General features: G+C 42.2%; 4 protein-coding genes across 9 annotated transcripts in view; 1 reads left to right on the top strand and 3 right to left on the bottom strand.

Moving 5' to 3' along the window:
- Positions 1-4,042, bottom strand: part of LOC135555815 (uncharacterized) — a 10,698-nt gene extending 6,656 nt beyond the window's left edge. The window contains exons 1-6 of the mRNA XM_064988568.1: positions 3,662-4,042; positions 3,436-3,534; positions 2,713-2,772; positions 2,506-2,611; positions 2,023-2,294; positions 1,105-1,291 (exon numbers count right to left, since the gene is read on the bottom strand). Of these exons, the coding sequence (XP_064844640.1) occupies positions 1,105-1,291; positions 2,023-2,294; positions 2,506-2,611; positions 2,713-2,772; positions 3,436-3,534; positions 3,662-3,778 (841 nt within the window). The 5' untranslated portion in view covers positions 3,779-4,042. The remainder of the gene's footprint in view (positions 1-1,104; positions 1,292-2,022; positions 2,295-2,505; positions 2,612-2,712; positions 2,773-3,435; positions 3,535-3,661) is intronic.
- Positions 4,043-25,135: 21,093 nt separating this feature from the next.
- Positions 25,136-34,204, bottom strand: LOC135555814 (coatomer subunit zeta-1-like). Of its 4 annotated transcripts, none has more exons than XM_064988564.1 (10): positions 34,097-34,204; positions 32,450-32,518; positions 32,219-32,303; positions 31,306-31,400; positions 30,023-30,078; positions 29,023-29,100; positions 28,728-28,779; positions 27,776-27,814; positions 26,915-26,947; positions 25,136-25,995 (listed from the first exon to the last, which is right to left on the bottom strand). In XM_064988564.1, exons 1-10 carry the CDS (start codon positions 34,154-34,156, stop codon positions 25,948-25,950), a joined length of 615 nt encoding a protein of 204 aa, XP_064844636.1. In that variant the 5' UTR covers positions 34,157-34,204; the 3' UTR covers positions 25,136-25,947. The 4 variants fall into 4 exon arrangements, with proteins under 4 accessions (XP_064844636.1, XP_064844637.1, XP_064844638.1 ...); XM_064988565.1 differs by having other exon boundaries at positions 31,306-31,397; XM_064988566.1 differs by lacking the exon at positions 26,915-26,947.
- A 596-nt stretch (positions 34,205-34,800) lies between these two features.
- Positions 34,801-48,576, top strand: LOC135555812 (endoplasmic reticulum membrane sensor NFE2L1-like). Its single transcript, XM_064988560.1, has 6 exons — positions 34,801-35,014; positions 36,515-37,304; positions 43,990-44,145; positions 44,827-44,916; positions 45,008-45,166; positions 45,316-48,576. The coding sequence occupies exons 2-6, from the start codon at positions 36,765-36,767 to the stop codon at positions 46,633-46,635; spliced, it is 2,265 nt and encodes a 754-aa protein (XP_064844632.1). The 5' UTR covers positions 34,801-35,014; positions 36,515-36,764; the 3' UTR covers positions 46,636-48,576.
- A 106-nt stretch (positions 48,577-48,682) lies between these two features.
- On the bottom strand, positions 48,683-68,837 carry LOC135555813 (chromobox protein homolog 1-like). 3 transcript variants are annotated; one of them, XR_010457900.1, is made up of 7 exons: positions 68,618-68,837; positions 66,340-66,498; positions 55,665-55,839; positions 53,115-53,298; positions 52,896-52,990; positions 49,288-52,786; positions 48,683-49,250 (listed from the first exon to the last, which is right to left on the bottom strand). XR_010457900.1 is itself a non-coding variant. In XM_064988561.1 (6 exons), exons 2-6 carry the CDS (start codon positions 66,446-66,448, stop codon positions 52,642-52,644), a joined length of 708 nt encoding a protein of 235 aa, XP_064844633.1. In that variant the 5' UTR covers positions 66,449-66,498; positions 68,618-68,837; the 3' UTR covers positions 48,683-52,641. The 3 variants fall into 3 exon arrangements, 2 of the variants coding, with proteins under 2 accessions (XP_064844633.1, XP_064844634.1); XM_064988561.1 differs by having other exon boundaries at positions 48,683-52,786; XM_064988562.1 differs by lacking the exon at positions 68,618-68,837 and adding an exon at positions 68,272-68,491 and having other exon boundaries at positions 48,683-52,786.
- Between the last annotated feature and the right edge of the window lie 2,649 nt (positions 68,838-71,486).

Here is a 71,486-nt window from a genome sequence, read left to right as displayed (position 1 = left end):
GAGTGGATGTGTTTAGCTGTTATGAGGGGATGTGTTTAGCAGTTATGAGGGGATGTGTTTAGCAGTTATGAGGGGATGTGTTTAGCTGTTATGACTGGATGTGTTTAGCAATTATGAGGGGATGTGTTTAGCTGTTATGAGGGGATGTGTTTAGCAGTTATGAGGGCGTGTGTTTAGCTGTTATGAGGGGATGTGTTTAGCTGTTATGACTGGATGTGTTTAGCAATTATGAGGGGATGTGTTTAGCTGTTATGAGGGGGGTGTTTAGCTGTTATGAGGGGATGTGTTTAGCTGTTATGAGGGTGTGTGTTTAGCTGTTATGAGGGGATGTGTTTAGCAGTTATGACTGGATGTGTTTAGCAGTTATGAGGGGATGTGTTTAGCTGTTATGAGGGGATGTGTTTAGCTGTTATGAGGGGATGTGTTTAGCTGTTATGAGGGGATGTGTTTAGCTGTTATGAGGGATGTGTTTAGCTGTTATGAGGGGATGTGTTTAGCTGTTATGAGGGGATGTGTTTAGCTGTTATGAGGGGATGTGTTTAGCAGTTATGAGGGTGTGTGTTTAGCTGTTATAAGGGGATGTGTTTAGCTGTTATGAGGGTGTGTGTTTAGCTGTTATGAGGGGATGTGACTAGCTGTTATGAGGGGATGTGTTTAGCTGTTATGAGGGGATGTGTTTAGCTGTTATGAGGGTGTGTGTTTAGCTGTTATGAGGGGATGTGTTTAGCAGTTATGACTGGATGTGTTTAGCAGTTATGAGGGGATGTGTTTAGCTGTTATGAGGGGATGTGTTTAGCTGTTATAAGGGGATGTGTTTAGCTGTTATGAGGGGATGTGTTTAGCAGTTATGAGGGGATGTGTTTAGCTGTTATGAGGGGATGTGTTTAGCTGTTATGAGGGGATGTGTTTAGCTGTTATGAGGGGATGTGTTTAGCTGTTATAAGGGGATGTGTTTAGCTGTTATGAGGGGATGTGTTTAGCTGTTATAAGGGGGTGTGTTTAGCTGTTATGAGGGGGTGTGTTTAGCTGTCATGAGGGGATGTGTTTTGTAGTATGAGTGGATGTGTTTAGCTGTCTCAGGCTGCAGTACAGACGAGACCTTACTCAGTATTGCCTGGATCTCGTCTGCAGGCAAGGCAGGCTTGGGTTGGCCCCTCTTGTTGTTGACGATGCCAGAGATGGAGTGAGAGGCCAGGCAGTCCCTCTCATAGAGGCCCCGGAGCAGGTCATTGGTCAGCTTCTGGGCAGTGGTCCCCGTGTTACAGCGGTCAAGCAGCTCCGCAGTGATGAACTGAATGGTATAAGACATTAGGTTGCACCTTAAAAATTGTAGTGGCCCACCCCATTTTAGAGATACAGTGGAGTCCGTAATTGTTAATGATGAGAAAAAAAGACTGTGTAAAATTTAATTTAAAAAAGACAAATACTCAGCTATATTTTAAGCTAAACATTTTTACTGATTATATTATTATATATATTATATATTATTTTATATTACTACAATTGCCCAGAGAAAGACATAGGGGTAAAAATGATTTTTGCTTCCACTGTTCCTGGGGCCCTTGTTATGGTCAACGGCATCATGAACTTTACCCAGTACCACGACATTTTAGCCAAAAAAACCTGGTTGCCTCTGCCAGGAGGCTGACACTTGGCCTTAAGTGGATCTTCCAGCAAGACAATAACCCCAAGCACTAATCGAAATTCACAAAGAAATGGTTAATTGACTACAAGATCAACATTTCGCAATGGCCATCTCAGTCTCTGGACATTTCCCAATTGTTTTGCATACAATATAGCTCAGTATTTGTATTATTTATTTTATACAGTCTATTTGGCTCATCTTTATCAAGGATGCCAAACATTATGGACCCGGCTATATATTAGCATTCTGCTATAAGACAAAGACCAAAGGCCTATTCAGTCAACTTCAAAGAATAGATATAATTTTGCATATTGCATGACATCAAAAAGGACTTCTAGTATATTTTTGACGTCAAAGACATTTAAAGGGTTCATCACCTCCTGATAGAGGGGTGGTCCGTTGATCTGGGAACCCCCCTCATGAGACCCCGGAGGGTATCCATTCTGGTGGGAGTGGGGGGGCTCTAGTTTGGCCGCCCAGCACCCGTTCAGCACCCCTGGAGAGGCCAGCAGGGCCGACGTTGTCATGGCACCACTCCTCACCAGGATCTCAGGCATGCTGGGAGATGTAGTTCTCAGGTCTGTGCTGCTCGACCACACCTCCGTCCTCTCGATCAGGGTCTCCAGGTTACGTGCCAACTTTCCACACGCTAGCATACCATAGTATAGTATGGCAGTCATTAGTATGAATCCCACAAAAATCCAAGAGATTAAAGCATCCTGGGTTGTTCTTAGGCACAGATCTAGGAACAGCATTTCCTCCCTGACTCCTGACCTTAATCATTAGCAGGGAAAATATAAAAATGAACTCAGATCAGTGTCTAGGGGCAACTTCCTCCTACTACTCCTGCTGGCCCTCACCTGTGAGGCATCTGATTTGCTCCCTCAGGTTGTCCATCTCTCGCTGCATGCTCAGCACCATGGCAACCAGGTCAGCCTTCGAGCGTGACTGTAGGCCTCCGGGACCCTTGAGAGAAATTAAGAAGTCAAAAAGTCATACATAGAAAGTCTAAACCACAAGCAATCACTCACACACACGCACTCGCACACTGCCGTCATCCAGTGTACCTCTGCCATGAGGTCGCCATCCTCGATGCGTTCGACACTGGGGTTGTCTGACACTAGTACCTGCTTGGAGATAAGAAATGAATCATACAAGTTGTCTCACTCATATGGAATTGTGGGTCAGTCAGTGTTTTTTAATTTGATTATATGATCAATATGATTATATGATGTATTGTCAGCTATGGTCCGCTATGGTCAAAATCATAGCTAGATTGAAACATCAGAAAATCCCTGTGATGATGATAAAAAATATGATTCTTCATAAATTCTTATGTCTTGCCAAAAAATAAATAGAGTTTCATTGTAAAGCTATGATTCAGAATCCTTCTTTTATTTAGGAGTAGCAGCAACAAGTCTTGGCTTGGCGTTCTTTTCACCACCTCCCCTTGCCAAAGGTTTGTGCTCTCCTCCCCCCCTCGCTCCATAATTGAGATCAATGGCTGCCCCTCACCATGCCTCTCTCTCATATTAGCGCCATTATGACAAAACACCGCTGAGAGGTGAATGCTCTCTGTGTCACTACTACTACAGCCTTGTGGCTTCCAAGTTGTAAACCCTCAAGCGAGGAAGTGAGGTGCTATATTTACTAACGTACAAATAGGATTTATGTCGTTCGGTCAAGATGCGCATATGATGCCATCATAATGAGCAGACGCGTGCCAACCCCGACAGATTAAAGAGCAAACTTTGACCCAAAAATATTATATGATAATAGTCGAGCCAAACCCTTGTTTTCAACTTCTGGAGAGTGGTGTTGCATGGTGGGTTCTCTTCTACGTTATCTTTCACCAGGTGTGTGTGCTTTCTTCTCTTCTGCAGTCTGTGCTGTAATAGACAGTCCGGGTAGGGTAATTAGCGACATAAATCGTGAGCGACAAATACTCGCTCCTCACCGAATGGGCAGCTACTATATAAAGACCAGACTACAAATAACCGTTAAACGTTTACGTACACATGGATGCTGGCTGTGCGATGTCGTGATGCCAAAGTCTTCATATTTAGGGTCTTCCTCCTCCTCCTCTTCATATTCGAGGTCGAAAATGCGCTTTGCTATTGTTTTCCTTCTCATCTTTCTCCCATTATCCTTTTCCCCCGCTGAAACACTGGCTGCTTCTTGAACATGCTGGTCAATGCACTGTGCTCCGCTCCCCGACTTTCGCGTCAATGCTGGGTAGGCACCCAGCACAACCGTGGCGCGGGGAACAATATTTGTTACGGTTGTACTTATTGTAGCTCATTTAGTATAACTGTGTTCCACACACTTGATTCAAGCTATTTTTCGGTTTAATGTACCGTGGCATGACATGGCAAGACTGCTCAAGATGAAAGCAGCAGTTATAGCTTTGGGCATGCTCATGACTTTCAAGTACATTTATTGTTTAATTATTTAACAATTATTTGAATGGGAGGGTGTATTCGAAGAGATAACGTACACTATGTGAATTTCAATTCCATCACAATGCTATAGGGTACTAGGGGGTAACTAGCCCTCCCTAAGAACAATGTTTAATTCCCTAAAAAAAACATGTCTAATTGCTGACACAAAAAAAGCAAAGTTTGGGAAATAAAATCGTTTGTGGATGAAGATCATGCTTAGGCGAATAAACTATAAAGGGAAATAAATGGCGACAGTTTACACTTTTTTTGTTATTTCATTAAATTTAGTTTTTAGAAAAGGGGAATTTTTTTTAAAGTACCAGGGTAACTCCTAGCAGCTTATGCTAACTAGATACCTGGCTAGCATTTACTGATAGTGAAGTTGCTAGCATAAAGGAGCACTTACCGGGCTAGTCATTGTCTAAATGACAGGTAGAAACACATTCATAACCATAAAGGGGTAACTAGCCCCCAGGGGGCAGTTACCCCCTAGTAGAGGGAGGGGGTGGGTCGAGTTGCCCACAACACACTCATCCAACATATTACTGCTTTACTCAAGAAATATCAACATTTTTCTATTTAAACAAGTGGAGGATTTATCTTAAGGCTTTCCTTCTCCTATATTTAAAAAATATACAGTACCAGTCAAAAGTTTGGACACACTCACTCAAGAGTTTGTCTTTATTTTGACTATTTTCTACATTGTAGAATAATAGTGAAGACATCAAAAATATGGAATAACACATATGGAATCATGTAGTAATCAAAAAAGTTTAAAACAAATTAAAAAATATTTTATATTTGAGATTCTTCAAAGTAACCACCCTTAATGCCTTGATGACAGCTTTGCACACTCTTGGCATTCTCTCAACCAGCTTCATGAGATAGTCACCTGGAATGCTGCGCTACAAAGTCTATAGCATTTTCTGAAGTCCCCTACGCATTCATTATCAATAATACATCTCCGCACTTGGCAAAAGTGCCATCTGCACTGCTGTTTTAGTTATCAGTTAATCTGGCTATTCTCTATTCATTGATTTCATTGACTTATTTTAGCAATTCAAGGGTTTTCTGTATAGTTGTCTAATGTTGTAGGGCGTATTACTCCTGAATCACTATGATAAATATAATAGTTTTTCTTGAGTGTATTATACAAAGCTGAGAATTTCTTTGAAGTCTAAAGTGTAGGAATACAGGTGAAATCAGTCATTGACACAGACATGATGGCATAGCAGGAAGACTGGAATGCTGTGAACCAAGAGTATGTGAGTTAAAATCCCAGGTGAGGACATGTTGAATAATAATGCTTGTATAAATAAACATACACAATGTATGTCAAAGTGTGTCAAGTAAGTGGGAAACACGGTGCTATTTTGTAATGTTTCCCTCGACATCCTAACGACTAGTATTTGTTAGCAGGGCATCATGTGAAGATTTTAATCTGTGTGTGCGCCCAAGAAACTTTGATTTGATTTGTTACATATAATACATCTCTGGTCTTGTCAATATGTAATTTTTGTTTACTTACTTTGTAGTCAAATCATAATAGTCACAATCACAGTGGTACATTCAGTATATTATACTTGATATGTTTCTACTTCACAGAAATACATTTTCATTATGTACTGTACTGTAGTTCTCAAAATCTATAGTATATATGTAAAATCTATAGGTTTACCAAACTATTAAGTGATCATCAATTAAGAGCAGTCGGATTAACTAATAGTCAAATGTATTTTAACAAAAGAGAAGAGAATCATATTAAAAGTAATGTGACTGTCGCATTGTGAAAGGCAATTACGTTATATGAACATGTATTGCAATGTGAAACATGGATTTCTAGATGAAAGTTTGGTGAAAAAGTGACTGTATGATTGGATGTGTTGTACTTATTAGTCAGTTGAAAATGTGCTTAGAATTTTGTAACAACTGCCTTTTTGATGATCTGTTTTGAGTTTTTTTCTAAGAGTTGTGAAAATGTACCACATTAAAAAAAACTGTAATCCACCAGTACATGAGCTTTCAAAAGAGGAAACAGATTCAGGGAACAGGTATCAGAGGTGGGTGGGTGGGTGGGTGGGTGAGTGAGTGAGTGAGTGAGTGAGTGAGTGAGTGAGTGAGTGAGTGAGTGAGTGAGTGAGTGTGCGTGTGTGTGTGTGTGTGTGTTTGGCCCCATAATGTACAGTGCCTTGCGAAAGTATTCGGCCCCCTTGAACTTTGCGACCTTTTTGCCACATTTCAGGCTTCAAAAATAAAGATATAAAACTGTATTTTTTTTGTGAAGAATCAACAACAAGTGGGACACAATCATGAAGTGGAACGACATTTATTGGATATTTCAAACTTTTTTAACAAATCAAAAACTGAAAAATTGGGCGTGCAAAATTATTCAGCTCCTTTACTTTCAGTACAGCAAACTCTCTCCAGAAGTTCAGTGAGGATCTTTGAATGATCCAATGTTGACCTAAATGACTAATGATGATAAATACAATCCACCTGTGTGTAATCAAGTCTCTGTATAAATGCACCTGCACTGTGATAGTCTCAGAGGTCCGTTAAAAGCGCAGAGAGCATCATGAAGAACAAGGAACACACCAGGCAGGTCCGAGATACTGTTGTGAAGAAGTTTAAAGCCGGATTTGGATAAAAAAAGATTTCCCAAGCTTTAAACATCCCAAGGAGCACTGTGCAAGCGATAATATTGAAATGGAAGGAGTATCAGACCACTGCAAATCTACCAAGACCTGGCCGTCCCTCTAAACTTTCAGCTCATACAAGGAGAAGACTGATCAGAGATGCAGCCAAGAGGCCCATGATCACTCTGGATGAACTGCAGAGATCTACAGCTGAGGTTTGAGACTCTGTCCATAGGACAACAATCAGTCGTATATTGCACAAATCTAGCCTTTATGGAAGAGTGGCAAGAAGAAAGCCAATTCTTAAAGATATCCATAAAAAGTGTTGTTTAAAGTTTGCCACAAGCCACCTGGGAGACACACCAAACATGTGGAAGAAGGTGCTCTGGTCAGATGAAACCAAAATTGAACTTTTTGGCAACAATGCAAAACGTTATGCTTGGCGTAAAAGCAACACAGCTCATCACCCTGAACACACCATACCCACTGTCAAACATGGTGGTGGCAGCATCATGGTTTGGGCCTGCTTTTCTTCAGCAGGGACAGGGAAGATGGTTAAAATTGATGGGAAGATGGATGGAGCCAAATACAGGACCATTCTGGAAGAAAACCTGATGGAGTCTGCAAAAGACCTGAGACTGGGACGGAGATTTGTCTTCCAACAAGACAATGATCCAAAACATAAAGCAAAATCTACAATGGAATGGTTCAAAAATAAACATATCCAGGTGTTAGAATGGCCAAGTCAAAGTCCAGACCTGAATCCAATCGAGAATCTGTGGAAAGAACTGAAAACTGCTGTTCACAAATGCTCTCCATCCAACCTCACTGAGCTCGAGCTGTTTTGCAAGGCGGAATGGGAAAAAATTTCAATCTCTCGATGTGCAAAACTGATAGAGACATACCCCAAGCGACTTACAGCTGTAATCGCAGCAAAAGGTGGCGCTACAAAGTATTAACTTAAGGGGGCTGAATAATTTTGCACGCCCAATTTTTCAGTTTTTGATTTGTTAAAAAAGTTTGAAATATCCAATAAATGTCGTTCCACTTCATGATTGTGTCCCACTTGTTGTTGATTCTTCACAAAAAAATACAGTTTTATATCTTTATGTTTGAAGCCTGAAATGTGGCAAAAGGTCGCAAAGTTCAAGGGGGCCGAATACTTTCGCAAGGCACTGTAGGTTCTCATATGAACTCTGTCCAGGTGTTTTATGTACCTCTGATCTGATGGTTGCTAAAAATAGACACTTTCTGGGATAAAGTTGAATTGAAAAACAGATGGTTCCTCTCCTTAAAGAGCAAAACACAATGGCACCTCAATGTTCTACATCAGAGTTCCTTAAATGGTGATATGCAGTCACTTCCTGGGTTGTCACTTGTGACCAGATGCACATTGTGTGGTTTATTGAAATCTTTTCATGGTGCCAATGTATTCTTGGTGTTTTCTTCTTTTTTTTGGGCCCCTTTTTCTCCCAAATGTTGTGGTATCCTATTGGTAGTTACTGTCTTGTCTCATCAGTGTGCACTGCGCTCAGCCCACCACAGGAGTCACCAGTGCGCAATGGGACAAGGACATCCCTGCCGGCCAAACCCTCTCCTAACCAGGACAACGCTGGGCCAATTCTGCACCGCCCCTGGGTCTCCCGGTCACGGCCGGCAGCAACAAAGCCTGGACTCGAACCCAGAATCTCTAGAGGCACAGTGCCTTAGACCACTGCGCCACCCGGGAGGCCCTTTCTTGGAGTTTTCTACCCATTGGGCAAAAACTGGTTGAATCACCATTGTTTCCATGTCATTTCAACAACAAATGCAATGTGATGATGTTGAATCAATGTGGAAAACTGATTGGATTTGCAAAAAGTCATCAACGTAAGAATGTGGTCCTTTTTTCACCCAACTTTGAACCTAAATCCAATGGCATCGTGCATTTCTTTGGTGATTTCACATTTAATTCATTTTAGTTGACAACTCAACCAAATATAAATCCAAACTAGACGTTGAATTACGTTTGTGCCCAGGGGGTAGTGACTAATAACCTTAATAACCACTGAAGTAAACAATATGTCCCACAACTTGTCTCCTGATGTGCAATATGAATCAATAGCCTTTTCATTAATGTACAGTTCCTTCCTAATATCCTGATAGTTCCCCTTGTGCTCTTCTAAAGAAATGTTTGCAGAACTTAATCTCATCGTGACCTAAAATGTCAGAACCTATATAAAGTGTGGCATTGAACTACGACATGGATGTTGAATAAGTCTATCCAAGAAGTGCATAGTTTCACTCTACCTAGACATAAAGGAGCTACATAAATGTAACAGTCCCTTTCCCTAGCAATTGAGTCACAGATAGCACAGGGCAGCTCCCCCTAGGAATAACCTATTGATTCATCCACTGCATATTTGTCACACTTAAGTGGGTCTGACACTTGAAAAGGGAGGAATATTGATAATGCATCGACGTCTATTGTTCTCTCTGAGGAGCATTCGCCTGCAGAGGACCAGCAAGCAATCTACTCTATACTCTGCCTCCTGTCTTTGATGGAGAACGAAAATAGAGAGAGCGAGAGAGAGCAAGCGAGAGCACAGAAAACATACAAGCCCAACCCCAGCTATAGCTTGTTGCTTCACCCCCCCCTCCTTCTCATGCAATCACACTTCTTTTTAGAAGCCTATCTCCGCCAAGCCAGGTGACTGGTCCCTGCTCAGAGGTCTGACTGCCCCACTCAGGGGTGTCCCTATTGACAGCCGTGGAGCCAAACACAGATTATAGCAATATTAGAGGGGCCAGGGGTTCAAAGGAAAAAGTCATGTTTATCAGGCGGCGATAAGGTTACACACGGAACCTCTCCTCCAGAGTGAAATTGAAACTGTGGCCCCATGCCCCTGGAGATAATTGAAAAACGAAGGCTCCACCCAAAAGAAGCAGGACTTTTTCCCTCCCTCCCGGCCTGGCCCCCATTACAGATTGATAGAATGAATGGGGCTATAAAAAGAGAGGCTGGACTTTGGCATTGAGTGGGTTTTGATTGACCAGACGGGGGCATCAGGTTTGAACTTTAACCCCTTCCCCCAGCAGCCCTGTAGGGCTGTAAATGATTTCTTTGCTGATGAACAGAGCCGGTGGGGCCCGAGGTGGACACACACAAGCACTCTCATACAAACTGTAATCCATTCTCACACAAACACACACATACAAGTATACAAACACACATTCACATGGAATCAGTGACCACTGCTGAGGCCTAGACACACACAAATAGAAACACACACACACACAGTAACACATGAGTTACACATGAATAAAAGAAGTCATGCTTATAGACATAACACAACCCAATATAGATGTATCTAATAATTTGTTACTCTCTTCCTGTATTTCTATCTAGTGTGTGGTTGTGAATCAATGAAATGTGAGTCTGTTCGTTTCATTGTGCTGGGCATATGTGTCTGTGGTCGTAGCATATCTGTGTGTGCCTGGCTGCCTGTGCTTCTCTGGGTGCAGCATGAGTGAGTCTGTGGCTACCTGCTGTGCTTCAAGTCCACAGGCCTACCGTTGATGGACAGGTTGAAGGCTAATGTTTAGAGAACGTTCCACGCTCTGTCTCTCAGATCTGCCCCCCGCCGTGCCGATTCTTCCTCTCCGCTGACACCGTTTTGTTCGCCCCTCATGAATATGCAGCGGCTGATTTCTGGGGGAAATGATGTTTTCTGGGAGAAGCATGCTCTGGCCATAACTAAGACTGACACATGGTGTTCTGGGACAATGCTCTGGCATTCTGTGTCGCAGGCATGGCCAGGCTGTGAACAGTGAATGTCTCTTCCTGAGTAGAGGGAGAGGCCTCGGACATGAGGAACCATGCGGAGAGCAGAAGCTCCAGCGACTCAGCAACCCTTACAAAGACAGTGTTTTCTATTTCTCTAATGAGACTAATGCGGTTTGAAAATATATGGAGGTATTTTGGTTGAAGATGTATGGAGGTGGTTTGGTTGTAAATGTATGGAGGTGGTTTGGTTGAAAATAAAGTGATGTGGTTCGGTTGGCCAAGGTGCATTATTGTGATAGTTGTGAGCACAGTCATCAAAAAATACAATATGGCAATGTATGGCCTTGGTATAAATGTGAAGAGAATTGAGATGAATCTGCTGAATTGATTGATACTGAGACTGGATTGACCCCAAATGTGCCAGATACAGCACATTACTACACATTTCTTAGAGAAGTTAAGCCATTGTGTCTTCAGGTGTCGGAATAGTAGTAGAGTTTTGGGTGCTTTAGTTGTGCAGATGCCATTCACCCAGCCAAAATCCTGTCAGCCAGTCTGTCACGTTTTATGTCAGCCATCTTAGCCTCTGTGTCCTCCATTTTAGCCTCTGTGTAAGCATCTTAGTGTCCTTTCTTCCTCTATCCTCAGTGACGTCACCGATGGGAGTTTCACCCTTTATATCATTTGGCGCAGGTCACTGCAGAGTCCGGACAACGGGCTTTTTGCATGAGCTGTAATTCTCAGTGTTACTTTGAGGATAATAGCACTAATAGTGGTGTGACAGTGACGGATGGGGCAGAGTGGCTTTAGAGGCCTAGAGACTGACCCCTGGTCCAATCAGAGCACTTCCAGGTTAAAAGGCTTCTACAGCCCACCAAAGGCCTTCCGCACTGTGAATGAATGAGCGAGAGAGAGAGAGAGAAAGAGGGGGGTGGCTGGGAGGTTCAATCAAGAACCCTTAGTCAGGGCTATAGACAATAGACACACACACACACCGATACCTTCAACCACCATCCATCCAAACATAAATTATTTTCCTATTCATCGGTAACCACCCCACCACCATTGCTAACCAATACGCAAAGGCAAAGAAAATCCCTAGGCCCGAACCAAACCACACGTCAAAATCCCTGAGAAAATCCTGTTTTGTTTACCGCTTGCCAAAGCAGTGGTCTACGACGCCTGGCTTTCAGTTGGTTCCTCTCTTGATCAGAGAGGGCGTCTCTTCTAGAGCTCTGGTGGGAAAGTTGCGCCGGCCGACCAGGACCATGTGTTTGACATTAAGCCCAATCAGGCTGGGTCTCGTTGCTGGTGAGTGCCGAGAGATTGAGAGGAAGGCAGATCCAGCGGGTGATAGATGGCCGGGCCTACTTTCCAGTGGGCGGATGGAAATCAAGCATCACGACAGAACCATGTGGGCTGTTTGCTTTATTTGCAAGGCCCGTCAAGACCCGGGGATTTATTGCAAGCGCACGCGGGGTCCTGATTGGCAGAAACACGGCTCCGCGTTGGGAGAGAAGAAAGACCCGCGGTGGGATGTGTGACCTGTGTCAGTCGTAGAGGTGTATTTTTATTCCTGTGTGACGTAAACAAGCGTTCCAACCCGTGGAGGTTGGATCCTTTACAGTGCGTAATGGTTTCATACGTGGAGAGCTGACGTGGGGGCAAGAGAAGACTAGAGACAGCTCCAGCCTCACACTGCTGGGTGCAATTAGCATCATTTCCATCATAAATCTCTCTCAGTCCTCCACCAGTATGGCCTCACACACTGATACTAACGCCTGCTTGTACTTAGAATTAGGCACTACACTCTCGGAGGTCCCTTGACTTGAGACGTGCCAGTAAGTCAACGCTTTCAATCAAATCGTCCACTGACATCAGCATAGGCTACATATTAAAAATCGATGCCAATAGAAGATTCACGTGACAGTTCGGGCAACGCCGTGACAATCCAGTCATTCGCTTCTCTACGCTGCTGTTACGAGCACGTCTGACATCAGTCAGGATTTTGCTCTTCCTTCGGGCGGAAATATGTCCTCGACTCTCACTCAGCCTCACACACTCCTTCATGTGACTGCCTGCCTGTGCTTTCCTCCATGGTTCTCCTCAGAGGTCTCAATACGTCAACCTGCACTCCCGAGCCTCCGGTCCCATCCCGTCCTGCTCATTGATCCTCATCCCTCTACCCCGTAACGTCTTGCACATTAAATCCATTCTAATATCATAACAGGAGCCTGCCCTGCAATTAGTTCAATTAGAATCCCCCCCCCCCCTCTCTATCCTCCAACGGCCATTAAACACTGGACCGTCTCCTGCTCCTCGGCCACTCTGACGCTCTTCCATTGATCCCCGTCCATCCTCCGGTCAGCCTTAATCACCGACCACGGTCCCCTCGACCATAATCACCACGCTGGACCGTGCCTTGTCAAAACCCTGCGGGGGTGGTGGAATTTTGTCGGATCCTTAAAGGTAGGAGTTTGCACAGGGGAAGGAGAGGAGGCCAGCGGAGTGGGTAACATGGCAGACAACCATGCGGGCTGCCTAGCGTGTCATAATTCAGCGCCTAAGAGCCAGAGGCCCCGGGGATGAAGCGTGGTTGGCGGATTGATTTCGTGCCACGGCAGGTCTCGCCCCCTTCATATGATTATGTGTCTCACTACGTGATCCATTGAGCGTGACATATTGACGTTATTGAGGAGCACCCACTCACTGGCCCGTCTTTTTTTATCCACCAGTGTATTGGCATTACCTTCCTTCTACCTTCAGTCACATCTGAGCTCTTCCTCTTTATTTTCATGGAGCAACATTGGTTAGTTGTTGTTCCATTTTGTGGCGGCCATTTTGGTCTCAGGCTTTCCAGTGTTGGCATGGCCTCAAGGGGACTTGGGAGGCAGGCTGCGTTCGGTCACATCACACCAGGAGGAGTTATTTTTGCTGAGCTTGTACCTCTATATGTAACACAAAAGGTGGTCTTTGTTCCCCATTGGTGCAGCATGTGAGCCAATTGAAATCTTTAGTACTTAATCTCTTGTTCTTCAAGTGATTTTCAGATCCTTATGCTACCATATCAAGCGGTCTTTCTTTTTTTTTTTCTTTTTTTTTTCTCTTTTTACATTTCATTGTACAATTTAGATGCAGCTAGTTCGAAGAAAAGGGAGACAAGGAAAGAAAATCTTGAACTCGAAGAAAAAATCATCAAAGCTTCAGACCGGGGAGAACTTTACTCTCTGTGGTGGATGATTCCTGGTACCCGCTAGCCACTCATGGCATCTGATTTCCTCGAAGAATAGAGCAGTTCCGTCCAGAGGGAGTCAGCTGAATCACCAGTTAGCAGAAATAGACAAAGCACGCATAGTTGAAAGTGTGTCATCCATTTTTTTTTTTACATTGAGCATTACCGCACACCTCCAGGCAAAGCTGAGGTATCTTACGTGCTTTAGCGAAACATGTGCTTTGATGGTATCTATATCTGGTACTGTTGTCCACGGAATGCAAAGAAATATCTAAGAATCTCTGAGTGTCTGAATGTAGTGTGATGTCCTGTAGTTGCCACAGTGTCTGCTGTGAACTCTTCTCAAACACTTACAGAGAGACCATTGTCTTTACAGTTTGCAGGATTACTAAAACATTTGATAACAGTGTCATGCTGTATAGGTATGCTTCTCCAGACCGGTGGTTCATCTTACTCCAACTTCACTACACTCTGGCCCTGCAACAATTTCCAAAGGTAGATAACAGCTAGAACTACTGTGCCCTCTGAATGGGGACATCTTCATTCAGCAGGCGTGTAACCTGGACGCTGTGTAAAACCTTTCACTCTATCACTTTTGCTTTCCTTCTCAAGCCTTTTTCTCTGTCGTTAACACCCCCCGCCCCCCCGCCCTTTCTCTTGCTAAGGCCTGCCACCAATTACATGTGTGTGTGGTAGTCACACCCATCGTCAGACATCACAACACTCCGACAGCCCTCCACCAATTTCTCAGAGAGAGAGAGAGAGAGAGAGAGAGAGGCAGACAGACAGACAGACAGACAGACAGACAGACAGACAGGCAAAGACAGAGAAATGTGTTTGTTTGTGCCTGTGTGAGCATTCTGACAAGCCTTTGTTGACTCTGTCGGCCTTTGTAAATCTGTCCAGTGACAGGGTACTGAGGCTACATCAGTCTCCCACACAACCAGCCTAACTGCCATGCTCTGTCAATCAATAGCCAGCCACAGCCAAGCGAGAAGCCTTCCCTTCCCAGTCACCACCACTATTTGGTCCAGCTAAGTAACTGCAGCTGGAGGCATGTGATGGCCATTGAAAGCATTTGACGGCGGCAGCGTTTGAAAGTTTGAATACGCTTTGGTCCCCATCTGACCCGATCAGACAAGACCCATGGGTGTCAAACCCCAAAGTAACGTCATGGCAACGTTTTAAGAATGCTGCATTCCACATATGCCTTCCTATGGACTTGATTGTGTACAGGATGGGGGTGAGAGAGTGCTTGTTTACAAAACTCACACCGTGACATTTTCATAAAACTCTGGCAATGGTTTGATATGCATTGTAAACCAATGGTTTGATATGCATTGTAAACCAATGGTTTGATATGCATTGTAAACCAATGGTTTGATATGCATTGTAAACCAATGGTTTGATATGCATTGTAAACCAATGGTTTGATATGCATTGTAAACCAATGGTTTGATATGCATTGTAAACCAATGGTTTGATATGCATTGTAAACCAATGGTTTGTAGTTGTACTGGAAAGAACACATAAATACACTACAGCTCTGTAAACTTCTACCATGTATGTTTACCTTGTGTTTACCACACTGTGTAGCTGTTTATGTTTAAATTCTCCTCCTTTGTCTTCAAACTGTCTCACATTTGAAGTAAATATCTTTGTTTTGGGAAGATTCTTCTGGAACGGCAGTGACCACATTTGCTATTGAAGACAGGTTTGATATGTCTGTGTTCTTACTTTGGACTGAATGTAAAGCCAATGTATGTAAGAAAGAAGCTCTAAATATGCATTCTCAGTCCAGGTGGATACCATCATTATATCTCGTGATAAAGATATGAGCCCACTGTTGGTTCCTTTTAGTGTCGTTTTTATGTAACACACGTCACCAGTTTCATTTTACGTTCAGATTGAGCGAGAGATGTGCCGGCAAGAGACTGAGGAGTGATTTTAGTGTGCTTGGTTTTTCTGAAGACCATTGTACTCTTCTGCCATCTACTGGCTAAAGGGAGGTACCGCTTGCATGCCCATCATGTTTACGTAGCCTATCTATACACGGAGTATACAAATAGTAGGAACATCTAAATATTGAGTGGCCTGTCTAGGAAAGAGCAGGTGTTCTTAATGTTTGGTATACTCAGTGTATAGGGAAAACAGCTCTTGTTTCTATGAGATACTACAAATGATTATTAATTCCCAAAATCGAATAATTATGATTAAGCCTTTAAATATGTAAGTTTAATACAAATTACTAATTGATTAAGGGTTACTTAGTTATAAACAAACCAATCATAGCGTACCAAATTCATATTTTGTCAAACATGTGCGTTAGAGTGTATGCATTGAAGGAATAAAAACTCCATTAATTGTCCCTCAATATTTTGCATGAAATGGACCTTGTTGTGAACTATTTACATATAAACATTTGGTAGGCAAAACAATTACAATGTCCAGATTTGGGGAAATATAGGCCCTTTTACATTTCAATACATTTACATTACATTTAAGTCATTTAGCAGACGCTCTTACCCAGAGCGACTTACAAATTGGTGAATTCACCTTCTGACATCAGTGGAACAGCCACTTTACAATAGTGCATCTAAATCATTTAATAGATTATCAAATGCAACTAATGCCGACATGTTTATTTTTCAAATAGCTTACCATATACATTACATAATTTGAATTAATTTGAAACGGAATTCAAAGTTTATGTGTAGGGTATAGCCCTAAAGCATGGTTATATACGTGGCTTATTGGGCGCTCTGGTTCTTTTAGTGACAGCATGTGGCGTTTTGGAGACCGAGTGGCCAGGTCCAATATTGGGGAAATCGCCTACAAGCTTCGGCCTTATATGGCATTGAAAATCCCATTTTCAAAACAAGGTAGTCTAGGTTAGTCTACTTTAGCCTTTAATTTCCAACATCAGGCTCGAATTTACTTTTGCTTGATTGACTTCCTGTTTATTATATTTTCTGTGAAACCTCTCAGCCCCGCCTGTCACCTCATATTTTCAGAAACCTGTCGCCTTGTTTACCTTTCAAGACGACAAATCGTTTTATTTTTTCTAATTCGGCTCCATTTTACGAAGATTGTGTGCGTCCGCGGTCTGAGATTGTGTGCGAGTTTATTTGTTTAAGAATGGGCCATCATTTATATCCCGCGCGCTCTGTTTGGGCAGATGGCTGGCTTTGGTGCGCCAAACAGGGCTGTTTATTTGAAATGGAGCATGTGGCACGCTAGGGTAAAAAAAACGGCCCCAATGAGCATGTGGTCCTCCCGTCGCTGATTGAGAGACGAGAGTTTGGCAGCTTGGCTCGACTTTTGACAAGATGCAGGAGACAGGACTGGTGTTCTGTTGAAACAGACCCGACTGTTTCCACCGGGCAGGGCGCGCGGGGCACAGAGAATGACTGGCCTCGAATACTGGCTGTCCGTTATTCTTTATGGCGTCGTTCGCAACCCGGTGTGGATGTGATAATTAATTGTATATGTCCAGCTGGAACTTCATATAAATGTAATTACATTTCAAGATGACATTAAATATGACATTTCACAGACTAAAGCATTTGGCAATGGAAGAATATTGGAGAGTAAAAAATGTGGACATTTTAGGACATATTGTGCTTCCATAGTGCAGGTGAGAATATGAAATGAAACTTTCATATTCAACGAATTCAATCTTTGCAAGATAATTAGATTGGGAAGGGGGTTTGTTCAATTAAAACCAATGCAATCATTAAAACATAATAAATATAGGGACTACTATTAGTCAAATTATAGTTGCAAAAATTATTATGGTCTGTACTCCACAGACCGTCAGTAAGAGACCCACAGGGTGGAAGGGCTCACATTAAAGTGTACAACAATAAGGCAGAGGCATTTGACGGTTATAGCCTAGAAAATATAGTGTAGTTCATGAAAATGTTACGATCTTATTTCAATTGTAATTGCATAAAATGTTTTAATTATCATAGTCCAGTTTATCAGTAAAACACTTTCCATTTGTATTCTTTATTAACAAGGCGTTAGACAACAGCTACAACTAATATGTAACCCCACAGTCTTATTTAAAGAAAACAGAAAATAGCACGTCTTTGACCACAGTTGATGATTGACAGTGTACCCCCTATTCCACCCCACCCTTCGCTGTCTCCATCCAGCTCAGCCCACTTTTACACGTCACTGGAATATCCAATCAGCTGGAGACCAATTTGTCAATGTCAGGTCACACACCAATCAGCAAAAGATATGGTAATACATTCCAGCCAATAGAGTCAGCCTTTGCACTTCGTGGCTATATATATATATATATATATAGAACTGAGCTGCATCTGTCACATAGACAGTTGGGAGCCAGCTGGATCATCTTAAGGAACTAAATGAAACTGAACAGAACAAACCTTGAGGCTGATGTTATAGGCGTATTGATAGAGACCAGGCATAACTAGATTACTTTTGCATTGGGATGTAGGCCTATTTTAGGGGAACAGAAAGGCAGAAAGAAAGGATATACACACCTATTTATGTGGGTGTCCTTTCTGAATTAGATTTTTTCAATACGGCTACTTAGGTAGCCTACATGAAGAACATTAAAAACATTAGTAACACGTCAGTAACATTACACAACACAACAGACGGAAAATACATTGAGAGTGGACACGGGCAGGATTTACAGACTGACGTAACCCCATTCAATGTCTGTCTGTAACATTGTCCAGTGTTGTCTTAGCTAAGTGCTCCCTAGATAATCCCATGACCCAGCTTTGGGAGAATCTGACCCAACGGCCCGACTGCGGTCCACGTATCTTAGGAATCCCAGCCCCAAATCCCCATTCCACTCCTGGACACCCCTCCAGAACCCCTCCCATTACCCAGAGCACCATGGCCCCATCATGGCCATGCACTGCCTCTGCCTGGCTTGTACAAATCACCCCCTGTCACTCTGTCAGATCTGTGGAACATAATTCACCCTATTTGACTTGGCTCTCTCACAAAAGGGGCTGAATGTGTGTAAGTGTGCACTTCCCACCTCTACGTCACACCTGCTTTGATGGAGGCCAGACCCCGGGGCCGCAGAGCCAGTGTGTGTGTGTGTGTGTGTGTGTGTGTGTGTGTGTGTGTGTGTGTGTGTGTGTGTGTGTGTGTGTGTGTGTGTGTGTGTGTGTGTGTGTGTGTGTGTGTGTGTGTGTGTGTGTGTGTGTGTGTGTGTGTGTGTGTGTGTGTGTGTGTGTGTGTGTACATGTGCTTGTCTATTGTCCATAGTCTCTCTCTCTCTCTCCCATCACTGCTTTCCTCTCTCACAACCCTCTCAATTTCACTCCCTGTGTATTTTCTCTCTTTCACTCATTCCATTTCTCTGTATTTCTCTTTCCCACTCACTCTCTCTCTCATATTGTAACCTATCCCTGTGTGAAACCCCCTTGTCAAACTCCCACTCCCACTTAGGCTTTGCCAGTGGGAGTCACTGGGATGGGGGCTAGGGAGGTTGTGTTGCCAGAGAGCCCTCCTCACTCTCTCCATCTGCCCCCCCACCTCATTCATCCTCTCACCAGTCACTGAGGGGACATTTTGACTGATGATATGGTCACTTCTCTGAACTCAAGCTGCTTAAAGATCATACAACCTAAATAAGCTGTTGTCTTTTTTTAGGTATTTATGGTAAAGGGTGGCGTTGTGGGTTTGTGGTTCTCAAATAAAGTTGGCTGTGAAAGGCATTTGTATATATATTTTTTAATCTCTCGCTCTCTCTATATATACTCTCTCTATACATTTTTTTTTATTATTTTACTTTTCTCTGATTAGCTCTGTGGCTGAAACCAATATGAATTCATAGTTTTACTTGGTAAGCATATATGCTAGGCCAAGGCCTATTGGTCTATCAAGCCCCAAAAAAAACAATGAATATCTGATGTGTATTAAAGTGTCTGTTTTAATTTAATTACGGGGCTATTGCTAGCCTACCGTTGTTGTTATTTTATTCTTCCTCTTGTGAAGTTGAACTCTCTCTGACCTTTCAGCATTCTCTTCTGCCTCTGTCTGATATGAGAGGACGGAACCATGTGTTTGTGTGCGTTTTATTGCCCATACAGTTCAGACAGTGGCGGGACGTGAACACATTTGAGAAAACATCCGGAAAACAGATGTTAGTCGGCTTTAAAAAAAATTATCTCATAAAAAGGCCAGCTGGGTTGCTTTTGAGTCCGCTGTGACAGATGGAGATGTATCTGATATCTATTAACACTCACTCCTCGCATCTAAAAGGCCATAATGGATGTTGCGAGTTTCCTGAGGATGTGGCACACGTGCTCAGAGTCAACTGGTGCGTTTATGACGATAGCTTGTGCTGAGTGCAGCGAAGGACAAGAGAGATAGAGGATGTCATGACTGACCCTTTCGCTATGGAAATGTATCATCCCATGTAATTAACCAATTAATGCCATGTAATGCCACAGACTGGAATATATTCCGGAATTCATCTGATAACATTGAGGAGTTTACCACATCTGTCTCCGGCTCCATTAGTGCATCGACAACGTGACCATACAAAAATACCCCAACCAGAAGCTATGGATTACAGGCAACATCCACACTGAGTTAAATGATAGAGGTGCCGCTTTCAAGGAGTGGGACACTGATCCGGACGCTTATAAGAAATCCATCTCCGACCTCCGACGATCGATCAAACAGGCAAAGTGTCAATACAGGGTTAAGATCGAAACCCTACTATGCCTGCTCTGACGCTCAACGAATAAGGTAGGGCTTGCAAACTATCACGGACTACAAAGGGATACCCAGCCGCAAGCTTCCTAGCAAGGCCGCAGGGCTAGACAGAATACCAGGACGCATACTCAGAGCATGCGCTGACCAGCTGGCAAGTGTCTTCATGGACATTTTCAATCTATCCCTGAACTGGTCTGTGACATAAACAACTTGTTTCAAGCAGACCACCATAGTCCCCGTGCCCAAGAATGCCAAGCTAACCTGCCTAAATAACTCCCGCCCAGTAGCACTCACATCTATAGCCATGCAATTCTTTGAAGGCTAGTCATGGCTCACATCATCCTGGACCCACTCCAATTTGCATACCACCCCCACAAGTGACCAGCCTTTCAAAGAAATGTCATGGCTATAAATGTGAGTGCTACGGGATGATAATCTTTTAGGCAGGTTAGTCCCCTCAAAGCTCATCACCAAGCTCAGGACTCTGGGACTGAACACCTCCCGCTACAACAGAATCGTGAACTTCCTGACGGGTCGCCCCCAAGTGGTGAGGGTAGGCAACAACACATCCGCCACGCTGACCATCAACACGAGGCCCCTCAGGGGTGAGCGCTGCTTAGTACCCTCCGGTACTACCTGTTCAGCCATGACTCCATGGCCGAGCACGACTCCAACACCATCATCAAGTTTGCTGACGACGCGGCGGTGGTAGGACTGATCACCGACGATGATGAGGCAGAGCTTCAAGTTCCTCGGTGTCCACATTACTAAGGAGTTAATATGTTCCACAACACACACACACACAGTTGTGAAGAGGGCACGACAGCGCCTCTTCCCCCCCTGAAAAGATTCTGCATGGGCCCTCAGATCCTCAAAAAGCTCTACAGCTGCACCATTGAGAGAGTTTTGACTGGCTGCATAATCGATTGGTACGGCAACTGCTTGGCACCCGCCCGCAAGGCGCTTATACAAAGGATGGTGAGTTCGGATCAGTACATCACTGTGGCCGAGCTCCCTGCCATCCAGGACCTCTATACCAGGTGGTGTCAAAGACTCCAGCCACCCAAGCCATAGACTGTTCTCTCTGCTGCCACATATCAAGCGGTACCAGTGCACCAAGTCTGGAACCAACAGGAAACTGAGCAGCTTTTACCGTCAAGCCTTAATCCTAAATATCTAACGAAACGACTACCTGCATTGTCCCTTTTTTGCACAAACTCTCTTGCACTGACTCCATGCACACACACGGGACTCTACCCAAACACTCACAAATGCTTAAACTGACACATCAACACACACATACACATAACATGCGCACACATGCATACTGATGAGACACACATGCTGCTGCTATTTATTCTCTATCCTGTTTGCCTAGTCACTTTACTCCTCTATTCATACATACATACAGTGGCAAGAAAAAGTATGTGAACCTTTAGGAATTACCTGGAATTCTGCACAGATTGGTCATAAAATGTGATCTGATCTAAGTCACAACAAAAGACAAACACAGTCTGCTTAAACTAATAACACACAAACCATTTTATGTTTTCTTGTCTTTATTGAACACACCGTGTAAACATTCACGGTGCATGGTGAAAAAAGTATGTGAACCCTTGGATTTAATAACTGGTTGACCCTCCTTTGGCAGGAATAACCTCCACCAAATGTTTTCATGTATAGTTGCAGATCAGACCTGCACAAAGGTCAGGAGGAATTTTGGACCGTTCCTCTTTATAAACAGTTTCAGTTCAGCAATATTCTTGGGATGTCTGGTGTGATCTGGTCTCTTGAGGTCATGCCAGAGCATCTCAATTGGGTTGAGGTCAGGAATCTGACTGGGCCACTCCAGAAGGTCTATTTTCTTCTGTTGAAGCCATTCTTTTGTTGATTTACTTCTGTGTTTTGGGTCGTTCTCCTGTTGCATCACCAAACTTCTGTTGACCTTAAATTGGCAGGCAGATAGCCTTACATTCTCCTGCAAAATGTCTTGAAACTTAGGAATTCATTTTTCCATTGATGATGGCAAGCTGTCCAAGCCCTGAGGCAGCAAAGCAGCCCCAAACCATGATGCTCCCTCCACCATACTTTTCAGTTGGGATGAGGTTATGATGTTGTGTTGTGTGTTCCTTCCAAACAACACAACCTTAGTTTCATCTGTCCACATAATATTTTGCAACTGGAACATCCAGGTGCTCTTTTGCGAACTCCAGACGTGCAGCAATGTTTTTTTGGACAGCAGTGGCTTCTTCCGTGGTGTCCTCCCATGAACACCATTGTTTAGTGTGTTACATATCATAGACTCATCAACAGAGATGTTAGCATGTTCCAGAGATTTCTGTAAGTCTTTAGCTGACATTCTAGGATTCTTCTTCACCTCATTGAGCATTCTGCGCTGTGCTCTTGCAGTTACATTTGCAGGACAGCCACTCCTAAGGAGAGTAGCAACAGTGCTGAACTTTCTCCATTTATAGACAATTTGTCTTACCGTGGACTGATGAACATCAAGGCTTTTATAGATACTTTTGTAACCCTTTCCAGCTTTATGCAAGTCAGCAATTCTTAATCTTAGGTCTTCCCAGATCTCTTTTGTTCGAGGCATGGGTCACATCAGGCAATGCTTCTTGTGAATAGCAAACTCACATTTCGTGTGTGTTTATTATAGAGCAGGGAAGCTCTAACCAATATATCCAACTGATTGGACTCCAGGTTAGCTGACTCCAATTAGCTTTTAGCCTAAGGGTTAGCATACTTTCCCCAACCTACATTGTAAACAATTAAATTATGTATTCAATAGACAAGAAAAAGACCATCATTTGTGTGTTATTAGTTTAAGCACACTACGTTTGTCTATGGTTGTGACTAAGATCAAATTTTATGACCAATTTATGCAGAAATCCAGGTCATTCCAAGGGGTTTGCATACTTTTTCTTGCCACTGTAGCTACTTCCATTACCTCGTACCCCTGCACATCAGCTCAGTACTGGTGCTCCCTGTATATAGCCATTTGAGTTTTACTCTTTATTGTCATTTGTTATTCCCTGTGTCACTATTTCTATTTTATCTTTAAATTGTTTTGAAAAAGAACCTGTAGGTAAGCATTTCCCTGTTAGTCTACATCTGCTGTTTACAAAGCATGTGACAAATAATATTTGATTTGAAATAAAAGCTTTGGCTGTGGTAGAGGATATGTGAACAATGCTATAAAAAATGATGTTTTCAATCTCTGTAGATAAAAACAGACTACAATATGCCTATTATTGAATTTTAAAAGGCTTGGAAATAACCTAGGTCTATATGGTTTTTCAATTATTATTAGCATGTTTCTGGAAATTGCAATAAGCCTAATGGTAATGAATAAAACATGATAGGCTATAAGCATAGGCCTACCTTACTACAAGGTACTAGTTCTAGGCAATCCATGATGAGATGGACATTTTCACAGCTGTTTGATTGGGCTTGGTTATGAGATTGATTGTCATGGTAGTTTGTCAATTCCGATACTATGTCAACGATATCCCTATCAGTGACTTTTCATTGGAGAGAGGAAATTACTCCACATGAGATGCTGCAAGGCGGTGAAATGCCAGTAGATGGCAGCAATGGCATAGTTGGGGAAACGAATCCTTGGTGGGCTGTGTACGCAGACAGGTTTAATCATCAAGCCGATTATAATTATGAGCAGGCAGTTTCATGCGTTCAATAAAAAGATTAATTAGTTTTTGTTGCCGTTAAAACTAATGAATGGACCGCTATCGCCTAACACAATGTATAGCTTACATACCCTGTGTTGTGAACATGTTGCCTTTGTTTTCCCTATTACGCATTTATTTCCATATAGGCATATTTAAAAACGCCAGATTGAGAAGCGTTTTGTGGCGTGTAGCCTATAATAAAATGTTTTATTTATAATGCAATTCAAACGAAAATAGGCTAAACACGAATGGCAGTAAAATGGCATAGAACATCGTAAACTAAATATTTAGAGAGTTAAGATTTTTAGAAGTGTAGGCTAAATAAAGAATTTCATCCGTTTCCGTTTCTTCCATCCTTATATGAAAGTAGCAGGTGACCCTTGTACATTTGAACAATTGTTTATTTTAAAGAGACCTACATGCCCTCTTGCCATCAAATTCGTTCAACATTATCATTTCAAAATCGAAATAATTCTTAAACCTGTTTTCCAATTATATAATATCGTACCAGTTATACCAATTCCTAAATCTAAAGCATCGCAATGTAATCTAAAATAGGCCTACAAGCAACTTTTGTATGCTATTCAATTTCTTTACATATACTATAACATTTACCACAGACACGTCATTGTCCATGCTTAATTTCACCTTATTATGGCCTATATTGAACAATTAAAACGATATTTAGCACAGACTGATATGGAATATAGAAAGCTCCACCCTGCAGCAAACACGTCCAATCACATTTTGAGATTTAACAACTGAAACGCTTCATTGGCTCTTGCTATGAAGGCGGGGGATGTTGACGTAAGACCCTGACGTCCAATCAAAACAGACACCACACCCCATGTCTCATGACTATTCACAACTGAGATTACCATTGAAAATATTCATTTCAAAAGACACTGTGGGCTACAGCCTTCACTGCTCACAGGAACCCTTTTCGAAGAAACAAGAAAACACAGTGTCAAATTAGGTATGATATATGGAACAAGAGCCATTTTGACAACACAAAATATACATTTTAATTAGCTTGACAACAGGCAGACTACATTTGAAAAAAAAAAAAAGCTGTCAATAGAAATCAACAAAGCGAAAAATTATTAGCCTCTTCTTCGTTGGCGTTAAAAATGGAAATATTAAAAGTGTATTTGTCCATCAGACTAGTAACAAAATATGTTATTCTTATAGTCCTAATGGTGTTCTCAGTGCTTTAGAAAAAAACAGGCCTACCCACCTACGCCAACTTCGTTTTAGTATGAACACAAAATAATTCTAAAACAAATTTAACATGGGGTAACCAGACTTTCAACTAGACACAGGACTACTGTAACACTACACAGGCTATTGCCTTTTTCTGTTCAACTTAAAGCTTTAAAAGTGTAGTATAACATAACTTCATATTTCAAGTTCTCTGTAACATAACTTCATAATTATTGAAGCCCAAGCAACAGTTTCCCTAGTTGTGTAGGCCTGCACACATTACAACAAAATGCAGTTGATTTCTTGGTTTGGTTAAAACATTTTAGAGTATTTTGGTGGGTTAAGGGAAATTAACAAAATCATATGCTATAATCTAGCATAATATCTTGCAAATTATTGCAAATCAAATAAATTAAATAGATTATTTCCAAAATAATACATACAAAATGTCAGCTTGCCTTCATATGAAAAATGCCCATACTTGCCACTAGTTACCATAAATATAGCCTATTTAAGCATAAAACGCTAAATACACCTTTAATATTTACACATACATTCGTACTGTTCATTCCACTGTAAGACATTTGACCTTTGGACAGGCGGTGTAGATCATTTGAGTATTGACCACTTTATTTGTTCTTTGGCAGACTGCATTATCTGGAAAGAAAAACCCCAGAAAGAACACTTTCAGATTCAGTGTGGAAAAACAACATTATCACAGATCATATAGTAAGTAGCCTATTATAGTATGCAGTGTTATATTTATTGTTCATTGTGACACTTCAACCAGTAGGTGTCACTATTGTATTAATGTGAATTTGAATGGAACTGCTCACGCTTTCATTATTTACATGAAATATGAGCTCCTTAAACTTGCAAGTGTAACATCAAACGTTAAGTGTATTTTGTGTAGTAGACACAAAAAAGTGACAGTCAGTTTCTCTGAGCAGACAAATTAATTTTCATCTTGCTTAGAAACAATTTAATTCTATTCAACATCGGCAATGACATGATGCAAGTGTGACTCAGTGATTTATAAAATGTCACTCTAAACGAAATTCCACAAAAGAAACAAACTGCATTTTTTGGGCTGTTGAAACAGAGATGCATAGCATAAAACTACACACCAGGGGGCGCAAGGAACCCAGCTAAAATTATGAACTTGTGACTAGCGTTTACTGTCTACCTCTAGTCGTTTACGGTTTTGTTTAATGTTAGTGTTTATTGTTTTAGGTTTATTGTCAAGGTCTAGTGTTTTTATATAGGCAACATGACAATTCCATTTCTATTAGAGGATCGAAAGGTATTGTCATTGACATTTGGTTCCAACAAGGGAGAGAAACTGCCACAAGACAAATAGTTAATAGCTTTGGATATGAACCCTTCCTTGCAAGCAGGGTCTGACTCAGGAGTACAGGGCAGTCTGAAAGTCACACAGAGAGATGACCAGTATAGAACAGTCATGATGTGTCCATTCTATACACTTCATATCTATCTGCAACATTCTGGTCTTCTGAACACACCCCAAGAGACTCAAAATGTCCCATGTTGGAGGGTGAAGAGTGAGAGGACTTACATTGGAGGTCATAGCCAATTTGTCCGTAATGTGCTGTGAGGGTTAAAGTAGAGGGTTAGGAGAAGAAGGAAAGAGGAAGTAACAGGCAGAACATTGCATGAAGGTAAGAGCAATTCAGCAGCCATGTTGATCATGTAATGTGGCCCATTCCATAATTTACTATGCAGGTGTGAGCATGGCATCAAATCCAGATGCAGGTTAGTTCATGCTGGCAAAGCTGGCAAAATGATATTGAAAGCATTCTGTATGAATGCAGTGTGTTTGGCACTCAAAGAAAACACGATTCAAATGGATAAATCTATGTTTGAATGCAGTGACTTTAGTCAAATGGAAACCCTATTGCAGTATGATGTCATATAACTGGACCCTATATTTTAAATCAACCTTCAAACATTCAGGTACTATGAGTAGTAATATGATTGTTTTCAAATTGAACAATACTGGGAGAAAATTATCCATATATTGTGTACTGTGGCTTTATTCTACAGAATATTTAGTATAGAAATTATGAAAATGGGTAACTGGAAAGACACGAATCAGGGCTGGGGTCAAATCCATTTAAAATCCAGTCCATTCAGGAAGTACACCAAATTCCAATTCCAAAGCATTGAAGATAATTTGAATTTTGGTGTACTTCCCGAATTGACAAAAATTAAAAATGGAACTGACCCCAACCCTGATAAGAATCATGTTATAGTTTATATGTAATTAATATACTGTACATGACAGTATAATAGAAGGTTATGTCATCGGGTGTGAGCTGAAATTAATGGCTAAAGCTGTATCAATGGAAAAGATAATCATAGTCTATACATGCAGTGACATTGCTTTGTGTGTGTGTGTGCATGCGTATGACCTCACCTGAGCCACGCTCTGCTCTGACAGTGGGTTCTCATCCGCCTGGAATAGATACAGTAAAAGAGGGGACATGACGTCATAGCAATCACACACCATTAGGGGCTGTGTGTGTGTAAAGAGTCAAACACATAAAGCAAGCAAGATAACATAATACCCTTATAACAATCATGTGATGCCTTGCATTGCTAATGTAAATGCACTCTGACACTGGTGAATGTCAATGACCACCGCAATCCAATCAAAATGGCTGCCTCACACAAGGCATGCATTGTGCAAGGGAGTACTACAAAGGGCCCCGCTGCTCTTAAAGTGTACCAACACCTATGGTATTTCCTGGAACCCCATACGGACTCCTTGAAACACTCTGGGTAACCTCAGTCTAACCACTGACAAACCCAAGCAAGACAGACTTAGTGGACAGTTGTTCCCACATTGTGAACCTAAAGTGGCATGCTCTTTCACCATGCAGTTACCTGCACTGGATCTCCCTCAACCCCTCCCTCCCTCCCTCACTCGCCCTCTCTGGTTGTTGGGGCAGTCTGTTGCTATGCACACTGGCTTCTGTCCGTCTGTCCATCAATGTTACCAACGATGTAATCAAAGAGGTCGAAGCCGTAGGCTTGCTCTGAACCATCCAGCTGACAGTGTGAGGAGATGGGTGGGGTCGGGGGAGAGAGAGGACACATGTAAGAGGAAGATGAGATGGTCTTGGGTGTTGAGGGTATGGTGGGGAGGGGGGCTGAAGACTGGCATTTGGTGTTGTGACATCAAATAAGTTAATTAATTTTCCTCAAACATACAGGTTAATCAGATTCCACTAAACACAATCCCTACCTCAGTCGGTCCGAAAATATCATAATTTCCTATAGTCATCTGTGTCTTCGAGTATTGTACTCATATCAGAATCTGTATTCATCCATACAGTAGACACAGTCCGTGATTGTAGGTGTCTTACCCTGTAATTGACCTTCTGGATGACCTGTTGGGGGTCGCTTTCCAAGATCACCCTGGTAACACAATGCTCGGGTCAGTAACTCAGAGAACACAAGATATTGTACCAGTAACTCCCAAACCCCAACTCCATCCCATGAATGATACCTCAAATCAAAGTTTATTGGTTGTGTACACAGTTTAACAGATGTTATAGCGGGTGCAGTTTAATTATTATGTTAATAACCCCCGAACAAGGCAATCCAATTATCAACACAAATAGCAATGCAACATTAATCCAAATGCAATCTATACGTTACCCCCCGTCAATAATTTCGTCCACTACTAAGAAGACTCCGTCCATGTTGTCCAATAGACACCTTCTCTCCACATTTTTCCTGGAAGTAAGAAAACTTGATTGACTTACTTGAATTGTAGTTAGTACGTGGAGCCCAATCTGTGATTGGGTCTCATATTATTGCCTTGTGACCAGAAATGTAGGGGACACTACTGCTCACGTCACCTTAGGCTATTCTGTACATTTCAAACACCGACTTAAATTAACTTCCTGTAGTACCAGTTGTCAAGGTTTGAAATGATACTTAACAGTTGGCATTTTGTTTTTGTTAAATAGGAGAAAAACTGCATGAAATGAGTAGAGAGCAAACAGATGAATTGACTCTCTCCCTCCCTGCATTGCTACTGCATTGGTTTCTATGGTAACGGCTCCAGCCCCTGTCAAGCTGTTCCACTACACAGAGGGCTCTGGGTGTGTCACTGTCATCCGATCATAATTTAACCCAAAATAAAGAATCACTAACTTACTGCGGGCATCAACTGTTTCGGTTCCCCATATTTTGAACGCATGAAGGAAACAATTACACCAGAGTTACTCAAATCAGAAATGAACTTTTCTAATTTTGTTGACCTGTCCCCATATTTACATTTTTTTTCCCTTTATTTTACTAGGCAAGTCAGTTAAGAACAAATTATTATTTTTCAATGACAGCCTAGGAACAGTGGGTTAACTGCCTGTTCAGGGGCAGAACGACAGATTTGTACCTTGTCAGCTCAGGGATTTGAACTTGCAACCTTCCGGTTACTAGTCCAACGCTCTAACCACTAGGCTACCCTGCCGCCCCACAAGAGTGATGTTTTCACTAATTATTTACCAAAAGAAATGGAATAATTGTTTCTTGCGTGGCTGTTGACTTTGTTACGTTTTTCTCCTCAATGTTACTACAATCGTTAGCCTCTAACGGCCTCCTCACTTTTAAAATGTGAGGTTACTTCAACATAGGACAACACTTGTACGCTTACCTTAGGATTTGACCGAGGGACTCAAACAGACAGTTCAGTACAGCCATGAGCATGAGCTATAGGAAGAGAGAGAGAGCAGTGGAGGATGAAAGGAAAACAAGAGAATTGAGAGGTATAGATGGAAGCCAGGAGAACATAGAAAGGGTGTGTGAAAGAGAGAGCAAAAAGTCAGGTGTGGTTGAATCACTCTGCTTGTTGTATATAAATGCTGAGATGCCAGAGGGGCTGGTATTTCGCTAGCAATGTACACAGCAACAAGAAGTGCTAAAGAAAATGAAATTATCAGCCACTTATTCTCATGGGCATTTTCTATATATAGGGTCTCCATTGATGACATCATGCAGACAAATGACCTGTGGCATGTATTCATGGATGCCAATGGCAGTCAGGCTTCCCCAAAAATGTACCAATATATACAGTATATGTTTTTTACATATATTGTCTCTCCGCGTTGAATCATTTTCATTCAATTTTCAAAAGAGGCTGAATGCATCTCACCGGAGAAAGCATCCGAGCGAGCCAAACAGCAGCCCTCTATCTCTACGTATCGGCCATCTATCTGATGCCATCTGGTCCAAACTAGTATGACATTGAATGCAAGGGAAGTCAGTGAGCATTTGGCCTCCCTTGATTTTAAAAGTTTTTATTTTTTAAAATTGCCAATCAACATTGAGCTAAACTGAGCTCAACTGTGAATAGTCCTGGCGCACCAAACAAAAAGAAACAAAAAAAAGGGGGGGAGAAAGGAAGCCAGTCTGGATTTTGGCATCACTCCAATCAAATCACATTGTGAGCATACGTCATTGACAGAAACAACTTCATTTGTTGCATCTCATTGTATTGTTGTTCTCTGGTGCCTTTGCTAGCTAGCTCAAATTGGCACTTTCCTACGCTCTAACCACTAGACTACACTGCCACCCTACATACATACACACACACACATATATATATATATAACGGACGCAAGACATAATAATTAGCAGGTTAAAGATGAAACAACGCAATTATCACAACACAGATTGTAATAGGGGGGAAGCCATTTTTACCCATGCACCACTACTGAAAATGACATGTTGCTTTCTGAGATCCGAATTCTAAATTGATATGCGAGGGCTTAACGCAGACTTTGTGTGAATTATGCATTGATGTCAATGCAAGATTAGTGCAAAAAACTTGAGTTGCATGCGGACTGCGGATCTCAAGTCAGGATCCGGGCCATAATGCAGTCTTTGAAGCACCAGTCTAGCCTTGTACTCCTTCTGCATCTGAAGCACATTACCTACCTCATTCTCCTGTGAACTGCCCACCACGTAGAAGAACAGGTCAATGCTGCACTTATACACGATCGTCATCCCCTCCACAAAGGCAATCTCATCTGCTTAGAGAAATGAAAGAGCGAGAGAGATAGAGAGCGAGACGCTGAGATTTCAAGCCACCAAGTGACCTTTATTGCAACGTTAAAGCACATCCACACCTTATTCACATATACAGACATACCCAAGTGAGAGGTTTCATGGATGTCGCCAATAATGGAGGCTTCCAATTTAAACGAGTGTTGTCACATAAAATGCTAATCTCCTATGTGTGTGGGGAAGAAGGGATGGAGAGGAAGGAGGGATATTGAGATAGAGAGTGGGTATCCTCCTTAGGGGCAGGTGGACCCAGGGTGTCAGATGACTGCTGTGAATTTCATTGGAACAAAAGAGTGTGAGAGCTGTCTGTCGCTGAACTGGTTCCCTCCCCTTTTGTTCACTGTAAGGTGAGCTTGGGAGGACTGAAGAACCCAGAGGAACCAATACTGTTTCTCAACTTTTAGACAAACTAACCAATGAGGGTTGAGCCACAGGCTAATACTATAAAGCCTCATGGTTTTCTATGGTGGAGGATACACAGAAGGTGTGTGTACAACAGGTCGTGACCTAATAATGCTTTACACACAGTATCCTATTGACGAGAAGCCAAAGAAGACTGGTACACATATGCAATGATTTACATTATGATCCTGATTTCACTGACAATGCACATCTTCTCAACTCTCACCACATTGCTAGAAGATTTAAAAAAATATATATATATATATTTTTTTTAAATCTTAGTGGTTCATTAAAACTATAAAATGGACCAGAATATCAGGCCTCAAGCTCAACTATCCACTCCAATAGTCTCCTGGGACATTTTTATGGGGTAAAAACTCACTGTCAGCTTTGTGTGTCTTGTTGAAAACGTTCTTTTCAAAGTTCTTCTGCTCCTTCATGGAGGGGTAGAGCTCTTTGTCGTAGTACTAAAACACAACAAAGACAGAAGTTTGAGTCATTAGTTATGATTAATACACCATCTACAACAAGTGCTCATTTGGGGCAGTACTCACAACGTCGACTCCACAACAATAACCAACGTGGGTCGCTATTGGACAACTTATTAGCATACCTTTGATAGAAGTCTATTGCCATCGTTATCCAAAATGAAGACCGCTTTCACTGTGTAAAGTGAGGGTTCCTGAAAGACAGTATGACCACATGTTGACCAGAATCAAGGAATTTGCATTTCCATAGGACCTAGGCATGCTGAACACATTCCTAACAGTTATTACTAGAGCACTGATGATGATGATGATGATGATGATGATATTGGTGATGATAATACAGTCAAGTTATTCAAAAGCATGAGGAATACGACAAGATCAGGAAGAGATGAGAGTGTAGATGACGATGGTCCCAGAGCCTTCAGTTACTTCCATCCCACGGTGCCTTGGTTGAACCGGGCCAAAGTTCTGTTATGCACTGACTACCACAGACTCAGAGCCTAAGTGTATCACAGAACTTGGGCCAGGAACATCACATTCAGGACTTTATAGAGTTGAACTGGAGGAAAAGTCCAAACCAGTCATCCAGATGTATATGGCAATTAGAAACAGTCAATAGTGGAACAAATTCCTTGAACAGTTCAATGAGGTGCAGGTGTCCGGTAACCAGTTCTATGGTCCTTTGTGCAACATTACTTCATGCATTAAGTACAGTGAATATCAATATCAAGAGTGCATAACTTATTGAAATCCACATCCAGACACTGTACTGTGCAGCCATAATGACTGCCTACTAACAGAAAACACTGCAATTTACATAGAGCAATACATCAGTTAAAATGTTATTAGTAAAAAAAAAAATAAAAAAAAAGTGTGTATATATACGAGAGAGAAAGAGGCTGGGGGTCAAGTGCTGTACAGCGGGTATTAATCAACGAAAAGTAATTGCGGCCTTGTCCAGCGCTGCTTGTATTATTTAAAGTTTAAATTACAGTATAAAACAAACTGTAAAGTCGAAACGTAAACCTTAATTGATCTTAGTACAATGATAATCTGTCTAGAGTTTAGCTCAAAAGTGTGAAATTATTCTATACATATTTTGTTGAAAAACCCACCTGTGGAATCAAGTTTTTGGTAAGCGTAAAATGCTGCGCAACGCACCTCCTCCGGTTGAAACCAAATATCGTAGACGTGGCACACAATATATTCAGTGTTCACCCTTCAATGCTTGGGCAGGGTGATGTCACAGTTATAGTAAAAGTATAACGGATAACCGACACCTCATGCCATTCGTTTAAGTGTAAATCATAACAAATTGGGTTATAATATCAGATATGTGACATGGGGTAGCTTTTCAGACAGTATTCCCCTATCTCTGGGATGATTTGGCAACTGTTCGAGTTTGTACAACAGCAATTGCCCATTGACGAGGAAAAAGTACAACACATGTTGCTGCTGGTTGTGGAATTTCAGTACGCTACACTCAAATAACGCATAGACTACAGTCAGATAACAACGACAGTCGTGCAGAATACAGTACCTCCTAATGTCTGCTATCGCACCTGAAAAGATTAGATCCAGCCAGTCAGAGACCTCAAACAATCACGTCTTAGGCTGGCCATACTGCAAAATACTGAATACAACATCTTACGCAGCAAAGGGCTATAATGAATGCTATTCAAGCAATGGCCGACGAGGCCTAATCATGCGTTTGCAAGGTAATGCTCGTTTAGAAATATGTTTAAAGCGCCATATCCCTACCGATTGCTTACCAGAGACGCGATCTCCATAGTGGTTCTCTGGTGTTGACGTGGACAGGTTTGAGCTGTCATTCTAGGAGACCTCGCAAAATCCTCTGACTCATGGGTGGGCGGGCCTGGAGGAGGCTCCGCGAAACCAAGCCCTTCATTCGGCCATGTTGGCTCCCTCTAGTTCGTGAATGATGTTAGGTCCTTGTTCTCTCGGAACCACAATGGTGTCCGTTTCTTATAGCGATGCTTTAACGCGTTACTCCAAAATTAACACCGATGAGGATTTTGGTGACTTCACCTACTTCATATGGCCAAGCAGTGCATTATGGGACATGATGCATATAAATCCTATCAGTAGTATATTTAATCGCATGTATTTAGTGCATGTCATACATTAATTACTCTTGTTACAAGTGATAGCCTACTTTATTCTAAAATATGTGATTCAATCCATGTTGCGAGGCATGTCTGGGTTACCCAGCGTGGGTGTCATTATTTTCCTAGTTCATTCTAACACGGCAGATGGCAGCAATGCACATAGGGATGGATTGACAGACAGTATGATATTCTACTTTGGAGCCTGCGCACGGCGTGGCTGTGTGTGTGTGTGTGTGTGTGTGTGTGTGTGTGTGTGTGTGTGTGTGTGTGTGTGTGTGTGTGTGTGTGTGTGTGTGTGTGTGTGTTTAGCCATTGATTTGGCAGGGTTGGGCGGTATAGTCTATGGTTTTTGACGCCGCACAGTTATAGAAAAAATAAAAGTGAAACGGTAGGCTTTACGTCATGTAGGGAGGGGACAGCGAACTGCGTGGTGAACTGAGCAGGGTTTAAACGTCTTCACTCTCCGATTTAGAGTCAGAATACAACATCTTCCAAAAGGATTGGGTTTGCTGCTTTTCCACTGATGTGCCTATTGTTGACAACTTTTGTCTCCATAGTCCGGTAAGAGAATCAAAACAAGACACTGAATTACCTACTCGTTTGTGTTATTTGGCGGTTATGTCGGCCTAATATTGGTGTTATTCGTGTAAATAAGTACGTAAACAGGCTATACACATTGTAGACCTTAAATTGAGATGGAAGTGGAGTTTATGGCAGTTAATAACAGTTTTACATGGGATATTCAGTTGCTGGACCCATTTCTGAAGAACGGGGGTGAAAAAGTATTGTCAACGGTTTTTAGATCCTTGACGTTCATACATAATTCCAGATATTTTTAAATGAACCTCTAATGATTTCGCGGGATCGTTCAGTGCCCTTTGATGAAGAAGCCTACAGGTTAAATTCTCAACGTTCTTCCTGTCAGACAGGTTCATGTTCAGTCATTTAAACCATATTTTGTTGAACTGTCTCCTCATATGACATGATGTTTCATGCAGGAACAAATGCAATATACTTGCCTATTGAAAACACTACAGAATACCATTGGTCACTAGTTATTTACATGTCATATAACATTACAAACAGTCGTCTACAGTTGCCTAAGTAATGATGAGGAAATGTGTTGTCAAGTCATTCATTGACCCATTGATTGGCAGAATATGCTTGTTATTTCCCGGGTAACAGTGTGATTACATCATGTGGTGTAACCTTCACCACTGTCTGTCTTGTACCCGCCCTGGCGCTATCTACCAAACAACTTCTAGAACGAATAGAAGGAAGTAGGTCGAAGTGAAGTCACTGGTATCTGTTGATAACAAGAATACTTCCCTGTTTGTCATCTTTAGGGAGAATGTTTCAAAATTCCCAATGTGTCTTAATCTTAAGTGTACAATAATCTTATATAGGGCAGACTTAAGTCTTTTGGGGGCCCAAAGTGAGATTTGGTTGGGGGGCCCCCCACCTCACTCAAAACATGTTAGTGGCCCCCCTCTTGACAGTGGAGAGAAAAATTACAGTTTTAAAGTTAATTTCATGCAACTCTACATATTTTGCCATGGGGCAGAGAAAAAAATAAATCTGTTTTACAGCAAATTTCCTGCAATTCTACACATTTGCTATGGGGTGGAGAAATGTCTGCTGTTTTAGAGGACATTCATGCAATTCTACAAATTTCACAATGACTTATGCCATATTAATATAGTATCTGAGTTAGAATGACTAACAAAATTATTGGGGGCCCCATGGAGGTCAGGGCCCACGTGCCCAGTCGGTATTCGGCCATGATTACTAGCTACTAATGTAAAAATATTTTATTTTTGGGTTGTGGGCCACCTAGTGGCCGGAGGCCCTAAGCGACCCCTGATCTATGCCTAGAAGCGGCCCTGATATTATAGCAGTGTTGAATTCAGCAGCCTCTTCCTCTGCTATTACATCAATTACGTTGGATTCACTACTTATAATTTTATGAATGATCTTTTCAATGTGATATTCTTTTGAAATAACTTGTCAATTAATTGAATTATCTAACTTTATTTTTTCATGTTGTGTTTGTCTGTATAGGATTTAACGATATTTGGAAGGGTGAAGAGGAGAGGATACACAACTTTTTTATTTCACCATAGTGTCTATTTTGGTGTATCCTAAATAGTTGTATTTTCCCTCTTTATTACATTGACTTGAAGCTATAGATAACCCATCAACAGACAATAAGTTATCAGAGGCTTACACTTGGCATTTTGCCACCCCACCACGGCTCCATTTCCTTTCCTCTCATTTCTTGCACTCACCCTGTAAACTCCGAAGACAAGACATGGTGTGTGTGAAGAAATATTTCACAGAGGGCTTGATCCAGGTAGCCATCCTGCTCAGTCTGGTTGGCATCAGAGTAGATGTGGGCCCTTACCTGCCCCCCTGGAACGAGATGATCTTGGGCCCCACCTCTGCCCTCACCCAGACTCAGTTCCACAACCTCCACAACCAGCTGGATGGCCAGGACCTCCACCCCAAGAGTGTAGACCTGGACGGCTTCTTCACAGCCCGGAGACTCCTGGGCTGGGTCCGCTCCCTGGACCGCCTCCGGGTGCCTAGCTCGGAGCTAGAAACCTGGCTTGTGCGGCGCGAGCCTGATGCCCTGGTGGTGGGGGCTCAAGGTCAGCCAGCCCCCCTGGAGGAAGGGGCAGGTGGGTTGGAGGATCATGCGGGTGACCAGGTGGAGTCGGTCATGAGGTTAAGCGTGGTGGCGGGGTCGCAGGAGTCGGGTTACGGGCCAATCAGAGAGGACAGTCTGGACACCACGGCGCCGCTTCTAAGAAGAAGCCATGAGGAGGAGGATGAAGATCTCTATGAAGAGGTAAACTATGGTGAACTCTTCTATACTCTTTCAGTAAGACCAGTGGCAGAATAGAGTAGTAGTTCAAGATAATGGGCTGTGTCAGAGCTTATTCAATGTTCAAATACAATGCAGTGCCTTAAACAAATTAATTCCATCCTTAGATACACAATAGTGAACTACATTTTACTGCAAACCAGTCCAAGGCTCTGCCACTGGAGAAGTGTGTTCAATTAGGCAACTATTAAACTGTTGATTTACAGAAGGCAAGTGATACGCATGTCATATATCATTAGGGATCAAGGGCAGGATTTACTGGAGGCTGAGATCACTCTATAAAAGGAGGCTTAACTGGGAGAGAAGAACACCCTTGTATGAAAACAGCCTTACAGTAAACAGAGTGGGGATTCCCACCCTCCTTGGATTCAAGCAAGTGAAAGCTTCCTGGTTGTATTTGCTGTATCATGCTCTTAATTTCAAACCTGCATTGCAAGACATTTACAACTTAATTTACAGCATTAAGGAATGCAATCTAAGATTGCAAGTCAAAAATGAAGTGTAGGTTACTTTTCAGAATAAGTGACTGATAACTAATCCTAAAGGCTCGTTCAGACTGTACGATTTTAGCTGTCTTATGCCACAATTTCCACTTTGTGCTCAAATTCTTAGGTTGTAAATGATTGTCAGACGTCTTTGCTTATTCAGTGTGACTAACAAATCAAATCAAACATAATTTAGCAGGCGTAAAAGACATTCCTGAAATCTACCTACTGGTCTTGACGAGAAGGGAAAAAATGTTGGGGGAGGTTCCATTCTGCACTGTTCAACCAATCTAGTAAATGTGGAGGAGGAGTTAAGATGGAGTGTAGCCTTGTTAACATTCAAAAGAGGAAGTCGCGTCACAGGCTCTTTCCATTTCCCCTGAAAACCGTAACATCCGGTTGTTGTGCGACAGGGTCTAGGTCTGCCAATTTAAGTACCACTATGTGTGGTCGTAGCCTCCGACAAAGTGTTTAGCCTTTATCGTGTAGTGTGGCTGGGGTTACAAGCCAATCCCAGTGACTGACCAAAAGGAACACAGCTGGCACAGAGTTGCCCACAATATTATGATGGAATAGTCAGATTAGTATAATAGTTTGATTTAAATGTTTACATGCTTTGCAAGAAGAATGATTTCTCTAATCTTTACATGACTTCAGAAATCAGGCTCCCTAATGGGATTTTGATAAATGCACAAAATCGCAAATCAAAATAAACGTTTTACCAAAATGACCGTGTTATTTTTTTGGGAAGCATGTTTGATTCTGACATATAAAGGTTGTATGTGAAAACAATTAATAGACACATTTCAGTGTTTCTGAACTAATTTCACTAATGCATAAATGTGGGAGACTTGCACTGCTGGTGCCAGTACATGCGCTGGTCAAATACACCGCTGCAGTTGGTCTAGTTTACGTCAGCTGACGTAACCTCTCAAGCCAATCGCAGAATGTGATGACAAAACTGAAGCAAATCATACAATCTGACCAGGTTGATAAAGACTTTTATTTGGTAACATGTAAAAGACTGACTCCGACGTACATTGTGGGAAGGCCTGAAAGTGAAATATTTTTCATGTTATAACGTTTGTTTCATTCTAGTAAAAAAGTTCAGGGAATTGTATATTAGGCATGGTGTTTGGTGGGTTGTCCTCTTCAGATTTCAATAGCAGAAGGATAATAACTAATATGACGAGGCAAATTATTTAGGTTATTAGTCAATGTTTATTCTCTGAGGACTTGCTGAACTTGAAAACAAGACATAAATCACTTTAAAGACAGGAAAAATATCAAGTCTTGTTTTATCTAGTCTATTTCTGATAAGTGTATTGCAACAGTTACATTTGTTTAATTGTAAGAAATTACAATTAACCCAAGTCACAACCCCATCATTATGGTTTAGCATTTGCTCACTTTTGTTCGAGCCTGTGTTTTGGCACCCAAAACACTAATTGGGCAATGACAGAATCACGCGGAGTTAACGCAGCAGCATGCTAAAAGCTTGGCTGGACTTCCCCTTGTTTTTCAACAGCTGAGGGAGAGCTGCTTGTTGATATGTTCCATTAACTGTGAGGGGTGCGCTGGCCAGGCCCAGGCTGCTGTGTGTCAGGGGAAAGTAGACCAGAGAGGGGTGTGTGACTGGAAATGTGTACCACTTTAGCCACTGGCTGTTCAGATTTGTCCCATACATACAGCTTTCCACACCCATCACAGCCCAGCTGATTTGGTGTAGGAGTACCCTGGCTGGTATAGTCATCATAATTACACACATTCTGTGTAGGCTAATTGTATTTGTACACCAATCATATTTAGAAGTGCAATCACAATAATACTTGAATTTACTATGGAAATAAAAGTATCAGAAGATTCATCAAATATTACTGTTAAAACATGTATTTATTTATTGAATATTGCAAACATGGGGTCAGTTTTTTTCTGCTCTAACTTAGACTTTGAAGGGGAATTCCCAAATCACTTTCATTTAGCACTGAGGTACACTATTAGTCACTTTGGGAGTGTATGGAGTTTTCAGTCACTGTAGGGTCTAAATATATATCTGCTTGGCAACCTGCCTGAGTATGCACCCTACACTGGACTCCTCAACACTCCATAATGAGCTTGTTTTGGATTGGGGAAAGTATGGGGGTTGTTTTGTTTTAGTCCTCTGTGTGTCATTGCTATCTTCTGGCTTCTGGTCTTCTGGGCCATTTGACTGCGTACCCAGTCTCAGCCAAGATGACTGCAGACACCGGGGAGGCTTTAGTTTTAGCCTCCCAAATCAGCTCTCAGGGCAGAGAAAGTGGTGTCATTTGGCCTGTCCAATGTCACAGTTGACCAAGTATGCAGTTCAGACTGGACATGTAGCCCTGTTGGCTATTTCTGGACAGGAGGGCATGTTTTTTGGCATTGCTAACTGGTACTCAGTTCAAAATTGACATGCCTCATGTTTTCCCACCAACCAGTATTCCTGCTGAAAAATATTTTGTTTTGGAACATAGTTATGCTCTTCCTTCCATCGATGGTTATGCTTTCTGGGTCAACCAAGATCCCAGTAAGTGATATTGAACTGACCATCTGAGACTAAGTTAGGGGCTGCAATCATGATGTAACAATTCAGACATACTGATAATCTTAGTTCCTGCCAAGGAACGAATCGTCCCTGATAATGACCTTCACCCAGACTAACTCATCCGGGAAGCAGCAACCGCACGGAGACAGCTGGGCTGTATTGTTTTTTAAACTCCAGCTGCATCATATTATGGCAGAAATGTGTTGTACTATCTGGGGCATGCCACCACATCTCCCCCTCTTATAGATGCTGTTATTGCTACAGGGCTAGGTTGGACATGTCTAAAGTGCCAGACATCACAAGTCCTACAGTATTGTTTGAGGAGAAAGGTCAACAAAGCTTCCTCTGGGATACTGCTCTGTGAACCTTTTGCCCTCTCCTCTCTCTGCTCATTCGTACAGAGAGAGGGGTCAAGGACCTCTCCTAAGGCCATGAGCTATAATTAAGCAATAATGCCGGACGGGTGTGGTATATGGCCAATATACCATGGCTAAGGGCCGTTCTTAGGCCAAAGCCCTTAGCCGTGGTATATTGGCCATCAGTGGGGCGGCAGGTAGCCTAGTGGTTAGAGCGTTGGGCCAGTAACCAAAAGGTTGCTGGATCGAATCCCCAAGCTAGGTAAAAATCTGTCGTTCTACCCCTGAACAAGGCAGTTCACTCACTGTTCCGAGGCCGTCATTGTAAATAAGAATTTGTTCTTAACAGACTTGCCTAGTTAAAAAGGTGCAATAAAAATATCAAACCCTCAAGGTGCGTTATTGCTATTATAAACTGGTTACTAATGTAATTAGAGCAGTAAAAATAAATGTTTAGTCATACCCGTGATATACAGTCTGATATACCACAGCTTTCAGCCAATCAGCATTCAGGGCTCGAACCACCCAGTTTATAACTTGTCTTAACTTCCCAAACTTATTATTCAGTTCTATTACAACTAATCTCTGCTCTATTACCTTGACTTGCTCAATGAAACACTGAAGTGCTGCCAGGCTCATTTGTCTGAGCCTCTCAGGGAAGTAACATTGTGACATGTCAATATTGTGGAAAGTGGAAAACTGACAACGTCAGTGTTGACTCGCCAGCTCAGCTGTAACTACTGATGTTTGTCTTGAAAACTTGGACTCAGAGTGCTTTGTAGGTATATTTCACTCAGAACACTACCCGTGACCACAGCTCGTTTGTTTTGTAACACGAGGTGGCATCATTCTAGCACACATTCATACCTTCGATTTCACAATACTTGTTTACTAGCTTAGGCTAGTAGTATATCACCTCTTCAGACAGGCACATGTATATGTATAGCCCTATACCCAGAGCCCTCTGGACCCCATCCAATGCCCAAATCTGTCCAGAGCTGCCTTCTTTGCCCCCCCCCCCCCCCCAACAATTCTCATGTTGTGCTTATGCTTGAGGAAAATATGCTGTGCAATCCCTTCCAGTCACATTCAGGTACACATTGACCCAAACCCATAAGTGATTGCAGAGTAGCAGTACCACAGGCCTCAGGGAATGGTCAAAGGCAGGGGTTGGAACCGATTCAGGGAACAGAAAAGCAGACAAAAAAAATTGAGGAAGGGAAACAGAACCAGGAACAAAAGTGATCTATATTCTTCCGGAACAGAACCGTTATTTTCTAACCTTGAGCCGGTTCAAATCAAGTCAAATGCATTTATATAGCCCTTCGTACATCAGCTGATATCTCAAAGTGCTGTACAGAAACCCAGCCTAAAACCCCAAACAGCAAGCGATGCAGGTGTAGAAGCATGGTGGATAGGAAAAACTCCCTAGAAAGGCCAAAACCTAGGAGGAAACCTAGAGAGGGACCAGGCTATGTGGAGTGGCTAGTCCTCTTCTGGCTGTCCCGAGTGGAGATTATAGTAGAACATGGCCAAGATGTTCAAATGTTCATAAATGACCAGCATGGTCAAATAATAATAATCACAGGCAGAACAGTTGAAACTGGAGCAGCAGCACGGCCAGGTGGACTGGGGACAGCAAGGAGTCGTCATGTCAGGTAGTCCTGAGGCATGGTCCTAGGGCCCAGGTCCCCCGAGAGAGAGAAAGAAAGAGAGAATTAGAGAGAGCATACTTAAATTCACACAGGACACCGGATAGGGCAGGAGAAGTACTCCAGATATAACACACTGACCCTAGCCCTACGACAAACTACTGCAGCATAAATACTGGAGGCTGAGACAGGAGGGGTCAGGAGACACTGTGGCCCCATCCGATGACACCCCCGGACAGGGCCAAGTAGGAAGGATATAACCCCACCCACTTTGCCAAAGCACAGCCCCCACACCACTAGAGGGATATCTTCAACCACCAATTTACCATCCTGAGACAAGGTTGAGTATAGCCCACAAAGATCTACGCCACGGCACAACCCAAGGTGGGGCGCCAACCCAGACAGGAAGATCACATCAGTGACTCAACCCACTCAAGTGACACACCCCTCCTAGGGACGGTATGAAAGAGCCCTAGTAAGCCAGTGACTCAGCCACTGTATTAGGGTTAGAGGCAGAGAATCCCAGTGTAGAGGGGAACCGGCCAGGCAGAGACAGCAAGGGCCGTTCGTTGCTCCAGAGCCTTTCCGTTCACCTTCACACTCCTGGGCCCAGACTACACTCAATCATATGACCCACTGAAGAGATGAGTCTTCAGTAAAGACTTAAAGGTTGAGACCGAGTTTGCGTCTCTCACATGGGTAGGCAGAACATTCCATAATAATGTTATTTTCTGTTACCAGAATATTCTTAATGTGTAGTATATAATTTCAGTTCCAACCCCTGGTCCGACCTCAAACATGTTGTCAAATACTGTTCAAGGGGTCACAAGATCAGAATGTTCCAAACAGTCAAAGTGTAAACAGTCAAAGAAAGTCAGTCAGTTTCACTCAGGTCGCTGTACTGTAAGGTTAGAATCGGGGCATCACAAATGGCAACATCCCGAACTCCAATAGTCCCTTTCGGTGGAGGGCGAGAGGATCAGCTGCAAATTTAGAACTGGTTTAGGGACATGACTGGAACAGTTGGTATCACTAAGCTCCAACTTAAGGAAAAGGTTAAGTCTATTCATAGCCATCTCACTGTTTGTATGCAATGTCTACTAATGTATGGGCCTGTATGGAAAAATTAACTGTAGTAGATTAAATGCAAGGTGGCTGCGATCCCCTTTCTCTTTTTGTTCCTGGCCCGTGTCCTATCTAACAATACTGCCCTACTGAGCAAAAAGGCAGTAACTGCTCATAGCGTGGAACTGAGGGGGGAAAAATGGCTTTTATTTACCTTTGTTTCACAGTAACCTTATGCAGTTACTGCTACTATGACACCCATTTTCTCCAAAACACAAGAGGCAGGATACTTGTCCACATGATTAAGCATGTATTTAATGTAAAAAAAAAAGACTAATTTTCAACCAAATTAGCAGTTACTGCCTTTTTGCTTGGTAGGGCAGAATAGTACAGCGAGAACTTGAATAAAACATACAAGGATACATAGGGCATTGTATGGATGATTAATTATCATAGTTAATATGCTTAATAAAGGTGTAGATAACGTCGCTACACCTGACATTAATTATTATTATGCGTTCACAGGATACAGATATGCTTTGGCAGGATCACTCTGATCTTGGACGTCATCAGAGGCCTGAGGAGGAGCTGGTGGGGGACACCTGGAGAGAAATCTGGAGGGATGGTGGACGCTCTTATGACCTTGCGAATAGAGAACTTGCACAGGATTTATCTGATCAGGTGGGACTCAGTCCGGAGGCTTATAAAATGTCCATATTTCATACATACCTGTACCCTTGGACTTGTTCTGAGACATCCTGGTTCAATTATGTTATAAAATGCAACATGTTGAAATGTAAGACATGGTGCACTTTGGGAAAGAGTAATGCTCCGGTTGCTTGAAACCAAATGAGTTTTCTATCCTGGCTGTGCGTCGTGAAGCAGGATAGAGTGTTTGGGGTAGATGAGGTGGAGATAGGAAGCAATCTTCCCATGTGTGTACAATAAGAACATGAACTGCAGGTTTCTGGGTTCTAACCCCAATCTCTTGCACTCCTATGGGTTAGAAGAGACCTGAAACTCTTGCTAATCCACTATACCTCATTTTGGGAACAGGGGCAGCCACATATCATTAAAAGGCATTTGCACTCATCAGTGGTGTATAGCTGGAGCATGAGTTTCCTTGACCCAAGGAGAAATACAGTCTAGTGAAACGAAATTAACATTTGATACCACACTACAAAACGTTTCAGATAAAGCCACGCTGTTCCAACTGTTGGGTTTTATCCTCTTGCCATAACATGTTCTGGAAAAGCCTAATCATTTCCACCATCTGTATCAGTTCAGCTCAGAAGAAAAGGAACCATTGTCAACATCCAGAACATCCAGGTAGCTCTCTGCTCACTCCTGTTCTCTTCTCAGTTTGCCAGCTTGGAAGCTCAGTCCTCAATGTCCTTCCAGGAATGTCTACGGCTCTTGGAAGACACCTTCCCTTTTGGAGAGGAGACAGAGGTACAGTTTCATTTGATGGTACTAGGGTAAGAGATGACCATTGATAGGTTTGTTGACCACAGGATAACCATTGTGATGTTTCTGTTTTTAGCTGTCAGACCCAGTTGGCGTAGATCGGAGGGAAGCCACCAGCGGAGAGGACCCAACCCCTGTCCGAGAGCTTCTCCTGTCCCCCCTGCTGTCCCACGAGGAACCATCTCTGGACTTGGAGCAGCAGTGGCATGATATTCTCGCCACCATGGAGCCAGAAGTAAGTTCTACGTGGTTTCTGATTTTTTTTTATCCCCTTCATAAACATAGTTTATTTAAAATGTCAAGAAGTGTATAAACGTTGAAATACCCTTGCCCTGAAAGTAATTCAAAATAAATGTAATCCAACTTCTGGTAATATTTTGGAAGGATATGGACCTTGGCAGAGCTGAAATGCAATCTGGATCTATTCAGAGTTCCAGCTTGATGGACCCCGTTCACCAGGATGTCAGCCTTCATCAGGCAATCCTGCCCGGAAGCAGCCAGGATAGTTACCCCTTCAACTCCAGCTTTGGGGGCAGTGTTCCCCTGGAGAACCCACTCCAGCCAGCCCTGCTCAGTCAGTCCTCCAGCGGACCTGATTTTGACCGTAACTTGACCTTTGGCCCATCTGACCTGACAGATAACACTCTTCCTTTGGCACTCAATGGCACAGTTGGCAACCCCATGGCTTCCATTCAGTCAAGCCTCTTTCTGGAGGAACCAGTCCTGCCTAGCCCACTCGGCTCCCTATTGGATGATGCCTTGCTGGATGAGATTAGTTTCCTGGACCTGGCTCTGGAGGAAGGCTTCAACCCAACACAGGCCTCCCAACTTGAAGAGCTAGACTCTGACTCTGGACTTTCTCTAAACTTCAGCCACAGCCCTGCATCCCCTAGCAGCTCGGAGGCATCCTATTCCTCTTCTTCATCCTCTTCATCATCTGACTCTTCTGTCTTTTCTGACGAAGGGGCTGTGGGCTACAGCTCTGACATGGAGGTTATTGTGACGCGAGAGGAAGGTGCCGTGGGAGGCTACTCCCCAAAAGTCCGTAACATGTGCAGCACAAGCTACCAGAAGCCTGGGCGTTTCAACAACCTCCCTTGGCTGGAACAAGTGGGCCACGACCATACCTACAACCAGCCAAGGGCCACCTCTCCCACGCAGGGAAAATCACATTACAGCAAAACCTATGAGCATGACATTTCCGATAAGCTTTGGGGCCGTGATGAGCGCCGGGCTCTCGCCATGAAGATCCCCTTCTCCAACGATCTCATTGTCAACCTGCCCGTGGAGGAGTTCAATGAACTTCTGACCAAGCATCGTCTCAGTGAGGCCCAGCTCAACCTGATCCGAGACATTCGCAGGCGGGGCAAAAACAAGATGGCCGCTCAGAACTGCCGCCGACGCAAGCTTGATGTCCTGTTTGAGCTCGAGGAGGGAGTAGAAGGATTATACCGCCACAAGGCCCGTCTGTTAAAGCAAAAGGCAGAGAACCTTCGCTCTGTCCGGGAAATGAAGCAGCGGCTCAGTGGTCTTTACCAGGAGGTTTTTTCCCGTCTGCGGGATGAGCAAGGAAGACCCTTGCCTGCCACTGACTACACCCTCCAATTTGGCAATGATGGACAGATCCTGCTTGCTACACGGAACGGTTCAGCCAGTGAACAAAACCGCAAGCCCCACAAGAAACAGAAGAACAGAAAAAAGTGAACTTTTGTTGGGTGTGCAGTTTGGTGTAGCACTCAAGGAGTCGCTTGACAAGGGGATGGCTGTAAAGATTAAATATCTCACAATAAGAGGGAACTGAAAAGGAAAGATGTAAGAGGAAACCTAAATCAGTTTTAATCTGCTCTGATAGTTTATTTGCTGGAAAGGACATGTAGCACAAATATGATCATGCAAGAATCTTGTGAACATCTTGGAAAAACAAAGGGAAAACCTGTCTCAGGGGCAAAATAACTGTTGGGAGAACCATGTCAGCCTTCCAAAGAAATACAGTACATAAAACACTAAGGTGACAAGGAGGAATGGCTCGCCTACGGCCTTCCGCCAACAGACACAAGACCGGGCTCTTGGCGCAATGCGGGCACATTGCTGTCCCAGTCTTCCAGTGCCTATATGTTGAGGGTAGGCCTAGGTTCCTTGAAGTCATCACTCACCAGACAGTTTTAGGTACACATCTAGTACCAGCTCAGAGCCCTCTTTGCCTCCAGAACAACCCAAACTCTTCGGGGCATGGATTCTACAACGTGTCGGAAACGTTTGTTGCTCAATTGGTATCAAGGAAAAACATTCCCCACACCGGCATGTACCAGGCAGGATGGGTCCACGGACTCATGCTGTTTATGCCAAGTCCTGACTGAGAGGAACTGAGATTCAACAGACCAGACAATGTTTTTCCAATCCTCAATTGTCCAGTGTTGGTGATGACATGCCCACTAGAGCCGCTTCTTGTTTTTAGCTAATAGAAGTGGAACAAGGTATGGTGTCTGCTGCAATAGTCCATCTGTGACAAGGATCAACAAGTTGTGCGTTCCGAGATGCCGTTCTGCACACAACTGTTGTACTGCAGCGTTATTTGCCTGTTTGTGGCCCACCTGTTAGCTTGCAGGATTCTTGCAATTCTCCTTCGACCTCTCATCAACGAGCCGATTTCACCCACAGGACTGCCGCTGACGATGTTTGTTTGTCGCACCATTCTCGGTAAACCCTAGACCCTGTTGTGTGAGAAGCACTGGAGGGTGGGAGTTTGAGATACTGGATCTGGTGAGCCTGGCGCTGAAGATCATACCATGCTCAGGTCACTTGTTGCCCATTCTAACATTCAATCAAATAGCAACTGAATGCCAATCTGCCAGCTTTACAAAGCAAGCCTCAGCAACAAGACTCCCTGTCTTGTCTGTAAGAGTTATACATTTTCATGAACAGGGTGGTGTACCTTTATAAATTGACCGGTGAGTGTATACCCAAGTAAAAAGGACAAGGGAGCCTGGTTGAGAACAAAAGGGAACCAAAAAGATTTGCACCAGTCTAAAGTGAACACAACACACAAGTTACCATTAACTGGTGCATTATGGCTGTCAGTGAAGGAGTTGGATAGTGCTTTTAGTAAAGCCTTAGTTACCCACACAGATATCTGTGGTTCTCAGGGGATGTGACATAATGCAGACAATGGTACAATGAAATTCAGGAAATAGACTGCTTTAAAGTACCTGAATATAATATCTACTCAGGGCCAGTGCCAACAATATTGTGTTAATGATATGGTTGTGGACTTTTATTTGTAACAAGTTGAAATTGAATGCCTTTATCACCGGTATCATACTAGAATATAACTTAATGCTGCATAAAATAACACAGCATTGTCATAAATGTTAAAGTCAAATTTATGAAATGCCACTACAAGTACTGAGATTGTGGCTTCACTACTTTTATGCTTTGTCAAGTGTCCAATATCAACATAAAAAAGTACTTTAAAAAATATGTATATATATATATTTAAACCCTGAATTGGGTGCTATATGGTATTATTGGTTTTAAAAGAACAATATTGTGTTTTAGGAAGTTCTCACCCCATTCTGTTTCATACTTTTGAGTACTTGCTGGCAACCAAGGGATGTTACTTTTGGGTGAATAAAACATTTGAACATCTTTTATGATCCCTTTTGCCTTGACGGTTGAGTGATATTACTAATACTACTTATACGTACTAAAGAATTACAAGTTAACTCGTTTCATCAAATTATATGAAACACCATTGTTAACAAAAAACATTTATTGTCCAAAAACATGTATACAAGTAAAAGTAACCACTGCAAATGGTGACATTGATTGAAAGCAAGAAACATGCAACGAGATGTATCTTCAGTAGACACGAGAAAGAGTCAGACAAAATAACTAAAAGGTTACATATGAGCCACTTGTCTAGGATATACTGTATATATATAAATCTTCCGGTCTAGTATATTAGAAAAGATATACAGCCCTCTTAGACTTGTAATGTTAAAATGAGCAATAAAATGCCAATGCAAAATCAATCCAAGGCAACAGGCTCTATACCAGGGCTGTAAAACCCCTGGTACAGGTGGTTGTCTTCAGTACCTCAACATTTAAAATGTTAATCACGATTAATCAGTTCAATCAATTAACACTTTAATTCAAGCTATTGTTAGCTGTGATTAAATCAATTACTTAACAATTTGCGATTTTTTTTTTTTTTTTTTTAAGAAGAGGAATATTCAGATGCAGTAGAGCAGTGAACAATTCTGCAATTAAGCCAGTGATAGCTAAGCCCCACAAACCAAACACAAATATAATCCACCCACCTCTGAGGGTGTCAGATGTTTAACATAACCCACTCACCTCTGAGGGTGTCAGATCTTTAATTGGCAGCTCATTTTAATATAACAGGTCCAGACTGGGCGAGTATTAACATCAGAGCTCAAAGGTAAAGTCTGAAAGTAGAATTAGCTTAGTTGGAGAGGCCATCATGATCTGGTCTTGCGATTTCTTGGGCAGGAGGCCCATCTTTTTGTCAGATGTGTGAGATTGATAAGTTGCTAGATTGGTCTATATTCACGTGGGCTGTCAACACCTTGAATATATTTACTTTACACTATAAACAGGTCACCATAAAACCGTTGTGTTTACTTTGAATCACAATATACACTACCTAGGGACCAGTCATTATTTAAAACAGGGGTTAAGTAAAACAGAGGCATGTGCATAGACCAGGGCATTCCAACCCTGTTCCTGGAGAGGTACTCTCCAATAGGTTCCTGTTTTAATTGACCCGATTCAGCTTATCAACCAGCTAATTATTACAATCAGGTGCACTAGATTAGAGTTGGAGCAAAAATATAAAGGACTGTAGCTCTCTCGGTACAGGGTTGGCGAGCCCTGGCATAGACACTACATTTACCTCTGTGTATACCTCTTGGGAGAGATTTGACACTTGCATTACTGGCTTGTGTTGGTTGCATTGCAAGAAAACACTTTGTCCATCCCATCTTCACAATCACAGCCAACCATAGTCATTGACTGGGCCCAACCCTTCCCACCCCCTTAATCCAAATATTTACAGTGCAGTTTGATGGCAATGCCAAACCTCCTAAAAGCCCCAATCACCTCAAGGAAGCCTGTGAATGGTGAGCATGTACTGCACATGGGAAGAGCTCGACAAGAAAGCGGGACAGACTACTTGGACGTTATAGTAAATAAAAGCTTTCCACCAAAGATGAATCTGAGTGAAAGCCCGTCTTTCGCATCTTTGTCTGTAGCTTCTTACTTATTGCCGGTTTTCCGAGAGTATGTTATCTGACAGGAAAGTGGATCACACCAATCAAGTTTTATTAGCCATGGGTACGAGCCTACAAACAACCCAGGTTACATAGGTCATACTGGTGCTCTACAACAAAGTGAGTTGCTCCATACCAGGGATTCTGTGTAGTAATAGCCGGCTTTTGGCAGATTAAAAAGAAGTGAAATGCCGATAAATAAAATTGCCGCCGGCCAATTCTCTGTGAGAAAAAAAAAAATCGAATTGAAAAATAATGCTTTTTAGCCTATTCATTGATGGAAATACCAGTCGATGCAAATACATATGGCCGGTCAAGATTATCAGTCTATAGGTTCATTTGCATAATTTGGTCTAATTAAATTGCCGTTTGTGTATTTTCGTTAGTCTTCATGCATCTTATCACATGCACACAGCATAGAGATGCAGAGCCTAATTTGAGCTGAAAATCTGTCAGAACAGAGGAGCTGCTGGTACAGCTTCTCAAACAGCGTGTTCCTTGCTGCTGGAGTCAAACGTGCTTTTACAAGCCCAATCATTGCACAACTAAATGCAATCGTGTGTTGAAATAAGATGATGGCCATCATTAAAAATAGCTACTATTTAATTTCTTAACTGGCAATAGAAGCACCCTTATTTTAAGTGCCCAGGCAACAATATGCAGGCTTCAGCGCGTCACACACCACTTAGCAATGAAATGGAGGGAGTATGCATTTAAAAAAAAAAATCTTAATTGTTTGAAACCTGAATGTTTTACTTCATATTATGAGGCATGTCTTCCCTTGCTTCAAAGTAGCCGAGCCAACATTCGACCGTAGAAACGTAAAGGCAATTTAGAGTTCCATATGCCATTGAAACCAGCAGCCTATTTCTCTCATTTTCTATTGGTTTTCAAATCAACTTTCTATCATTGTCCAGTATTGAAAGGCACAATCCTAGTCATATTAGCAACCCATGCTAGTTGTTGCATCTTTAGATTAAGAGGGGAGATCAAATGGATATTTTTTTATCCCATGAAACCACTCACAACAGTGTTTTCTTGCCAATTACATTACGGGACAAACATTCGCGAAGTGTGAAGAAATAATATTTGATCAACATTTTAAGCTAAACGTTCTGATCAGTAGCATCAGCCTCGTTGCTTTAACGTTTCTGTTTTGTTTTATGTAGCCTAGGCCTACTGGTTGTATGAATTTGGGCTCTATCGTCCCACAACTGTCCCAGAGTGTTTGGAGGAGACCATTTCTTTCTCGCACAGAACAACAAGCTGACCAATAAATAGGTTTATTGTTCCACTGTGGGGGATAGTAGACTGACATAGGTAGGTGATTTTTGCTGTTTGTTACTCGTCTTGTTGGCTGAGGACAAGTACACGTAGACAGTTCTAACATCTTCAAAGTGCGCATTGGAATTCGGTAAGGATGCACGCCGTTGCATCCTCGATTTGCATGTTCTTTTTTAGATGAATCACCATCATGTAAAAGTGATTTCTGTCATTCGGAGCACCATGGCTGTACGCCCTAAGCAGGTTACGCACACAATTCATATGGGTGGGGAAAATGTCTCAAATGTCCGGGGTAAATTAAAATGCTGCCAGTCAAATGTCCAGCACCACATTTTCCTAACAGAAACCCTGCTTCACACCATTGTTCACAACTCTATTCACCTATGTGTAACACTTAAAGACCAGAATCTAGGTTAACTCCAGTCTGAACATCCAAAACACTCAAATAGAATCCTTCTTAGATCGCTCTCGTAACCAAATAAAACCACAACTATTTACACATTATATGATAATGATATGGCAAGGGAGGGCAGGTGCCAACACTTAAAACATCGAAAGAGAGAAAATAAAGCACTGCAAGTTGCTCGATGAGGGATGTGTTGAACAAGATAATGTTCTGACGAGAAATCAACTTCAACATTTCACACAGGAAAACTGGAAATTAAGATTGGCTATTTCAATCGAATTAGCGGAGAACGTTTGCTGGATCATGTTTTGGAATCTGACCCTTCCATTTTGTAAACTCAGCTGCTGTAGTGATACCTCGCTCACTCAAAAGTGTATCTCGACAAAAGCTTTTCTGAGGCGAAGCTACAGTAAGAGGAGCTGGTGATTTTAAAGCAATTCAGTGCTCAGGGACTGAAAACTACATATCCCATGGTCCTAGCTGATAAGACCCAAAAGAGAGGCCTGATAAAGTGATCTTGAGACTTGTGAGTTCTATTTACCCATGGCCCCCAACCCACCTCCTTGACAAGTCTTCCCATCATCCCCACCCATCTGTCAACCTCTGTTTTAGTTTCAACAGTCCGGGTTTGTAGAATGAAGCTTTTGAAACAAATCAGCTTCTCTGTCCCTCCCCACCACTCTAAACCCCACCCTCTGTACCCCCTTCCCCTTCATCCTGGACCTGTGGCTAGTTCTTATCATCCTTCTTCTCTTCCTCCTCAGTGGGGTAGGAGTGCCATGTCAGGCGCTCCTCGTAGAAGGATATGACCACCTGTGGACATTTAATGTTGGCCTCCTTGGCCGGCACCAGGTCCGCCTCATCACTGTTCTTCCTGTGGAGACAGAATTTAAGGGTGAAGCCACTTAAACCAGTTGTATGTCCCACTCTCCCGGTAACGTATAGCGGAAAGAGTCAAAATCCCAATGCTGCCCAGAACTCACCATTTCATGAGGAACATCAGCTCTCCACTGGAGTCTGTGGCTCCAATGATCCGTTCGGGGTCAAGTCCACGAGCAAAGCCTCTGGGCTTCTCTGCCTGGAAGAATGATAGATAAGGAGAGCGATGGAGAGAAGGGGGAGAAGGTTCAGTACAGGACTACTTTCACAGTCTATAGTTTCAGGCATGTTCTTTAATATTGAAGCGAAGTACAGGCTCTCACCTCATCTTTCCTTTTCTTGGGCCTGCCTTCTTCACCCCCTGCCTCTGTGTCAGACTCACCAGCTTTCCTCTTGCCACCAGACTCTTTCTTGTAACTTTCTTTTTTGTTATGATGATTCTGCATGTACTCAGCAATCAGGTCAGGGCAATCCAGGTTGTCCTGTGGTTCCCATGTATTGTCCTCACTGTGGTAAACAAAAGGTCAATTTATACCTGGGCTACAACCATCAGATTCCGTTTCACCCCCCCACAAAACATCCAATTTTGTTGTTGTTTTATATAAAAAATGTGCTTTGTTTGGAGTGAAAAATTGAAGAACTGGGAAGGGGGGGGGATTAACGGAATTAGGTAAAAAAAATAATCATCATTTTTAGAGGGCCCTAAAGGAGCCTACGCAAACTTTTGTCAGGAGCTGAAGTTGGGTGATGTAGCCCAGTTCCATAATCTTTCCCAGCTGGTGAAGTTGGTGGCCCCTCTAATCGGGAAGCAAGACACTAACTTCAAAAGACAGCATTTCTGCGATTCCTGGCAACTGGCGAGCGATAGCTGTCCTAATGTTTAAATGTTTGATATTAGATTGTCACGGTGCCTAAGAGAGAACCATGAAGACAAGTAAAAGCTAGCCAGCTGACTATGTATGCTCATTTGCTAGCCACACAAAACATGTAAACAATATGTTAGCTAGCATTATTTAAAATGTTTCTTGCAGCTATATTTCTAATGTTTGGTGTTGGCCAGCATGTGGGCATACATAGCCAGCTGGCTTCATGGTTGACTTTTTCTCACAATGCCCATATAATGTTCTGAGCTCTTAAATGCTAAATAAAACACAAGTGTATCTGTTAGCTAGTTAAGTTTGCAGCTAGCTGGGTTGTTTTTTTTTACCCCTTTTTCTCCCCAATTTCATGGTATCCAATTATTGTAGTAGCTACTATCTTGTCTCATCGCTACAACTCCCGTACGGGCTCGGGAGAGACGAAGGTTGAAAGTCATGCGTCCTCCGATACACAACCCAACCAGCCGCACTGCTTCTTAACACAGCGCACATCCAACCCGGAAGCCAGCCGCACCAATGTGCCGGAGGAAACACTGTGTACCTGGCAACCTTTGGTTAGCGCGCACTGCGCCCGTCCCGCCACAGGAGTCGCTGGTGCGCGATGAGACAATGACATTGGTAATCAATGTCTTTGTGCAGGTGAGACCTACAAGAGCCTGTCCTTCCAATTTTGTATTGGACATGCAACAGTCTCTAAAATGATTCCAGAGACATGCAAAGACTCTTCCTAGAGCTGGCCGCCTAGCCAAACTGAGCCATCGGGGGAGAAGGGCCTTGGTCAGGGAGGTGACCAAGAACCCAATGGTCACTCTGACAGAGCTCTAGAGTTACTCTGTGGAGAATTTTCCAGAAGGACAACCATCTCTGCAGCACTCCACCAATCAGACCTTTAAGGTAGAGTGGCCAGATGGAAGCCACTCTGCAGTAAAAGGCATGACAGCCAGCTTGGAGTTTGCCAAAAGGCAACAAGACTCAGACCATGAGAAACAAGATTCTCTGGTCTGATGAAACCAAGATTTAACTTTTTGGCCTGAATGCCAAGCGTCACAGCTGGAGGAAACCTGGCACTATCCCTACAGTGAAGCATGGTGGTGGCAGCATCATGCTGTGGGGATGTTTTTCAGCGGCAGGGACTGGGAGACTAGTCAGGATCGAGGCAAAGATGAACGAAGCGAAGTACAGATAAATTATTGATAAACCTACTACAGGGTGATCAGGACCTCAGTGAAGTGAAGGTTCTCCTTCCAACAGGACAACAACCCTAAGCACACAGCGAAAACAACACAGGAGTGGCTTCGGGACAAGTCTCTGAATGTCCTTGAGTGGCCCAGCAGGAGCTCGGACTTGAACTCAATTGAACATCTCTGGAGAGAACTGAAAATAGCTGTGAAGCAACGCTTACCATCCAACCTGACAGAGCTCGAGAGGATCTGCACAGAGGAATGGGAAACACTCCCCAAATACAGGTCTGCCTAACTTGTAGTGTCATACCCAAGAAGAATCAAGGCTGCAATCACAGCCAAAGGTCCTTCAACAAAGTACTAAGTAAAGGGTCTGAATACTTAAGTAAATGCGATATCAGTTTGTTGATTTTGTATACATTTCTAAAAACACGATTTTGCTTCATCAAGTAACAAAATATGGAAAAAGTAAAGGGGTCTGAATACGTTCCGAATGCACTGTACTTTGCCAACCACTGGCAAGTGTTCCACACGACCACTCGTCTTAAGACAGAGACCGTGGAAACCATTGTTGACCTTGCACAACATGCTCTGTGAGGAAAACGGAAACCAATATGCCCGGCCAACCAGAGGGCCCAGGGGGTATGACAAATCCTGTTGCATGGTGACAAAACCCGCAGCTACACTACCCCATGGGTACCAATAAAGAGATTCAAAATTATAAACCAATAAATGTACACAGGATTGTATGTAATGTATGCCAACTTCATTTATATATGTGACTGGCATTACAAGCATTAAATTCTTCACTCACTCTGAGAAGCCTTTCCATTTGAGCAGAAACTCAACGCGTCCCTTTACCACCCGTCGGTCCAGCACCTTCTCCACCACATATTCCTCCTCCTCTTCCTCTACCACCTCCTCCACCTTCTTCTTGGTCTGCTTCTTGCCTGCTGTTGCCGCCAACTTGACCTCTTCCTTGGGGGGCTCTGGTGAAGGGGAGGAGTGCAGAACAGTTTGGTTAGACTTCATAGACTTTGTTCACGGCTATAAATCCCCATGATTATGGTCACACTTCACTACGGTCAGGTTGAGTCAGATTACACAGGTGGGAATCGTCCCAAAGACATTTGTTGGGCTTGCTTTGCCAATCAAAATACAAATGATGTCTTTTCTGCAATTAAGCAGCAGTTCCAGCATGGCAACCTCATGGATGCAAACTGGTGAGGGCCCAAAAAGGTGACTTAAAAATAAAAAAAATTGCATTGAAACATGCAAAAACAAAATCCCTGCTCGGAGGAAGGCAGGTTTTAACTAATTAAACAACAAAGAATATGATCTACATGATCAGTCTCTAAAATAAAGTGGTTAATGTGAACCTAACTCACAGCTAAAACATGTAAAGAACGCAATCCAATGTTATTTGTTGCCTAGACTTTACCGCAAATGACACGCAAGACTTGAGAAAAAAACAATACAGTAATATTGCAGTTAGCCATGACAGCCTTTATAATAGAACACTTGTGACCACACACCTATATTGCATTTGGGGGAAAAACATCTTAAAGTAGAAATAGAATGAAACAAACAGGCATTCTATTTTTGCTCTATTATATTGGCCACTATAGTAGATGATCAAGTGCACAAGGCTACATGTGTGCAAAAATGACATTCATTGAGTTAAAAAAATATATATAATCCCCCCTCACTCACACACACGTTACTGGCAAGTTGAACACAACAAAAGCAATATATTTGGGCTACATTGCACATCATACACTTTCTGCATGTGGACATTTGTTCTACAATGTGCCAGAAAAAGTGAGAAAGAGGGAAAGTGTGTGGTGTTCCTTTCACATCTATAGTGGCATCCAGCTTAAGCCAGGCCCAGCTACACTTGATCCCTGAATCCACTTGTTTAACGAGCAATGCCTCAATCTCACCTAATTCTCGCATTCTGAAAATTAACCACATACTGTAGAGGGAAAACATATGTTAACAGATAGTGGTTAGTTTGTTAACATTTCACACAGATTACCAGGGTCCAGTAAGCAACGTTAACACAACGTGAGGAACGGCAAGGAGTCGTAAACCAGTTAATACTATAGCGAATTGGTTAGGTTACTAATGTTAGCTCATCTGATGTTGTTGACTTTATTAGCCAGCTCACTTTCACACATTAAACTCAATTATTTGATCAGTTAAATTGGCTAATGTTGCTCAACATTTATCTGGCCAGCTAACAGAGAATTTGATCCAGCTAGCAAAATACTTAACAATGCTAATAATACTTGTTCCACCCCACTTTCTACCTCACCTCAAACTTTCCAAATGCCAGTTGGTTTCTACAGATAGTCTAGTCTATCCCAAAAAAAGAATAACCAAGGTTTCTCAAACTATAAATCCACCTCTAGCTTGGACCAAAATGTTAAAGAGCTGGACTGCACTAGAGGTCGACCGATTAAATCGGAAAGGGAAGATTAATTAGATCCAATTTCAAGTTTTCATAACAATCGGAAAATCTGTATTTTTGGACACTTTTTTTTACACCTTTATTTATCCTTTATTTAACTAGGCAAGTCAGTTAAGAACACATTCTTATTTTCAATGACGGCCTAGGAACGGTGGGTTAACTGCCTTGTTCAGGGGCAGAATGACAGATTTTTACCTTGTCAGCTCGGGGATTCAATCTTGCAACCTTACAGTTAACTAGTCCAACACTCTAACCACCTGATTACATTGCACTCCACGAGGTGACACGAATGCAGTAAGAAGCCAAGGTAAGTTGCTAGCTAGCATTAAACGTATCTTATAAAAAACAATCAATCACAATCACAAGCTAAACTAGTAATATCATCAACCATGTGTAGTTATCTAGCTTGTCCTGCGTTGCATATAATTGATGCGGTGCGTATTCGCAAAAAAAAGACTGTCTTGCTCCAATGTCTACCTAACCATAAACATCAATGCCTTTCTTAAAATCAATACACAAGTATATATTTATAAACCTGCATATTTAGTTAATATTGCCTGCTAACCTGGCTCGTTGCAAACTCTGAAGACTATTTCTTCCGTACAAAGACAGCCAACTTCGCCAAATGCGGGATGATTTAACAAAAGCGCATTTGCGGGGAAAAAAAGCACAATCGTACCATAAACATCAATGCCTTTCTTAAATCCAATACACAGAAGTATATATTTTTTAAACCTGCATATTTAGCTAAAAGAAATCCAGGTTAGCAGGCAATATTAACCAGGTGAAATTGTGGTCACTTCTCTTGCGTTCATTGCATGCAGAGTCAGTGTATATGCAACAGTTTGGGCCGCCTAATTTTCCAGAATTTTACGTAATTATGACATAACATTGAAGGTTGTGCAATGTAACAGGAATATTTAGACTTATGGATGCCACCCGTTAGATAAAATACGGAACAGTTCCGTATTTAACTGAAAGAATAAACGTCTTGCTTTCGAGATGATAGTTTCCAGGTTCGACCATATTAATGACCTAAGGCTCGTATTTCTGTGTGTTATTATGTTATAATTAAGTCTATGACTTGATAGAGCAGTCTGACTGAGCAATGGTAGGCACCAGCAGGCTCGTAAGCATTCATTCAAACAGCACTTGTGTGCGTTTTGCCAGCAGCTCGTTGATGTGCTTCAAGCATTGCACTGTTTATGACTTCAAGCCTATCAACTCCCGAGATTAGGCTGGTGTATCCGATGTGAAATGGCTAGCTAGTTAGCGGGGTGCGCGCTAATAGCGTTTCAAATGTCACTCGCTCTGAGACTTGGAGTGGTTGTTTCGCCGCAGTATTTGTGGAGCAATGGGTAACGCTGCTTCGAGGGTGGCTGTTTTCGATGTGTTCCTGGTTCGAGCCAAGTAGGGGCGAGGAGAGGGACAGAAGCTATTCTGTTACACTGACAATACGGAAGTGCCTATAAGAACATCCAATAGTCAAAGGTATATGAAATACAAATCGTAGAGAGAGAAATTGTCCTAAAATTCCTATAATAACCACAACCTAAAACTTCTTACCTGGGAATATTGAAGACTCATGCTAAAAGGAACCACCAGCTTTCTTTGTTCTCATGTTCTGAGCAAGGAACTTAAACGTTAGCTTTTTTACATGGCACATATTGCACTTTTACTTTCTTCTCCAACAGTGTCTTTTTTTTTTGCTTTAATTAAACCAAATTGAACATGTTTGATTATTTATTTGAGGCTATATTGATTTTATTTATATATTATATTAAGTTAAAATAAGTGTTCATTTTGTATTGTTGTAATTGTCATTATTGCAAATAAAATATATATTTTTTAAATAATGCAAAATAATTTAAAACAAATCGCCCGATTAATCGGTATCGGCTTTTTTCGGTCTTCCAATAATTGGTATCGGTATTGGCGTTGAAAAATCATAATCGGTCGACCTCTAGACTGCACCGTTGAAAAAGTAAAGGCCACAATGTCCCTTGTTCAGGACCCTGTCTTTCAAAGATAAGTTGTAAAAATCCAAATAACTTCACAGATCTTCATTGTAAAGGGTGTAAACACTGTTTCCCATGCTTGTTTAATGAACCACAAACAATTAATGAACATGCACCAGTGGAACGGTGGTTAAGACACTAACAGCCTACAGACGGTAGGCAATTAAGGCCATAGTTATGAAGGGCAATAAATTGCAATGTCCGTACTGTGAGACGCATAAGACAGCGCTACAGGGAGACAGGATGGACAGCTGATCGTCCTCGCAGTGGCAGACCACGTGTAACAACACCTGCACAGGATCGGTACATCCGAACATCATACCTGCAGGACAGGTACAGGATGGCAACAACAACTGCCCGAGTTACACCAGGAATGCACAATCCCTCCATCAGTGCTCAGACTGTCTGCAATAGGCTGAGAGAGGCTGGACTGAGAGCGTGTAGGCCTGTTGTAAAGCAGATCCTCACCAGACATCACTGGCAACAACATCGCCTATGAGCACAAATCCACCGTCACTGGACCAGACAGGACTGGCAAAAAGTGCTCTTCATTGACGCGCCGCGGTCTTGTCTCACCAGGGTTGATGGTCGGATTTGCGTTTATCGTCGAAGGAATGAACGTTACACCAAGGCCTGTACTCTGGAGTGGGATCGAGGTGGAGGGTCTGTCATGGTCTGGGGCGTTGTGTCACAGGATCAGACTGAGCTTGTCATCATTGCAGACAAACGTAACGCTGTGCGTTACAGGGAAGACATCCTCCTCCCTCATGTGGTACCCTTCCTGCAGGCTCATCCTGACATGACCCTCCAGCATGACAATGCCACCAGCCATACTTCTCGTTCCGTGCGTGATTTCCTGCAAGACAGGAATGTCAGTGTTCTGCCATGGCCAGCGAAGAGCCCAGATCTCAATCTTACTGAGCATGTCTGGGACCTGTTGGATCAGAGTGAGGGCTAGGGCCATTCCCCCAGAATCGTCCGGGAACTTGCAGGTGGAAAATCTGGTGCAGTCCATGAGGAGGAGATGCACTGCAGTACTTAATGCAGCTGGTGGCCACACCAGATACTGACTGTTACTTTTAATTTTGACCCCCCCCCTTTTGTTCAGGGACATATTATTCCATTTGTTAGTCACATGTCTGTGGAACTTGTTCAGTTTATGTCTCAGTTGTTGAATCTTGTTATGTTCATACAAATACTTACACATGTTAAGTTTGCTGAAAATAAATGCAGTTGACAGTGAGGATGTTTTTTTTTGCTGAGTTTATGATTCATGGATATCTGATATCTGAAGACAAACGAGATTGTGTAAAGGATGATGATCAAAGTAAACAGTAACAGATGAGTGCATAGTTGACAAATGTGTGTAGAGGGTGGACACAATGCAGTACATATTAGGCTGGGTAACACTGTTGGGAGTTGCGCAAGACGTGAAAAGTAGCGTTGGTTTGTTGTCTTCCTATATTGAACACAGACCCATCTACAATTTGATCAATTATAAACATTTAAAAATACCTGAAGTTGTATTTCAAAAGTAGTTTGAAATATTTTGGCATAATATAGGCAACATTTGAAATATTTTGTAGTGACGTTGCGTTTTTTGGAAGCTCTTTTTTTTCTGGATCAAACACGTCAAATAAATGGACATTTGGATATATATGGACGGAATTAATCGAACAAAGGGATCAATTGTGATGTTTATGGGACATATTGGCGTGCCAACAAAAGAAGCTCGTCAAAGGTAATGCATGTTTTATATTTTATTTCTGTGTTTTGTGTAGCGCCTACAGGGTTGAAATATGCTACCCTCTTTGTTTACTATTGTGCTATCATCAGATAATAGCTTATGCTTTCCCTGAAAAGCCTTTTTAAAATCTGACATGTTGGCTGGATTCACAACGAGTGTAGCTTTAATTGACTATCTTACATGTGTGATTTAATGAAAGTTTGATTTTTTTTTTACAATTTTTTAAATTTTATTTGCCGCACTGCATTTTCCCTGTTTTTTTTGCCGAAGCGGGACGCAACCGTCCCCTATTCCATTAGAAGTTAACTGACTTGCCTAATTAAAGGTTACACACACACGCATACACTGACCAAAAAGTTATTTTGTTGGCATTTGCATATATCCCCATTACTAGTAAATCATCATCAAAACTTGCTATGTTGTTCAGTCATTTCATTCTCAACCAGGATTTCTATGGAACAGCGTTTGGGTCTTTGCATGTCAAAAAAGATACGTCAAATAACCCTAATTGACGTGTCAAATAAGCTTGTTGACCAATCAGGACCTGAATATGACTGCATGTCACATAATAATTTAACATGTTCATAGTTTTAGTTCTTACACTATCACTCGTATTTCATGTCACAACGATTCATCGATACGTATGCTATGATGCTGGTAAAGTTGTCTCGCACATCTACAGTGCTGGTCATTAAAAAAGCTAGCTAGCTCACGGATTTAAACAATGTTCTTCCCCAAAAACATATCAAAATGACACTCTGTTTCAGTAGCTATAGTTAGCTAACTATATAGCTAGGTGTCATCTAAAATAACCCTAATTTATAAGACCGTTCTTATTTGATCCATCTATGTGAAGCTAACCACACAATAAGGATTAACCACAATAGTGGACTTTGCGGTTTGCCTTCAAAATAAAAGTTACTGACAGTGATGCAAATGCATACAAATAGTAGAATTATGCCATAATTGAATAGATCATGCTAAACGAGGTTGGAATGTTGTTATATAAACCAAAAGACAATTTGTTAATTTGACAAAAATCTGTTTAAATCACACAATGTATTATACTTTAGAGTGGCATTGGGGGCATACATATTTCACTGTACAGCCTTACCTATGGATTGTGGATCAATGACATGAGGTATCAGTCTACTCAGTGACACTGAGAGAGCATTAAGCATCGTAGTTCTTATTGCAGGACTGAAAAAAAACTGTGAATTGAGACAGATTTCTTGTCAACCTATGTGTATTGAACACTATTCCTGAGGAAAAACAATACTGCCTTGGAGTCTGATAACTGAGGAGGACATTGGGAAAAAATATATTGGGTATAGAGTAGCCGGTTACCCCATTTCATTAATCCACAATCCTTAAGTAAAGCTGTACAGTGCAGTATGAACGTCAATACACACAATAGATTGACTGTGGAGGGGATTTCACACAGTCACAGTCACGCAATAAGAGCTACAACGCTAATATTTGAGTAAAACCTTCACAGTTGGGTTCTGTGGGTGTCAGCAAGTAGACTGATAACCCATTTAATTGCTTCACATTCCAACCTTGTTTAACATTATCTAGTCTAAATATGGCATGAATCCACCATCTGCATCACTTTCAAATAGGTACTTTTACTTTGAAGGCAAACTGCAAATTCCACTATTGTGCCTAATCCTTATTGTGGCTAACTTTACAACACATAACCCGGTCAGGTTGAGCCTCACTAGCCAGATGAAGCTAGCTGGCTGCTTATAACGTTAGCTTTGGGCAACAGGGTTAAGTAGCTGGCAAGCTATTGTTTATTTTCATGAACTGAAGTTCAATTTTAATAAGCGAACAACAATACTTACAAGGATACCGAAATCATTGCTAAGAATAGCGAAAATGACTGCAGTTTCTACTGTTCATTGTTTTCAGACTGGTTGTATTGGTGCTAGCTAGGTACCAAGCTAAAGCTAAGCTAGCTACCCCAGAAGTTGCGGTTGAACAAATAATGCTTTTTTACTAACGCGATATTGTAAACACATCATTTCGTGGCCGGTGTTTGCAGACTTTTCTGTACAGCTTTGACAGTGCTACTGATAGTAGTGGTGGCGCTTGGCTTGCACTTGCAAATTTAGAACACACAACATTCTATAATAGAACTGTTATTTGACTTGTCAAATCAAAAGCTTATTTAACAAGTCAAATAGTGTTATTGTCAAACAGTGTTATTTGACGCATATCTTTTCTGACACGCAAAGACCGAAACCGCGTTCCACAGTATGTTGTGAAGCAAATAGCAGTGACACTATTACTGTGTAACTCCGGTAGGGCAACATCTGAACAATAGCACACTTGGTAACAATGTGTACCGGTGCTCGACCAGTCACGAAAGGCAACATCACCCACGACAGAGAACGGTTGATTGTCAAGAGCAATGAGTTCCATTATCTTGGCATTAATGGATTTTGCCTTTGAGTGGTCTCGCTGAAATCTTCTTACTCTTTCAAATTGTTGTCTGCTCGATCCACACAGCAGACATTGTGGGCTAGGTCAGGAATGCTGTGTTGCAGGTTCAGCGCAAAATTTTACGTTGCGTCATGTACCTAAGTTATATAAATATGCATGTCAGCTTTGACATCAGTTTTTCACATTGGCGTTAAACTAGACATTGGGCCGATACCGATGTCATTTCTAGCTAATATCGTCCGATTCCGATATGTTCACCGATATATCGGGCATCCCTAATTTAAATTATTTATTTGAAAATGTTTTAATAGATTTGAATATTTGTAGCTACTTAAGTAAATACCGGCAGCCAACTTGTGCAACACATTGGGAGAAAAATAACATTGCGTTCATTTCAGCTGTCACATTATTATGATGCTTACGTTAGTCCCCAGTCACCTGGTGTTTGTTTACAAGCACACAAAGACGAGAGACCGGAGCCTTGAGTCACTCACTGTCGTACATTATGCGCCAGGTGATATAATATATATGAAATTCACAGCTAAATGTTTGCCAACTAGATATCTTATAACTATTAAGGGCTCCCGAGTGGTGCAGCGGTCTAAGGCACTGCATCTCATCTCAGAGGCGTCATTGGGAGTCCCATAGGGTGACGCACAATTGGTCCAGCATTGTCCGGGGTAGGCCGTCATTGTAAATAGTCATTTGTTCTTAACTGACTTGCCTAGATAATAAATAAAAAGGTTACATTTTTTTCTATGTATGAAAAATAAAATGTGCTAAATGCTCTGCAGTTTTGCAATTGGTTTACTAATTCAGTAGCTTGTTAGCTATCTAGCTAAGTGGTTAGATTCTTCCAAAATCAAGCATTCACTTGTTAACAGCAGAGAATCCCCTCCTGGATCAAGAAACCTAATATTTGTTATACGTGTGCAGCAAACTGTGTATCATTTGAGTTACTTGTATAGTTTAGGTCAGAAACTGTACAAAATGTTTTCAATGCGCTTGTTAGCAGTTAGTTAGCATTCTCTATGGAATGTACTTGTTAGTATTGCTAACCTTCAGATTACAGAGTATCAGTGGGGTTTGAAAACAGCGGCCCTTGTGTTCAGTGTCGGTATACCGAATATCCCAGTATGGCACAAGGTCGGTATAAAGGTATGACCATCTGGATAGCGCCCAAGCCTAGCACATATCCCCCTAATCTTGTCATGGTGGGCAACCAAGTCAGAGAGAATCCTCTGTATGCCCCACGCAAAAAATATTGAGGTAATTCCTGTTCTTGAGCAGAAGCGCTTGTTTAGGTTCAACTTCTGAAGAATGACGCAGGCTACATTACATATTCAAGAATTGGAGGTGAGTAGGAATGCAGAGGGAAAGATCTCAATTGCATAATCTTTGCATCCTCTCTCCTTCTCAAAACCCATTGGATGAGAAGGCCAGTGGTCTCTCCCCTCTGACATTATCCTCCAATGGGTTTTGCGAAGGAGGCGAGGAGAGGACGCGAGCATTATGCAATTGAGATCTTCCAGAGGTGATTTCCACATGGAGTGGAGAAACAGCAACAAATATGGCACTGACAGCTGTCAGTGTAGCTAGCTAGCATGATAGCCTTATCTAGCTAGCTAATGTTATCGGTTGTTGCTAGGTCTTTAACTACACCGTATTCAAAAGATTAGCCAAGTGGCTAGGGCTGGTTCTGGATTTGTCATAAGCATTTAGAGAAAGAAACCACTATCTTTGACTTCGCCATCTATTGTTGTCTGCAATGTTCTGGAATTTTCCATAAAATTGTGACTGCTGAGCTACCATAGAAAGTTTTAAGTTGAAGCTCCTTTAATATGAATAACAATGAAAGGTTTAGAGACATGTTTTTCTATATTGTAATGGACACGGACAGTGCAATATTTGGTTGGTGGGCTGCAAATCAGCCCGTGCTCATGGTTCTCACAGAGGAAGTGAAATGAGACTTCAATGACTTTGCTCATGATGCAAGACGCAAATTAAATGCAACCACACCCTAAGTGCATCGGACACAAAACACCAATACAAATGTAACACAACAAAATATATAACAAGTTTCTTGAAATTTTCATTATAGGATAGTGGATTCTAGCTGCACCAATCAAAGCAGTGGAGCGTGTTGTGAAGCAATGGGAAAATTAGTCTTGCCGCAGGTGGACAGAGAATTCTTCTTAGGACCAATGGAATGGTCGAAAAAGAACAAACCCCGCACACCGTGACTTGCAAAACGAATTCACACCAAAAATGTAGTGTTCAAAACCATTAAACTTGGGGCGACGGGGGAATCAGGGTCCCAAAATGTTTGTTTTTTTACAGACTAGCTAAAAAATAAGTCAAACTTACAAATTATCCAATAGATTATGATAATTTGCTGGTAAAAATGTGGAAATGCAAAAACAACACCTAACTTTGCAGGTTTTTCTTATTATTAAACAAATGCCAAGCTAGTTGATTGTAAACATTCAAATAAAACCCAGCCCTGAAAAAAAAATGTAGACAGAAGTATTAGCACGTCATCTCATAGGGGAAAACACATGGCAATGACACGGAAAGTAGATACCACTTCGGATTTCCCACTTCAAGCCAAAATACATCATACATTGACTAAAGCGATCAACTTAAATCCTTGTGCAACATCATGGGTAAGCTATGTTTATTGTCTTTTACCCCCACCAAATTTTTGGGGGGAATTTTCACTTGTGTGCGTTTAAATTCTGCCGAAGCTTGCCAGTCCACCACCCAACCCTATGGCATTCATAAAATAGAAACAATGGATTACCGTTTGCATTTGTAGAAAGTTGATCTACACCTTCTGTGGTAACACCAGTAGTAACACTAGGGATCACATCGCTAGGGGCTTCTGTAGCGGTAGCAGTAGGCTCACTCATTTTCAGGCTGGGAGGAGGCAGTGGAACCAGTGGGTTCCTTGTCAACAGAGCTAAACAGGGTGAGAAGGGGGGGGGGGTCATGTATCAGAGGCATAAGGGAGAAATCACAGATGGAAGTAGAAAATGGCATTGGTAGGGAGAACACATGGTATCGTCTCTCAGTCAATCGACTACTAACGTGTAATGCATGCATACTACTACAGCACAGATAGAACAATGAGACAGAACAATGAGACAGATGTTTCATCGGATGTATAAATGTGAAGCAACCAGCTGGCATTTCCACTCACCACCAAATATGGTGATGAGAGGAAGACCAGTGGTCAGCAAGTGGGAGAAGATGGAGCGAGATGGATTTTGGCCATCATCCTGCTAAATTTCTCATCTATAAAACATTTGATCTCAATACAGTTGTGACCAAAACTAGAATCTGTTACAAACAGAATGGACTAAGTTATGTAAACTTTATCCTTTGCGAATCTCTCCATAACAGAAATATGCAAATACATGCTAGAAAGCGCCAATAAGATCTCGCTAGATCGTGCTTGGCTCAGCCAAACTCCTTGCTTGTTCTGCCTATGATTCATTTGCACCTATTGGAAAACAGGCTGTTGTCTATCTTGGGTCAGTAATTTTTTTTTAAATCTTTGACTACAGTTCCTACTATGTGGTCAGTACTAAACGCATGGAGCGGCAATATGTTTATATTAAAAGAGCTGGCATGCATTGATTGTACTGCAAGTCTGCAACTAATGCAAACAAATACAAAGAAAAACACATTTGACAAGAATCACTCTCGGTTTGTCATCACTATTTCCAGACATATTTATGACTACAGTCTAAATGATGGTACACTGTTGGTGCGATTCCCAGAGGAGAGCCCTAGGGGTTGGTACCCGTCTCAAATACATGATCTAGGCAGGGGGTAGGGACTACACGAGTTCTTGAACATTCCATTGGGCTGTAGCCTTGACTTGGTGTAGACTAATGCACACCTACCAATATCGTAGGAAAGTTTGAAATTATTGTGCTTCTGACATTTTAATCAGACCAGCAATCATGCAGTCAAACACATAACATTACATGAGACTCAGCAGGTGAAGGGGTCAAGCTTCAAATCTAGACATCAACGCACAGTAATGCCACATACAGTCAAATCAACTAAAGCACACAATCACTACAAACCACTGGCTGAAAACAACATGGTGAGAACCAGAAGGTCTGGAGGAAGAAAGGGGGGTGGCACACACATCCTGGTTCTTATCCTTTAGAATACAACACCAAGAAAACGCTTACCCCCACCCCCTCTTAACTGAACATTGGGGTAAGCTGGGGTAAAACATCACTATCATACAAACACTGACAACGCAAATGTATTAAAAACATAATTAAATAGGACATCGTTTTTCAGTGTCATATTTTTGTAGGCTAAACAACGCATTTGAGTGGCAGCGTTGATGTGCAATTCAACAGCTTATTTAAAAATGTAAGTAATTTCAAGAAGGTGATGATTTCTGTTTCCATTGCCCTATTTGGGTAGATTTGATTTTAGGTGCACGCTGCAGTTCGCTGGTGGCTTTAACGTTAACAGACAATGCCAATAAATGATGCAAATGTATTTGTATCATAAGCAGTCATTTCTTTGCTACCGCACGTTTCCTCTCTTTTATGATTAGCCAATTCGACGAGACACATTCCTGCTTGAAAGAAGGCAATGAAATGTAGCAACCTAATCGTTTTCCTACAGCAATAATAACGGGCATTCACGCAATGCAACAAAATAACAACATGGTCAAACACGGTAACTGTAAAGGGCTACGCACAATTGCAATGTATTAACCAACCCGTTCCCGCAGCCGTTTCACATGGTGGTGCTAGGGTTTTTTCCCCCCAGAGCTCTGGAGACGGAATGACTAACGTTAGTCGTCCATGTTGACCTGAATCATAGCACGAGCAAACTACACGACCTCGCGCGAAAACAATGTAAGTGAATACTCAAAAGCAGAATCCGCATGCAACAATGTAGCAAGATGCACATTGCAGGGTCAATATATTGGCCTAATTGAAATGTGCTTATTACGCATTGTGCATAATAGAAGGTTAACGCTGGGGGGGGGGGAGAAAACCGCTAAAGCGCAGAAGGCTATGGTGAAGTAACTAGCCACTTACCTTTACAGAGAATTGACTCGAATGAATGAATGGTCGGAAATTTTGTTAATTTTATAAAATGGATACCAATGATTTATCTAAACAATTTTAGCGCTTATCTTATATAAATATCAGCTTGTAAACTCTATTTTAAAAATACTCTTCTCGTTTAAGCGTAAAGCTACAGACAAAAGCCATCCAGTGCCTCCTTCGTACCCGCCAACTCCGGCCGAGCGTGGCTACGCAGCGTGTTATTGTATGGCACCATGGGAGATGAAGTCTTTAAACATTTTATTTTTCTTTCTTTTCTCTATTATACACATATTACTCAGAGATGTTTGATTATCTTTAATTTCAATGTTTAGTTATTGGTCCAGCATGTCAATGAGTAGAGTAATTACTTTACTTACAATGTCTTGTACTTGGTTCTATTCTCTAGAATTCCAGGATTGATTGATGAATTTACCATTTAAAAAAGTCACATTTTAGAAAGCAGTAGTAATTCAATAACCTATGACACCAACAGTTGTGGAAGCCTGAACACGTCTCCCCCCCACCTTGCTCTCCATGTTTCTCTCTTCCTGTTGGCTGGTTATCCTTCACTGACTTCAGCCAGTGAAAAGCGACTGGCAGACATTCTCTTCTCCTTCTCCATTGCCAGATGTATTTTTAACTGACTGCACTAGCATGACTGCACCAATATTTATATCATACATATTCTGAAGGTATAGCATCTCCGATGTCCCGACTGGCAAACTGCTGTATGTGAAAACACTCAGACCTCTGATGAAGATGTCACCCATGAGAGGTGCCATCTTCACACTCTCTGTGTCCTTTGGGATATCATTAGAAGCCATCCTGTTAATTGTTTGATTAATTATAATACTTAACAGTCAATAGCCCAGACAAACAATGCTTCCAGAGATGGACAACAAAATGTGCACTCGTTATGTTGTCATGTAAATCAAAAGGAACAGACGAAAAAAACACAGAATTAATGTGTAAATGATTTAGAACTGGGCAGTGATGCATGCTAACAAAATATCAGTAAATAGCTTGCATTACGTGCACACGCACTAGTCAAAGTTTTGTTAAAAAGAAGACTACACTGCTGCAGAGCTTGGTCTTCCAGCTGACACTGTATCCAACATGTTTGTATTTTTATTACCTTTATTTAACTAGGCAAGTCAGTTAAGAACAAATTCTTATTTTCAATGACGGCCTAGGAACAGTGGGTTAACTGCCTGTTCAGGGGCAGAACAACAGATTTGTACCTTGTGGGGCAGAACGGCAGCTCAGGGATTTGAACTTGCAACCTTCCGGTTACTAATCCAACGTTCTAGCCACTAGGCTACCCTGCCGCTCTGTGTGTGTGTGTGTGTGTGTGTGTGTGTGTGTGTGTGTGTGTGTGTGTGTGTGTGTGTGTGTGTGTGTGTGTGTGTGTGTGTGTGTGTGTGTGTGTGTGTGTGTGTGTGTGTGTGTGTGTGTGTGTGTGTGTGTGTGTGTGTGTGTGTGTGTGTGTGTGTGTGTGTGTGTGTGTGTGTGTGTGTGTGTGTGTGTGTGTGTGTGTGTGTGTGTGTGTGTGATGTGTGTGTGTGTGTGTGTGTGTGTGTGTGTGTGTGTGTGTGTGTGTGTGTGTGTGTGTGTGTGTGTGTGTGTGTGTGTGCTTATTATTATCATTTGTATCTGGAATGCACAAACAAAAGCCATTAAACAGGATCACTTCTGCATGCTCTTCCACATCTACAGTATGTGATCTTGTCAACACACACAGGGCCATATCCTCTTTGTTCATTTGACACAAAAAAAAGAGCTGTACTTTTGGAATGGAAATGCAAATGCCTCTTCATTTCCCATCAAAACCATGAATTGAATCAATTGGATAGGATTGAAATAGACGAGAAGAAATTAACTCATAGGTCTGTATGGGCAGGTGGACAGTGGACAGTATAATGTATATTTGTTTACGTAGATCCTAATTGATTTGACTGTGTGGAGAAGCGTTAAGGGTCAGGCAGGATGCCTAGTGATGTGATCATGTCCCCTGTCTCCTGAGGCTAGGTAACGCATGTGTTCTTCAAATGCACAAATACATACCACACACACACGCATGTATGCACATAGACACGCATGCAAACACATCTATTCCCCCTCCAAACACACACTGCACCCCTACCCCCTTTTGCATGTACACAAACACATGCACACATAAGGTGTCTGCATTAGAAGTATGAGTAAGTGGGGAGAGGAAGGAAATGCAGAGGAGGGAAATGTGTAGGGGGAGGAGGACAAACAACACGTTCAGCTTCATTAGCGAATAGCAACCCCTTTTAACAGGAAGCCCATTATTCACCCAGGACCCCAAGTCAATTACAAGTAGGAAGGAGGTGACTTTGGTGGGAACTTTCAACAAACCCTAACTCTCATGGTATATGAAGAAGAAGAAAAAACTCATATGTATCGATTATATAGTGGCCAAAGAACTGCTCCGATTGTCTGGTCCATCCTTAGTCTATGTCGCTGATGATTGTGTTTTAGTTAAGTGTTTGTTGACAATTTTATATTCAAATGTAAGTTGTACTCACAAATCAGCATGTTGCTGCCACTTGCCACAATGTTCTGTTAAAAAACAGTAAAGAAAACAGCAATCTCAGTTCACGAAGACCAGGAAAAGTTTGAACTCTTACTGAAAGAGGAGAGGATAACCGAGGTTGAGAGGGGTGAAGTCTACCTCAGTAGGATGGAAGCGGGTATAGAGAGAGAAGGGGTGAAGGGAGAGGTGGGGAAGGAGGGAGGGGGAGAAGGGGTGATAGGGTCTCTCTCAGGTAATGTTGAGGAAAGAAACCTGATTGGGTTTTAGCAGAGAACAAAAGAGGAGAGCACACAAAAT

Source organism: Oncorhynchus masou, chromosome 15 (genome assembly GCF_036934945.1).
Source record: "Oncorhynchus masou masou isolate Uvic2021 chromosome 15, UVic_Omas_1.1, whole genome shotgun sequence".
Classification (NCBI taxonomy): Eukaryota; Metazoa; Chordata; class Actinopteri; order Salmoniformes; family Salmonidae; genus Oncorhynchus; species Oncorhynchus masou.
The sequence above is the reverse complement of the archived record's forward strand: the minus strand, read 5'-3'. Positions and strand labels throughout refer to the sequence as shown.

Coding starts and splice junctions, on each gene's coding strand:
- LOC135555814 (XM_064988564.1), bottom strand. CDS start 34,156: ATGACAGCTCAAACCTGTCCACGTCAACACCAGAGAACCACTATGGAG. Junction 32,519..34,096: donor CTATGGAGATCGCGTCTCTG/GTAAGCAATCGG, acceptor ACTGTCTTTCAG/GAACCCTCACTTTACACAGT. Junction 31,401..32,218: donor CAAGACACACAAAGCTGACA/GTGAGTTTTTAC, acceptor CATTTCTCTAAG/CAGATGAGATTGCCTTTGTG.
- LOC135555812 (XM_064988560.1), top strand. CDS start 36,765: ATGGTGTGTGTGAAGAAATATTTCACAGAGGGCTTGATCCAGGTAGCC. Junction 37,305..43,989: donor ATGAAGATCTCTATGAAGAG/GTAAACTATGGT, acceptor ATGCGTTCACAG/GATACAGATATGCTTTGGCA. Junction 44,917..45,007: donor CTTTTGGAGAGGAGACAGAG/GTACAGTTTCAT, acceptor TTCTGTTTTTAG/CTGTCAGACCCAGTTGGCGT.
- LOC135555813 (XM_064988561.1), bottom strand. CDS start 66,448: ATGAGTGAGCCTACTGCTACCGCTACAGAAGCCCCTAGCGATGTGATC. Junction 55,840..66,339: donor ACTTTCTACAAATGCAAACG/GTAATCCATTGT, acceptor CCCCTTCACCAG/AGCCCCCCAAGGAAGAGGTC. Junction 53,299..55,664: donor AAATGGAAAGGCTTCTCAGA/GTGAGTGAAGAA, acceptor TGTTTACCACAG/TGAGGACAATACATGGGAAC.